General features: G+C 43.0%; 3 protein-coding genes across 4 annotated transcripts in view; 1 reads left to right on the forward strand and 2 right to left on the reverse strand.

The window, feature by feature from the left end:
- Positions 1-254: 254 nt before the first annotated feature.
- Positions 255-5,081, forward strand: LOC115165143 (C-X-C motif chemokine 13-like). The gene is made up of 4 exons (XM_029718188.1): positions 255-436; positions 1,116-1,251; positions 4,513-4,593; positions 4,882-5,081. The coding sequence occupies exons 1-4, from the start codon at positions 373-375 to the stop codon at positions 4,931-4,933; spliced, it is 333 nt and encodes a 110-aa protein (XP_029574048.1). The 5' UTR covers positions 255-372; the 3' UTR covers positions 4,934-5,081.
- A 15,138-nt stretch (positions 5,082-20,219) lies between these two features.
- LOC115165105 (calponin homology domain-containing protein DDB_G0272472) lies at positions 20,220-28,593 on the reverse strand. Its single transcript, XM_029718139.1, has 9 exons — positions 28,475-28,593; positions 28,274-28,300; positions 25,516-25,883; positions 24,543-24,786; positions 23,738-24,268; positions 23,484-23,552; positions 23,283-23,357; positions 22,164-22,241; positions 20,220-22,070 (listed from the first exon to the last, which is right to left on the reverse strand). The coding sequence occupies exons 2-9, from the start codon at positions 28,293-28,295 to the stop codon at positions 20,737-20,739; spliced, it is 2,721 nt and encodes a 906-aa protein (XP_029573999.1). The 5' UTR covers positions 28,296-28,300; positions 28,475-28,593; the 3' UTR covers positions 20,220-20,736.
- Positions 28,594-62,402: 33,809 nt separating this feature from the next.
- Positions 62,403-72,089, reverse strand: part of LOC115165125 (trichohyalin-like) — a 9,753-nt gene continuing 66 nt past the window's right edge. Inside the window, exons 1-10 of one of the 2 annotated variants that reach the window (XM_029718162.1) lie at positions 71,982-72,089; positions 71,128-71,154; positions 68,780-69,112; positions 68,350-68,355; positions 67,071-67,145; positions 66,191-66,796; positions 65,936-66,004; positions 65,735-65,809; positions 64,281-64,358; positions 62,403-64,186 (exon numbers count right to left, since the gene is read on the reverse strand). The exon at positions 71,982-72,089 is cut by the window's right edge and continues 66 nt beyond it. In XM_029718162.1, coding sequence (XP_029574022.1) covers positions 62,823-64,186; positions 64,281-64,358; positions 65,735-65,809; positions 65,936-66,004; positions 66,191-66,796; positions 67,071-67,145; positions 68,350-68,355; positions 68,780-69,112; positions 71,128-71,149 — 2,628 coding nt within the window. In that variant the 5' untranslated portion in view covers positions 71,150-71,154; positions 71,982-72,089 and the 3' untranslated portion in view covers positions 62,403-62,822. The other variant, XM_029718163.1, reaches the window with a different exon arrangement.

Raw genomic sequence — 72,089 nt, forward strand, 5'->3', positions numbered from 1 at the left:
TTTTTAAACGCTATCCAATCTGAACCACTGAGTTTCTACTTGTTCAACCCAGCATTTACCATGTTTTGACTAGATTGCTGAAGTATTATTTGATTATATTATCATTAAAATCCTCTTTACAATTGTAACAAGACAGATTCTCAATATGGCAGGTTTAATTTCAATAGAATTAATCACTAGGCAATAAATTAAGGATAAAGTTAAAATAGTGAATATATATAGACATGTTTATATTCTCCAAAAGTCTGATCATCATTTTGTGTGAAGACGAGGGATTCCCCCACACTTCCTTTATTGCAGCAATATAAACCCAGAGACAACATCATTCAGTTTCAGTAGACACCAGCCGACCACAGCCAACACAGACTCAAGATGCCTTTCAAGCCACACTACCTGTTGGTCTCCCTGACTCTCTGCTGGTTCGTGGCTCTTCAAGGTGAGATATTGCATCTTTATCTATATATATATATGAATCTGTTCAACTTGACTCTTGAACTATGGACAAACCAAACCTATTATCTTTTTTTTTTTTTAACAATTTAATTCCAATGATCACAATCAATCCATTGCAATTTTAAGTGTCTCAGAGTAGGGTCTGTATTCAATCCGTATGGCAGAAGTTCTGCGTTGCAGCGTGAGTGAAATTTAAAGGCAATGTTCCTTAGCGGAAACTGCATTCACGGTAAACGCTGCATGTCGTCTCAATCAGATATTACCGTTACATTGCTATCACGCAATCACTGTCTTTTTACTGGTGTTTTTATTTCTTTACTTACCTATTGTTCACCTAATACCTTTTATGCACTATTGGTTAGAGCCTGTAAGTAAGCATTTCACTGTAAGGTAATCTACCCGTTGTATTCGGCGCACGAGACAAATAAACTTTGATTTGATTTGATCTGTAACGCTTCAGCGATGATACAGACTGAATAGAGCCCTAAGAGTGCTGATCTAGAATCCGTTTTGTCTTTGTAACATTCACATGTTTCAAAGTGCAACTTTTAGTGATGATTTTAAGGTTTTAACCCTATCCCTTAAACCTTAACCTTTAACCCCAAATCCGAACAATACTATATTGTTATTGTATGTAATATTCACGGTCTTCATCCCTGCAGCATTCCCCATGAACGGCTGTGCTGCATGTCAGAAGTGTCGCTGCATCCGAACGTCCTCTGCTTTCATCTCTCCTAGGCTGTTCTACAGGATAGAGATCCTACCTCCAGGTGCCCACTGTCGTCAAACAGAGATCATGTGAGTCAACTAACACCACCTAACAACCAGTCAACAACACTTTCACAGTCAAAAAGCAAGCCAAGATCTATTTCTGAAATATATATATTTTTAAACATGACTTTAAAAAAAAGTTACATTAACCAAATAAAAACTGTTCTGTATGAATGAGGTTTGTACAGTAGCCCTAATACATTACCTGGTCTGCCTAATACATTATCACAGCATTTCTAATACATTATCCCAGCATTCCTAATACATTATCCCAGCATTCCTAATACATTATCACATTAGCCCTAATACATTACCTGGTCTGCCTAATACATTATCACATTATGCCTAATACATTATCACAGTATGCATAATACATGATCACAGTATGCCTAATACATTATCACAGTATGCCTAATACATTATCACCGCATTCCTAATACATGATCACAGCATGCCTAATACATGATCACAGTATACCTCATACATTATCACAGTATGCCTAATACATTATCACAGTATACCTAATACATTATCACAGTATGCCTAATACATTATCACAGTTTGCCTAATACATTATCACATTCTATTGGCTACACGCTTAGAAAAAAGGTGCTATCTAGAACCCAAAAGGGTTCTTTGGCTGTTCCCATAGTAGAACCCTTTGAATAACCCTTTTTGGGTTCCAAAAACCCTTTCCACAGAGGGTTCTACATGGAACTCAAAAGGGTTCTATCTGAAACTAAGAGTTCGGCCTGGAACCAAAAAGTGTTCTCCTATGGGGACAGCTGAAGAACCCTTTTGGAACCCTTTTTTCTACTTGTGTATATGCCTGTCCTGCCAATATTGTTATTCTCAGACAATATTATATTTCAAAACTCGAGCTTTGATAACAAAATAGATCAGTTGGTGTAGCACTTGCGAGGCACAGCTGAGCATAAATTGAAATAATTGGCTTTTATTTTACTGGACTGATAGTCTCTGCTTCTGTCATGGTGCTTTCAAGAAAACTGAGAACTCTGGGAAAAAGAACTAGGTCAAATCATGAAGTCAGTGAATTCAGGTCAGAAAGTTGGAGTTCTAGAAAGATGCCCCAGTTACCGATTTGGAATTTAGAGTCGGATGACCGTTCAAAAGATTTTTCCTAATCGGATCTCGTTTTTTTCAGTTTCCAGTTGTCTTGAACACACTGAAGTCGGAAGTCTGAGATTTCAGAGTTCCCAGTAGTTTTGAACACTGCATTAGTCTCAGCGGAGGGAGGGAGAGAACAGCAGAGGGTCCGCCTCACACGGTCCTGCTCTCTCCTTCCTTTCCTCCGGTGAGACTGACCAGAGAGAGGGGACAACGTCTTCCACCTGATGGCTAAAGTCGAGTCACACCGCATGTGTCTCCTGCACAAATTCATGTTGTTCCTATGACCATAGAAAGTTAAATATCCCTCCCTATTAAAATAGACAGGACAGCTGCTACTACTAATAAAAACACAGCGCTACTTGGCTACTCATTCACTGCATTTGCAGCGCAAGTGGAAGTAGAGAGAAGCATGTTTTATGTTTTGTAATAGTGTTGAATGAAAACAGTGACAGAGCAGAATGAAAACTTAAACATGATCTCACTCATAAAAAACAGCAGCTGTTTGCTGTATTCTTTGATAATTTCTCTCTGGTCATGGTTTTAAAAGTTATGAAATCTTATGGTATCAAACTTTGCGTGGGGTCGTGGAAGCTGTAGGAACAGTGATTTGAGCTATCCGATTGGCCAGCGCTGTAGGCGCACTTGGTGATCGACTAGGAATGCCTTGAAGTGGATCGATTGGTTGGTAACCAGTGGCCCAGTGGATCTCCATGCTTTTTGTTGTTGTTGTCCAGGCTTCATCTGTGTCCTGGAAACCGCCCCTAAAACCCATGGTGGCTGTCATTGTCTCCACACATAGATCATGTGAGTCAGTCAGCGAGGTCTTGAACGAAGCGCTAAACTGTGGTTTTCTAATGCATAGGGGGAAGAAGCGTGGGGGATAGGTCGTGGTGGAGGGGAAATTAATTAGTCAGTATAGTCGCTTTACTGCATGCTATGCAAACCAATCATTAGTCACTGATGATGAGTTCAATGTTCCTATTCATAACCAAGGCTAAGACATTGGAATAAATGTGGGCATTTGCAGTGGTAGCCTATAGCAATTTCCCCCGAAACTCAGTATGTGGCAGGGACTCCAGACAATCACAGATTACAAATATGTTTTTCTAGTCAAGGTCATCCTATTCAACTATTGGTGTATATATACTATTATATCCTACCTATTCTACAGATATACTATATATTCTATCCACATACTGTCCACAATGACTATACATTCAATCACACATGTATACATATACATACAGTGTGTTCATAAAGTATTCAGACCCCTTGACTTTTTCCACATTTTATTATGTTTACAGCCTTTTTCTAAAATTTATTAAATAAAAAATTGTCCTCATCAATTTACACACAATACTCCATAATAACAAAGCAAAAACAGGTTTAGACATTTTAGCAAATGTATTAAAAATAAAAAACAGAAACACCTTATTTACATAAGTATTCAGACGGTTTGCTATGAGACTCGAAATTGAGTTTAGATACATCCTGTTTCCATTGATTAGCCTTGAGATGTTTCTACAACTTGATTGGAGTCCACCTGTGGTAAATTCAATTGATTAGACATGATTTGGAACATCTCACACCTGTCTATATAAAGGTCCTACAGTTGTCAGTGCATGTCAGAGCAAAAACCAAGCCATGAGGTCGAAGGAATGCCAAGAGTGTGAAAAGCTATCATCAAGGCAAAGGGTGGCTACTTTGAACAATCTCAAATATAAAATATATTTTTATTTGTTTAACACTTTTTGGGTTACTACATGAATCCATATGTGTTATTTCATAGTTGTGATGTCTTCACTATTATTGTACAATGTAGAAAATAGTAAAATAAATAAAAACCCTGAAATGAGTAGGTGTCCAAACTTTTGACTGGTACTGTATATATACATACATTTACATATACAGTACTCTGACTTTGCTCGTCCTAATATTTATAGATTTCTTAATTCCATTCTTTTACTCAGATTTGTGTGTATTTTCTGGATATTACTGCGCTGTTGGAGCTGGGAACACAACCATTTCCCTACAGCCGTAATAACATCTGCTAAATATGTGTACATTCTTATTGACATTTTATGATATGTTTTATTCTGCAGTGTATGATATGTAACCATGGTGACGCTGTAATATATCCCTCCCTTCATTCATCAGCATTACCAAGAAGGACAAAGCCACTGTCTGTGTGACTCCAGATGCACGATGGATCAACAAAGTCATTACCAAGTTACAAAGGTAAATACAACACACACACACACACACACACACACACACACACACACACACACACACACACACACACACACACGAACACACATACACACACACACACACACACACGAACACACATACACACACACACACACACACACACACGAACACACATACACACACACACACACACACACACACACACACACACACACGAACACACATACACACACACACACACACACACACACACACACACACACACACACACACTCTTCTGTTGACTGTAACACAGACCATCTCTTTCTACAGTAGCAACAAGAAGAAGAGAAGTGCAGAACTTCCCCATCTCAACCACCATTGAGGGAACTGGAACAGGAATGTATCAAGTTGGAGCTAAATGGAAATGTGATACCAATGTGATACCAATGTGATACCAATGTGATACCAATGTAATACCAATGTGATACCAATGTAATACCAATGTGATACCAATGTAATACCAATGTGATACCAATGTAATACCAATGTAATTCCAATGCGATACCAATGCAATACCAATGTAATACCAATGTGATACCAATGTGATACCAATGTAATACCAATGTGATACCAATGTAACACCAATGTGATACCAATGTGATACCAATGTCGAATCCAACAGTCCCTCGTCTTGAACAATAGCATCCTAATGTTCAGTTCATATAAACTTGGAAATTACTAATAAATGTATAAACAATGATAATAAAACATCAATAAAAAAACTAACAAATGATTAGAAAACAAGAATTTAACAAACAAACAAATGTGTACAATTTCCGAGACTTATGTCCTCTGAATTATGATCACACAACAAAATGCCATTCCAGCTGAATCTGCCGTCTCCTTCAATGGCAGATGGAGCAGCTTTTAGTCTCTCCACTTTCCCCTCTGGTTCCTAGGAGAGTGATAGCACAAGACTTGGAAAGCAACAAAAAGACATAAAACATAACAGTATTAACAATGTGATAAGCTATGCATAATTATATATGCATGAAAACCAAAGTCTAAAACCATGATAATTCCCACTCTCTCTTCACCTGACTCTATGTACGCTCTCGTTGGCTGGCCCTCGCTTCATACTCATCGCCAAACCCACTGGCTCCAGGTCATCTACAAGAACCTGCTAGGTAAAGCCCCGCCTTATCTCAGCTCGCTGGTCACCGTAGCAGCACCCACCCGTAGCACGCGCTCCAGCAGGTATATCTCACTGGTCACCCCCAAAGCCAATTCCTCCTTTGGCCGCCTCTCCTTCCAGTTCTCTGCTGCCAATGACTGGAACGAACTTCAAAAATCACTGAAACTGGAGACACTTATCTCCCTCACTAGCTTTAAGCACCAGCTGTCAGAGCAGCTCACAGATCACTGCACCTGTACATAGCCCATCTGTAAATAGCCCAAACAACTACCTCATCCCCTACTGTATTTATTTATCTTGCTCCTTTGCACCCCAGTATCTCTACTTTGCACATTCATCTACTGCACATCTACCATTCCAGTGTTTAATTGCTATATTGTATTTATACTGCTCAAAAAAATAAAGGGAACACTAAAATAACACATCGTAGATCTGAATGAATGAAATAATCTTATTAAATACTTTTTCCTTTACATAGTTGAATGTGCTGACAACAAAATCACACAAAAATAATCAATGGAAATCCAATTTATCAACCCATGGAGGTCTGGATTTGGAGTCACACTCAAAATTAAAGTGGAAAACCACACTACAGGCTGATCCAACTTTGATGTAATGTCCTTAAAACAAGTCAAAATGAGGCTCAGTAGTGTGTGTGGCCTCCACGTGCCTGTATGACCTCCCTACAACGCCTGCGCATGCTCCTGATGAGGTGGCGGATGGTCTCCTGAGGGATCTCCTCCCAGACCTGGACTAAAGCATCCGCCAACTCCTGGACAGTCTGTGGTGCAATGTGGCGTTGGTGGATGGAGCGAGACATGATGTCCCAGATGTGCTCAATTGGATTCAGGTCTGGGGAACGGGCGGGCCAGTCCATAGCATCAATGCCTTCCTCTTGCAGGAACTGCTGACACACTCCAGCCACATGAGGTCTAACATTGTCTTGCATTAGGAGGAACCCAGGGCCAACCGCACCAGCATATGGTCTCACAAGGGGTCTGAGGATCTTGTCTCGGTACCTAATGGCAGTCAGGCTACCTCTGGCGAGCACATGGAGGGCTGTGCAGCCCCCCAAAGAAATGCCATCCCACACCATGACTGACCCATCGTCAAACCGGTCATGCTGGAGGAGGTTGCAGGCAGCAGAACGTTCTCCACGGCGTCTCCAGACTCTGTCACATCTGTCACATGTGCTCAGTGTGAATCTGCTTCATCTGTGAAGAGCACAGGGCGCCAGTGGCGAATTTGCCAATCTTGGTGTTCTCTGGCAAATGCCAAACGTCCTGCACGGTGTTGGGCTGTAAGCACAACCCCTACATGTGGACGTCGGGCCCTCATACCACCCTCATGGAGTCTGTTTCTGACCGTTTGAGCAGACGCATGCACATTTGTGGCCTGCTGGAGGTCATTTTACAGGGCTCTGGCAGTGCTCCTCCTGCTCCTCCTTGCACAAAGGCGGAGGTAGCGGTCCTGCTGCTGGGTTGTTGCCCTCCTACGGCCTCCTCCACGTCTCCTGATGTACTGGCCTGTCTCCTGGTAGCGCCTCCATGCTCTGGACACTACGCTGACAGACACAGCAAACCTTCTTGCCACAGCTCGCATTGATGTGCCATCCTGGATGAGCTGCACTACCTGAGCCACTTGTGTGGGTTGTAGACTCCGTCTCATGCTACCACTAGAGTGAAAGCACCGCCAGCATTCAAAAGTGACCAAAACATCAGCCAGGAAGCATAGGAACTGAGAAGTGGTCTGTGGTCACCACCTGCCGAACCACTCCTTTATTGGGGGTGTCTTGCTAATTGCCTATAATTTCCACCTGTTGTCTATTCCATTTGCACAACAGCATGTGAAATTTATTGTCAATCAGTGTTGCTTCCTAAGTGGACAGTTTGATTTCACAGAAGTGTGATTGACTTGGAGTTACATTGTGTTATTTAAGTGTTCCCTTTATTTTTTTGAGCAGTGTACTTCGCCACCATGGCCGATTTATTACCTTACCTCCCTTATCTCACCTCATTTGCACACATTGTATATAGACTTGTTTTTCTACTCTATTATTGACTGTATGTTTGTTTTACTCCATGTTTAACATTTTGTTCACAGTACAATTACCCCTCTATCCTCTATCATATGATGCATTATCCAATAAAGCTGCTAAACCCCAAACCAACTATGATGTTTATAGTAGTTCCCAGACCCAACCCATCTGTATGTCTTACAGTGGACTCTAGTCTCTCTCTCTCTCTGCTTCCTCTGTCATGGTGTCTTCACTCACCCATTATGCAGTTGGACCTCACTTCACGTGAGAACTATGCTCCCTCCCAAGGAGAGACATGACGATCTTAACTACTGCAGGTACTGTTTGGAGTAGTGTGTCTCTCAGACCAATGCTGTCCCACACCCCTGCCTGGTGTCTCCTGATGTACACTCAATCTCCAGAATTCAGCCTGTGCCTTTGGTTATATCTTGGTTCCACCTGAGGATATACACACTGGAACACATGGGTCATTTCCTGATAACATAATTTGTGATATTTGAATAACCGCATCCCCTGTCCTCCCATCGGTCCCATAGTTACCAGTAACCAATCCATGTGACATGAGTCGTCATAAACCAATATCCCAACAATGCTACTAAAGTAACCACTGCTACTTCCAACATGGCCCATGACTATAGTCTCACAATACCCCTCATTTGTGCAGTAGTCCAATTCCATGCTGTCAATATAGCATTCTACGCTTCTACTACAGCTCCTTCAGTTCCTGTCCCTACAGCTCCTTCAGTTACTGTCCCTACAGCTCCTTCTGTTACTGTCCCTACAGCTCCTTCAGTTACTGTCCCTACTGCTCCTTCAGTTACTGTCCCTACAGCTCCTTCAGTTACTGTCCCTACAGCTCCTTCAGTTACTGTCCCTACAGCTCCTTCAGTTACTGTCCCTACAGCTCCTTCTGTTACTGTCCCTACAGCTCCTTCAGTTACTGTCCCTACAGCTCCTTCAGTTACTGTCCGTACAGCTCCTTCAGTTAATCGAATCAAATCAAATTTATTTATATAGCCCTTCGTATATCAGCTGAAATCTCAAAGTGCTGTACAGAAACCCAGCCTAAAACCCCAAACAGCAAGCAATGCATGTGAAAGAGGCACGGTGGCTAGGAAAAACTCCCTAGGAAAAACTCCCTAGAAAGGCCAAAAACCTAGGAAGAAACCTAGAGAGGAACCAGGCTATGAGGGGTGGCCAGTCCTCTTCTGGCTGTGCCGGGTGGATATTATAACAGAACATGGTCAAGATGTTAAAATGTTCATAAATGACCAGCATGGTCAAATAATAATAATCATTGTAGTTGTCGAGGGTGCAACAAGCCCGTCCGGTGAACAGGTCAGGGTTCCGTAGCCGCAGGCAGAACAGTTGAAACTGGAGCAGCAGCATGGCCAGGTGGACTGGGGACAGCAAGGAGTCATCATGCCAGGTAGTCCCGAGGCATGGTCCTAGGGCTCAGGTCCTCCGAGAGAAAGAAAGAGAGAAAGAGAGAATTAGAGAGAGCATATTTAAATTCACACAGGACACCGGATAAGACAAGAGAATACTCCAGATGAAACAGACTGACCCTAGCCCCCCGGCACATAAACTACTGCAGCATAAATACTGGAGGCTGAGACAGGAGGGATCAGAAGACACTGTGGCCCCATCCGATGATACCCCCGGACAGGGCCAAACAGGCAGGATATAACCCCACCCACTTTGCCAAAGCACAGCCCCCACACCACTAAAGGGATGTCTACAACCACCAACTTACCGTCCGAAGACAAGGCCGAGTATAGCCCACAAAAATCTCTGCCATGGCACAACCCAAGGGGGGGCGCCAACCCAGACAGGAAGACCACGTCAGTGACTCAACCCACTCAAGTGACGCACCCCTCCCATGGACGGCATGGAAGAACACCAGTAAGTCAGTGACTCAGCCCCTGTAATAGGGTTAAAGGCAGAGAATCCCAGTGGAAAGAGGGGAACCGGCAAGGCAGAGACAGCAAGGGCGGTTCGTTGCTCCAGCCTTTCCGTTCACCTTCACACTCCTGGGCCAGACTACACTTAATCATAGGACCTACTGAAGAGATAAGTCTTCAGTAAAGACTTAAAGGTTGAGACTGAGTCTGCGTCTCTCACATGGGTAGGAAGACTATTCCATAAAAATGGAGCTCTCTAGGAGAAAGCCCTACCTCCAGCCATTTGCTTAGAAATTCTAGGGACAATTAGGAGGCCTGCGTCTTGTGACCGTAGCGTACGTGTAGGTATGTACGGCAGGACCAAATCGGAAAGATAGGTAGGAGCAAGCCCATGTAATGCTTTGTAGGTTAGCAGTAAAACCTTGAAATCAGCCCTTGCCTTAACAGGAAGCCAGTGTAGGGAGGCTAGCACTGGAGTAATATGATCACATTTTTGGGTTCTAGTCAGGATTCTAGCAGCCGTATTTAGCACTAACTGAAGTTTGTTTAGTGCTTTATCCGGGTAGCCGGAAAGTAGAGCATTGCAGTAGTCCAGGCTAGAAGTAACAAAAGCATGAATTAATTTTTCTGCGTCATTTTTGACAGAAAGTTTCTGATTTTTGCAATGTTACGTAGATGGAAAAAAGCTGTCCTTGAAACAGTCTTGATATGTTCTTCAAAAGAGAGATCAGGGTCCAGAGTAACACCGAGGTCCTTCACAGTTTTATTTGAGACGACTGTACAACCATCCAGATTAATTGTCAGATTGAACAGAAGATCTCTTTGTTTCTTGGGACCTAGAACAAGCATCTCTGTTTTGTCCGAGTTTAAAAGTAGAAAGTTTGCAGCCATCCACTTCCTTATGTCTGAAACACAGGCTTCTAGCGAGGGCAATTTTGGAGCTTCACCATGTTTCATTGAAATGTACAGCTGTGTGTCATCCGCATAGCAGTGAAATTTAACATTATGTTTTCGAATGACATCCCCAAGAGGTAAAATATATAGTGAAAACAATAGTGGTCCTAAAACGGAACCTTGAGGAACACCGAAATTTACAATTGATTTGTCAGAGGACAAACCATTCACAGAGACAAACTGATATCTTTCCGACAGATAAGATCTAAACCAGGCCAGAACTTGTCCATGTAGACCAATTTGGGTTTCCAATCTCTCCAAAAGAATGTGGTGATCGATGGTATCAAAAGCGGCACTAAGATCTAGGAGCACGAGGACAGATTCAGAGCCTCGGTCTGACGTCATTAAAAGGTCATTTACCACCTTCACAAGTGCAGTCTCAGTGCTATGATGGGGTCTAAAACCAGACTGAAGCGTTTCGTATACATTGTTTGTCTTCAGGAAGGCAGTGAGTTGCTGTGCAACACCTTTTTCAAAATTTTTTGAGAGGAATGGAAGATTCGATATAGGCCGATAGTTTTTTATCATTTCTGGGTCAAGATTCGGCTTTTTCAAGAGAGGCTTTATTACTGCCACTTTTAGTGAGCTTGGTACACATCCGGTGGATAGAGAGCCGTTTATTATGTTCAACATAGGAGGGCCAAGCACAGGAAGCAGCTCTTTCAGTAATTTAGTTGGAATAGGGTCCAGTATGCAGCTTGAGGGTTTGGAGGCCATGATTATTTTCATCATTGTGTCAAGAGATATAGTACTAAAACACTTTAGTATCTCCCTTGAGCCAAGGTCCTGGCAGAGTTGTGCAGACTCAGGACAATGGAGCTTTGGAGGAATACCCAGATTTAAAGAGGAGTCCGTAATTTGCTTTCTAATGATCATGATCTTTTCCTCAAAGAAGTTCATAAATGTATTACTGCTGAAGTGAAAGCCATCCTCCATTTGCGAATGCTGCTTTTTAGTTAGCTTTGCGACAGTATCAAAAAGAAATTTCGGATTGTTCTTATTTTCCTCAATTAAGTTGGAAAAATAGGATGATCGAGCAGCAGTTACTGTCCCTACAGCTCCTTCAGTTACTGTCCCTACTGCTCCATCAGTTACTGTCCCTACAGCTCATTCAGTTACTGTCCCTACAGCTCCTTCAGTTACTGTCCCTACAGCTCCTTCAGTTACTGTCCCTACAGCTCCTTCAGTTACTGTCCCTACAGCTCCTTCAGTTACTGTCCCTACAGCTCATTCAGTTACTGTCCCTACAGCTCCTTCTGTTACTGTCCCTACAGCTCCTTCAGTTACTGTCCCTACAGCTCCTTCTGTTACTGTCCCTACAGCCTCTGCAGTGAGAATACCTCCTTCATGTAAGCTGTCAAATGTTCACCGGCTGTTAGAAATTGGAGAAAAATGAATGAGTTGGGAATAATATCCAACCTAACAAAACTCACAGGTGTCCTGAAAGTTTACCATGATGTCTGAAATGCCACTGGTATCTCTTCTACTCTCTCCATGATCTAGGTATGTGTAATGTTCAACTAATTCCCCATATTGTGTACAGTTAGCTGCTCTCCTTCTATGAGCTGCTGTAACAATATACAGTCTCTGGGAATGATACTCCTCAATCATTACATCTAACCCATAACACACTATACTCTATCATTACATCTAACCCATAACACACTATACTCTATCATTACATCTAACCTATAACACACTATACTCTATCATTACATCTAACCCATAACACACTATACTCTATCATTACATCTAACCCATAACACACTATACTCTATCATTACATCTAACCCATAACACACTGTACTCCTAATGTATTTTCTACAGTTATAAACATCCTAACACATTCTCAAATCAGTTAGTCAATATACACCATTCCCTCCTCTGGAACAATGAACACCCTCATGTTCCACGAAACCTAAAAACATACTGACTAAAATAAAAAAACTTTCATGGTTGTCCCAAGCCATCATCCAGTGATTCCCCCAAACAAACCACCTCCCCTCACGATGACACTTAGAGAGAAGTTTCTGGAGACTCTCTCGGCCACATCAATGTTAGCAGCGCCCCCACCCCTCATCGTGCTTCAGCAATTCTCTCTCGCTGTATCCCAATCACAACTAAAACATTTTATAAATTATCCAACCCTTATCGTGCTTCAGCAATTCTCTCTCGCTGTATCCCAATCACAACTAAAACATTTTATAAATTATCCACCCCTCATCGTGCTTCAGCAATTCTCTCTCGCTGTATCCCAATCACAACTAAAACATTTGATAAATTATCCAACTCGAATTTAGAATGACTCAACTCCTTGCTTACTTTGAGACTAAGGCTCAAATTCCAGTTTTATCAACTTGGCATCATCCCTGTTAGAACATACATTTATAAACAACTTTTTATTGCCGGTTATAACTCTTCTCATTACAGCCCCCCTTTGTCCCTGTTTTCCTGTCATGAGTGGCCTGGTAATGAAAGATCAGTATCTCAATGCATTCCTAGTTTAAATAGTTAGCAGGCTGTATACCACCCCTCCTGTCATGAGAGGCCTGGTAATGAAAGATCAGTATCTCAATGCATTCCTAGTTTAAATAGTTAGCAGGCTGTATACCACCCCTCCTGTCATGAGAGGCCTGGTAATGAAAGATCAGTATCTCATTGCATTCCTAGTTTAAATAGTTAGCAGGCTGTATACTACCCCTCCTGTCATGAGAGGCCTGGTAATGAAAGATCAGTATCTCAATGCATTCCTAGTTTAAATAGTTAGCAGGCTGTATACCACCCCTCCTGTCATGAGAGGCCTGGTAATGAAAGATCAGTATCTCAATACATTCCTAGTTTAAATAGTTAGCAGGCTGTATACCACCCCCCCTTTCCTTCAGCCAGTACTTATCATTCTAGCTGGTCTTCTTCAGATATCGTTCACATTTCATTTTCCCAACGGCACATGTAACTTTTCCCTGTTACATTTCATGGCCCTTGATAATGTCCCGATTTTAATATCCAAGTAGATACTTCAGTTTCTCCCACGTACACAAGTCTCTCACCTGAACTTGTTCTCTCTCTCCACACTCACTCCACACGCGCTCTCAGCACTCCGGCCCTGGTTTATGGCTCGGACTCAGATAGTGGTAAAAGTCACCGTCTCTCATTGCCTTTGTCGCTCTTTCTTCAGCCGGTTAGGGTTTTTTTGGAGGTATCATAATGTATCATAACCCATGTGAAGTTACTGTCATCCCTGTCCTTTCTATATGCAGCCTGAACACAGTACCACTGTATATGTACCCCAAAAACCAGGACCTAAGTAAACTGTTTTTTTTCTTCTTTCAAACACGTAATTAAAAACCCACATGTTAAATAAAAAATAAACCAATTTGAATAACTAATCATCTTAGAATTACAACTCTTTAAAACTCCCTACAGAAATAATAATAATCTCCTAAAATAATGGTTTGGATAGAGAATGGTGTTTCTCATGAATTATATAATGAAACCCCCCGTCTATTTAATTCCTAATGAAGTTGATCATTCTTCATTAGGAATTTTTAATATTCAGGGCTTTCGTCACCATTAAAATGTTTCCTCTCCCTTTCTTTCCCTGTCCTTCAGAAACCATTTAAATACCTCTTCAAAACATTTCATCCTCCTGCTGGTTCTCCATAACCAACATACCACATAAAAAATGTAAAGTTCATTTTAGGTTAGGTAACCCCAATGCTAATTCCTCCTGACCCCTCCACCCTTTCGTCCATTCTAGAATCCCATTCCAGAATAAGACCACATCAATGTAAATGTATTTAAAAATAAAACCACATAAAATGTATAATGATTTAGACAAACCCTAAGGCCTTCTGCATTTGCAATGAGTGTTTGGTTATATAATTTAAATGTGTTACCTTTAGAATCCATTCCCCTGGCATTTCACCTAGAATCTTCAACCCAAAATACGTTTTCCTATTGGAAATTTAGCCAATTTCTCATCGTAGGTATTCTGCAATATTTAATCCCTGGCCTTTACTAAACAGTTAGGTAAAACGTGATCTCATACGTCTTCCATCACATAGAAACTGTAATCTCTATGAACCACCTATGGATCTAACAGAGACTAGACACCACTAGGTGAAACTTCCATTCTTACTAATCTCAAAACGATTAGTTGTTGCTCTTTTGAAAAAGATGCAAACTCTTGTATAGCTGCATTACCTTTTAATGCACTAGGTTCCAGTATCACCTTACACTCATTCTTCCAATGGCCGATAGTCCCACATCTAAAACAGGGAGCGATCTCCATACGCTTTGATATTCTCTATGGCTCTACTAACCCCTCGCACGTCTGCGAGGCGAGCAGAGTCATATCTGGCTTTATTATGATGTATTTTCTGATGATAGAATGCTGACATCAAAACGCTGGTATATTGAGCTTCTTATTCTGGTTTTATGTGATTGTTCGAATTCATAATTGCCTCCCTGAATTCTTTATTTTATTTTATTTATCCTGTTAACAGGGTAATGTTGTTGCCCTACATTTATCCAGTTTGCTCTTTCATATTCGAGCCGAATTGGTGGAATTCTTTCAGCGCCTTCATGACTTTATTACATTCTGCTATCTCTATATTACAGGGAGAAACGGGTCCGTTTGTCGCCATATTAATAGTTATTATTCCCTAAACACCCCGACGGTGTTCAGGGTATTTTAGATTTCTTCACTCCCATCTATAATACACAGCTTTTATTAACTATTTTCCAAGGTAGGGATACACACTTTCCCAGATAATAATTCATTAGTCACTGCACTTAATACCTCATATTAAAGCCTACACTATACTGTCTGCAACTGTATTACTGAATACTACAGATGACTTAATGTCTTATTCCAGTACAGCACCTCAAATATCACTGTGTGTTTTTCCCATTCACAGATATCATTATTATTTCTTCTTTGCATAGGGGTTGCTAGGCCCCTAGGATTTATACTGGTGTTTCACTTATTTTATTGCTTGTTCTTCATTATTCCTTATATTCTATTTTATTGTTAGTTAATTTTCTTATTTCTAGTTTAGCTATTAATAGTTTCTGCACTATTTCCTATCTTTACTGTGCTATTCACTTGTTCAAAACCAATCTCTCTCTCTCTCTCTCTCTGTGATTTACACTCCTGTTCTTCTCTTCTATTCACCTCGGGGTCCGTTAAGCTTAACCTCGCTCTGCTTTATCTCACTGTCTACTCACTTTACTGAATACTTCTAGCAGCTGTCGCTATTGACCCTACTGCTTCGCTTCTATTTATGTGTCTACGGCCGTTCTTTCTTTCAGCAGTACTGGATTACTTCAAACGCATACTATAGCTACGTTTCTGTATTTTATACTTTTCTATCTCACACCATTATATACTTTATACTTCTCACTTAACATTTGTTAATATTCCTATGTTATGTAAGGATAATTATTTAAACATACTATTTTGTTAATTTCTTATCTTTCAACATTTCCCATATGGTTTTCTTTCCTCTTTCCTAGTGAGGACTAGATGCGCCCCTCCCGCCTGCACTGGAAGGTTGCGCAATCCCCCACTCCGGACTGGCAACACACACACATACACACACACTATGTATTTTCTAAGCCTATACACTTCCTCCATACAGGGAGACTTTACTCATTCAGGATTTTATTCACATTCACTCACACATACTCCGTTTTACCTAACACAACCTGCAGTTTCTAGCCTAACCTGATACACTTTCTCAAACACAGGGAGACATTCTTATACAGGATTTTATTGTATGAGGGGAGCTTGCAAAATCAGGTCAAAGTCCCAGCACATGCATACACTTTTCATGCTTTCCTAAGCGACCTATTAATTATCGATACACTTCCGCAACACGATATAGGATTTCTCTTATAAAAGGAATTCGCTAAATCGTGTCAAAGTCCTAGTATAACACACACTTTTCACGCTTTCCTAAGCGACCTATTAATTCAGTCCTTTCCTAGATCCACTTCCTCAACACCGGGAGACTTTATTATAGGATTTATTCTTATGATAGGACTTGCCAAATCGGGTAAAAGTTCTTATTGTAACCTATATACCCATCCACACCTTCTTGGAGTGGTGTCACGGGGTGCACAGGATTTTACTTTTACTGGTGTTGACAATATGCAGAGGCAGTCGGCACCCCAGATGAGACTAGGTAGACAAACAGCCCCACCCGTCTAAGATACCCGACACCCACGAAACATACACAGCCCCCCAATACACTTAGCCCACGCAGATACCTACAAATAACTATTTTAACTCCCCAAAGCTTTAGAATGCATGCAGTTATTGAATTCAAAAGCTCCCAGTAACACTTGGTTTGTTTAATTTGGAGAGACCTTGGTTACCTACCTCTGAAAACAGGTTCCTACAGCGGACCACACAAGAACTCTACTATTACATGCAAAAACTCAGTTTACCGTCTTAACAAGTGGCTACTTGTGTTTTCTGCAGTCCGTCCAGGAAGCCCATTCACAGCTGCAGATTTTCAGTCTCTGGTCCCTTGCCCCTCCTGGCAAGCTCACCATTTTGTTGTGGAATATCTTGAGTCAAATATTTGCACAGATACCCGAACTTGTGAATTCAATTCAGACTTTATTACAAACGTCACAGAGCCGAGCCCTTCCATGGAAAATACTAAATTCTCATATTACAGAGTCCTGCCTTTATAGTATTCTGTTTTTGCATAAGGTATAGAGTCCCCTCCCTCTATATGAAAATATTTTTGGGGGGACAGAAAATGTAATCCAAAGTGTGCTTACAACATAACCACTGATATGGTATTTAGTGATACTGATTTAATACAATATTGTTGAAGTAACATATACTATGTGTAAATACAAAGCAACAAAACTCTTTCTATATAGTAAAACAAGCAACATAATACTTATATTTCTCTGTGTGTCTGTTTAGTTATCAAATCAAAATAGTTGGAATGAAGTATTGGAGTCAGGTGTTGAATGGACAACTGCTACTCCTATAGTCCTCATGGTTCCTCCTGCTCCTCTGGTGGTGTAACAGAGACATCTGGTGGTCAGAGAAGGTTACTGCATGTATATTTAATTACTCACCTATCAGTCATATGGACATCTGCATTCAGACTGATGCTCCATCACTTCCTCTGGTCTTCTCAAAATGCTGTCCTAGAGTAGTAGTAGTAGTAGTAGTAGAAGTAGTAGTAGTAACAGTAGTAGCAGTAGTAGTAGTAGTAGTAGTAGTAGTAGCAGCAGTAGTAGTAGTAGCAGCAGTAGTAGTAGTAGTAGTAGTAGTAGTAGTAGTAGTAACAGTAGCAGCAGTAGTAGTAGCAGCAGTAGTAGTAGTAGTAGTAGTAGTAGTAGTAGTAGTAGTAGTAGTAGTAGTAGTAGTAGTAACAGTAACAGTAGTAGCAGTAGTAGTGGCAGCAGTAGTCAGTAGGTAGTAGTAGTTAGTTAGGGTGACCATATTTTAGTTTTCAAAAAAGAGGACATGTCCGGGAAAAAGAGGACGTATGGTCACCCTAAGTAACAGCATCTTCTGTTTTACCTGCTCTCACAAAATAGTCAATTAATTTACCTGACGAACTCTCTCCTTTAGCTGAAATTTTGAGTTTTGCGGAGTTTATGTGGGCTTCTAGGTCGCTAGCACCTTTATTTGACACTGACACGTACGTGCCAGCTATGCAGGTAATGCATTCTGCTTCACACGGATCCCGACCAAGACGAAAACACGGGAATTTTCTCTGTAAATCGTCTGTGAATTTACATTTGCGTTTGAGCATTTTTACACTGTTCTGGAGCCATGTGCCACTGTTGACAAGCAAGCTGCTGCTCCTTCTCTTGGCTGTTGCCATGGTGAGGGTAATGATTGAGATGCAGTTTGACCAATGTTTGCGTAGGTCTACATGACCCACCAATGGTGGCGTGTGAGAAGGCGGGACCTAAAGAGAAAGGTCAAAACAATGCAAAACCCCAAAACGCACCCAATGAATGGCGACTGTAGAAAGCAAAAGCCGAATCCCGGACATTTTGGGCGATTTAGAAATCCCGGCCGGACGTATTTTTTAGGTCCAAAAAGATGTCCGGGAAAAAGAGGACATATGGTCACCCTAAGTTAGTAGTATTAGTAGTGTAATACCCTTGTTTGAACTAGGTATTGAGTTTGTTCTTGTTAAAACCAAGTAGTGAGTTTATAATTAATTGGTATTATATTTAAAAGGGGATTGAATTGCTCCTAAATTGTAATGTTGTTAATGCATTTCTTTTTGAATAAATATTGATTTAATGTATAAGTGAATAGTTTGGTTTACTTTTAAATGTAAGTTTTGACCAATAGGGTCGCTCGTTAAGCTGTGGCCAATGGGAGAGTTGACCTGCTTAACGGCAGGCCTGAGGGGAAAAGAGAGGGAGAGAGACGTTGGGAGAACGGATGGATTTTTACATTACGACCGTTGGTGAAGAAAAATGATGAAAGAAGACGACAAAACTAGAACAAAACACATACCTACTAAGACATGAAGGGAAATACCCATTTTATTTTATAAGAGTTGTTATAATTTTGTTAAGACTTACTAAAGACTGAAGCTACCGTCTCATCGTGGAGGTATTTGCTAGCCTTGAGGTTAGCCTAGCATCGTGTGACACCGAGAGAGAATCGCTTGGGAAAGCTGAACGAGTTCATGTTGCCATGGGGATATCGGTTACTGCTAAGGAGGACTGTCTGCATTGGTAGCTGTGCTGCTGTGGACTTTGTGAGGAAACCTGCATGGAACTGCCATACTTCACTGAGGGAATATCTACTAAGTAGTGAGTAACTACAACGGTGAGGTGCTTCTGGACTTTATGTGTGTCGTCGGTTTTATTTGACCTCCAAAGCGCGCCAACGGGTTAATTAATCAAACTTGAATTAATTTGGACACGGGTTGTGCACAACTTCATTGGGGTTTATTATTTTAATGTTGTGCATATTATTATTATTTTATTGATTTTGATGTTGTGCTATGAAAATGTAATAATACACATATTGAACCTTATGTATGTTGTCTTGGTGGAGTCATTTATTGTTTCAATTGAATTTAATGCATGGGATAGTTTATCCAGATACAATAACAGAAACCTATAATCATTTCATCTGAAGTTAATACCCTATTGTCATAACCCTAGATAGTTTACAATAGGATATCTTATTGGAGATGTCCTTCTCACCTAACATCCCATGCTGTTGAGATACTCTACATAAGTTAATATGTATGAGCTGGTGAGAGGGTTACAGTAGTAAGTAGTAGCAGTAGTAGTTATAGTATTAGTAGTTGGTAGTAGTTGTAGTAGTTAGTAGTAGTTAGTGGTAGTAGTAGTACTGTAGTAGTTGTAAGTAGCAGCAGTAGTAGTAGTTGTAGTAGTTAGTAGTAGTATTAGGTAAAGAGAGAGACCAGCTCAGTGTTGACAGCTCAATGTTCACAGCTAAGTGTTGAGAGATCAGTGTTGATAGCTCAGTGTTGACAGCTCAGTGTTGACAGCTCAGCTCTGTACTGTAGAGAATCATCCAAGACAAACAATGTCCAAACACTGATGTCTTACAAAGTTACATTTCTTTATTTCAACAATATCAGTCTCATGTGGTATCAGAGTTCTATTGGGATAGATTGTAACTCAATATTAGGAAGGTGTTCTTAATGTTTTGTGCACTCAGTGTATATTTAAAGTTTCAACATGAAACATACAATATGATTGATTAAGAACAGAAAGTAGTGTGTGGTAAATACAGTATGGTTCTCTCTGTTCAATAGTAGACCTCCTCAAACACTGAGTAAAAGTCTCACTCAGATCTTTAGAGTTCTCAGTCTCTGACTCCGCCCGCTGACCCCCGACAACCCTCTCCATTCTAAAAGGCTGCAGGCCAATAATCTACGTTGGTTTGGAATTCTGTCTCATCAATATCTTTACAGACCTCCCTCCCCTCCTTCTCTAGACACTGTAGACTGGACCAGACATTATTCTGACCTGTTTTCCCCATGACCATGGTCCCTCACCACGGTACAGTGGACAGTAGACCTGGTCTGGTTCTACACATAGACGGTGATGGTGAATCATATCAGATTGTGGAGAAGCCAACTTGATGAGTTTCTCCTGACCCAGCCCAACGTCCCTATCAGTGCCCTCTGACCTCTCCCCTCTCGTTCCAGTCTCTTCTGCAACACTGAGTGAGCTTCCCTGACTTCTTTCAAGTTCTGTCTTAGTCTCTCCATGTCTCCATCCTTCTCGTTCATCTGTCTATTCTTCTCCTCCATCTGTCTGCTGAACTCTCTCTGCATCTTTGTCTGTGAGATCATGATGTTCCTCTGTAACTCAGGTAGGACTATCTTCATCAGGTTTCTCTCTGCTTCAACTCTGGCCTCTCCTTCATAGTTCTCCATCATCTCCTCTATCTCCTGTCTGTGTCTCTCCTCCATCTCCCTCCTCTCATTCTCTCTCTTCTCTCTAAATCTCTCCAGCTTTCTCTCCATCTCCTCCCTTCTATCAGACTCCCTCTTCAGCTCCCTCTCCAGCTCTCTTTTCTTCTCCTCATCCCTCTCTTCTTTCACCTGTCTCTCCAGTTCACTGGTTCTTTCACTGAGTGTTCTGATATCTCCCTCATGTTCCTGGATCACTCCCTCTATCTTTATCAGAGAGTCCTGCAACTCCTTCTCAAGCCTCTCTCTCATGTCTCTCTCCTCCCTCTGTTTCCTCTCTTCTCTCTCTCTCTGGATCTTTCTCTCCATCTCTCTAACCTGGGTCTCTGCCTCCTGGTAGGTCTGACTGCTGTAGAATATCTCTCTGTTTCCTGCCACCATCTCCTCTACCTGCTCCAGCAGCTCTGATACCTGAGTGCCATGGGCCCTGTCCTTAATGTTGAGGACGTGGTACCTGCTCCCACATTTCTCTACAAGCTGCTGGAGGTCCTGACTTCCTGCTTGGAGAAACTCCTCAATGCTCTGCTCTTTCAGGCCATCATCATGGGTGAATAGAATCACAGTGTGTTCCCAACAACCCTCCCCAAACATCTCCTCTATTCTCTCCAGCACCCCTCTCTCCTCCCCCTTAGAGGGCTCCACTGGTATGACCAGGAGGAAGGCGTGGGGTCCCGGGGCAGACAGACGGACACAGAGCCCCACATCCTGTCTCATCTCCTCCAGAGAGAATCCAGGACAGAACCAGTCTGGAGTGTCCACCAGCACCAGCCGTCTCCCACACACGTCCCCCTCTCTCCTCTTACTCCTCTGGGTCACTGCAGAGGGGCTGGCCTGGGCCCCAAACTCCTCTCTGCCCAGGATGGTGTTTCCTGCTGCACTCCTCCCAGCCCCAGTCCTCCCCAGCAGCACCAGTCTCAGCTCAGACACACTGGGAGACACTGGGGAGTCTGGACTGCTGCTCTCTCCTCCCACTGCAACACAACACACAGCACTGATCAACACACTGACTCTCTGGAGGATGTACAACAGTGTCAAATATAATATAATCTACATCCATAACTCACTATGTGGAGGAATAAACTCCATGCTGTTTCTCCTCCTCAGTGGAAGTGTGGGGTCTGTATCTGAGGTCTCTCCTCCCACTGTAACACAACATAGAGAACTGGTCAACATACTGACTCATCAGAGACACATTTAAAACATAGTATAAACAAACTACAAATACATTACACATCATAGTGAAATATAGATTATTGGAGAAAATAGAGAATATCAAGATTGATGACAGTTTGAGACAACATGTATAACTCACTAAGTGAAGGATGGTCCACTATAGACTAGAAACAGTAGGAGATAACAGGACAATATTGATAACTCACTAAGTGAAGGATGGTCCACTATAGACTAGAAACAGTAGGAGACAACAGTACAATATTGATAACTCACTAAGTGGAGGATGGTCCACTATAGACTAGAAACAGTAGGAGATAACAGGACAATATTGATAACTCACTAAGTGGAGGATGGTCCACTATAGACTAGAAACAGTAGGAGATAACAGGACAATATTGATAACTCACTAAGTGAAGGATGGTCCACTATAGACTAGAAACAGTAGGAGATAACAGGACAATATTGATAACTCACTAAGTGGAGGATGGTTCACTATAGACTAGAAACAGTAGGAGATAACAGGACAATATTGATAACTCACTAAGTGGAGGATGGTCCACTATAGACTAGAAACAGTAAGAGAAAACAGTACAATATTGATAACTCACTAAGTGAAGGATGGTCCACTATAGACTAGAAACAGTAGGAGACAACAGTACAATATTGATAACTCACTAAGTGAAGGATGGTCCACTATAGACTAGAAACAGTAGGAGACAACAGTACAATATTGATAACTCACTAAGTGGAGGATGGTCCACTATAGACTAGAAACAGTAGGAGATAACAGGACAATATTGATAACTCACTAAGTGAAGGATGGTCCACTATAGACTAGAAACAGTAGGAGATAACAGTACAATATTGATAACTCACTAAGTGGAGGATGGTCCACTATAGACTAGAAACAGTAGGAGATAACAGGACAATATTGATAACTCACTAAGTGAAGGATGGTCCACTATAGACTAGAAACAGTAGGAGATAACAGGACAATATTGATAACTCACTGTCTGGAGGAAGCTCCTTGCTGCGTCTCCTCCTGACTGGGAGTATGGAACCTGTATCTGACGTCTCTCCATGTTCTAAAATAATAGAACAACCATTTAGAATGGGAACATTTACCTCAGTGACACATGAAGGCACATAGACCTACTGAAGGGGAGTTCTGGGTTTCTATTGAAATGTTAAGTATCACATATCTCACTCACCAGTCATCTGGGCTGAGATCTCTCTTCTCAGTCTCTCTACCTCAGTCTTCACATCACATATCTGTTGAGCTGAAATAACAAAGGAGGACTAGGATCTGAATTCTGTGTTAAAGACTTTAGACAGAAATATGATGCAGAGGGAAAGTATGAAGTGATGGACAACAATATTCACAACTCAGTGGAGAGTCGACAATAACCTGAGAATTGAGGAAAGTACAGAAGACTAAATGTATTAATGGTGTGAATAATCTCACCCAGTTCAGCATTTTCATTGTTGACATCCTCCACCTGTTTGTCTCTTTCATTTAACTGCTTCTCTCTCTCCTCTAGAAGGTTCTCTCTCTCTTCTACTTCCTGCCTCCTCTCTTTTAGTTCATTATCTTTTCCCTCCAGCTGTTTGTCTCTCTCTTCCAGCTGTTTGTCTCTCTCTTCCAGTAGTCTGTCCTTCTCTCCCAGTCTGTGGTTGCTGTCCTCCAGTTGAAGGTCTTTGTCCTGCAGTAGGACTCTGAAGTTCTCTACTTGGCTGTTCTTGTCCTGCAGGTTCTTTCTCAGTGCCTCTAGTTGAATGTCTCTCTCCTTTAGTTGCTTGTCTTTCTCTTTCAGTTGGTTTTCTTTCTCTTCTAATAGTTTCTCCCTCTGTCCCATTATCTGGTTCTTCTCCTCCAGGAGTCTCTCTTTCTCTCTCACTTCCTGGGTCATATCATCCAGTTGTGTGTCTTTCTCCTCTAGTTGTTTCATCATCTCCTGTCTTAAAATCTCTTTTAATTCTTTTTCCATCTTCAACTCTGAGAGAGAGCAATTAACATATTTAATTGGTTATTTGAATAAGTAATATATTAATTAATTCAATAGTATGCCTATAAAGACATTATCATTTGATGGAGGTGGTACAATTATTTGTAATTATTTCCTACAGTCAACAGTTATCTGAGCTGAACCAATCATCAACTGGTCTATTGACTATTTGATACATTACAAATGAATTAGTCTGAATAACTGAATGACATCACTCATGTTCCCTGATTCAATCCTCTCTCCTCCAGACTCTCTCATACTTACCAAGCTCACCAGCTGATGCCTCCTTCTTCAGCTTGTCCTCCTGGGTCTCATATTGTAAACACTCTGATACTGATCCTATGGTGTAAAACAGAGAGGTGAGTTCTGTGTGATAGACTACATCACTATATACAGAACAAACAGGACCAATCACATTTCTCCTGTCACTCAAGCCTCCCTCATGTAGGGACTGTGGGCACCAATGAGATCTGGTTAACTTCATAAATAATGTTGTTTTGTTATTGGCCTATCTCTGATCAAATGATTATGTTCATTGTTAGTGATAAGCAGCATTGGGCTCTATGGCAGATACAGGATATTGTGTCAGGAGGCAGGGTTCTATGGAATATACATTCAGTAGAATTTGAAGAACATCTGACATCATAATCCAACCTACCTTGAGAACATTTGGGGAGAGTATTGATAAATGTAAAGAAACTGATTTAATTTGTAGTCTTGAAGAAGACACACTGCTGTTCACAAGGCCTGTAGTTTTTATAGTATCAGATTAACACTCTGGTCTGTTCTTTGTCTTGTGTTATTGGTTGTCAATAAACAAAACAGACAAATAAGTAATTACTCACGGTATTCTGATCATCCATTATCCAAGATGGAGAGTCATGAATAATGATCATGTAAAACAGAATGTATTAGTTATTATCATTACCTTCAAATCACCATCTGTCACATGATCCTCTCAAATACCATAGTGATGTGATATACATCAGAGGGGTATGAGTGTTCATCACATTCATTACTAATGACAATCAAGGGACGTGACAGTAATGTTGGAATGGTTCTAATGCTTTAGGACAAGCTCAAAGCTTAGAGTGATGGTAATATGCATTGTAACTAGTTGATATTCAGAATGAATCTAGTCTATTCATCTGTAACTCCTACTATGAACTCCTACCTACATGAGAAAGTAGAATTGTTCTGTACAGGGAAAGAGACTGGTTGTTATTGTTGTTTATGTGTTTAGAAACATTACTGGAGTTCTAGAACACTTACCTCCTCTGACCCTTAAACTCACTGCAGCCTCCTCCTTCTGTTCTCCATGGATGACCTGACATATGTAGACTCCTCTATCTGACCTCCTGAAGTCTCTCAGCCTCAGAGACACGTTGCCTCTCTCCAGCTCCTGGGTGATCAGACTCACTCTGCCCTCATAGCCACTCCTCTCTGTCACCTGGCCATTCTTATACAGGTAAATACACTCTGTCTCTTTAAACCACCTGATCGTCATGGCAACAGCACTGGTGTCAGGTGAGAGGTGACAGGGGAGGGTGACCTCTTCACCAACATCAGCCTCCACATAGTCTTCTGAGGTGAGTTTAAACTGAGCTGTTCAGAAAGAGAGAACATTTTATGTTTAATGACATCATCTGTGTCAGGAACACAAATACTCTCAGTACATTTATAAACACAGCTGAATGAAAAACTACAATAGACATACAACAACCAGGACCATGTCAATTCTAAAATACAACACACACAATCCCAGACAGACATATTCATTTGAAGGAAAGTATATATGTCATAGAAGAATGTGATGCTACAATCTAGAATGATATTATCCCATTTGTTCCCACATCTTTCCCAGACATGCCACTATGCAAATCTTATGCCACTAGTAAGCCTGACATGTCATCCATTTTGATTATTTATTTAAAAGTATGTTTTATTGTTGGTCACAATTGTGACAGAGTGCTCTGTCTATAATAACATGAACAGATATTTACCCCTATTCCTCAACCTCAATATCTATATACCTCAGCCCACTTACCCACACACCTAAACTCAATGACCCCCACACCCCAGCCCTGTTACCCCCATGCCCTAACCCTGACACCCACATGCCAATACCCTCAAATATAAACAATCATGTACAGATACAGGCATATCCTGGCCCTAAATGACCTGTGTGTTACTCAAGACCCCAGTTCCTTTGTCAATACACCTCATCCCTGTTACTTTCCTATCTCAGCCCTGTTACCCACTTTCCTTAGGCCTGTATTCCCCAAGTCACCAACAGTAACCTATATCCAGCTATTCGCTGCACACCCCAACCCTGTTATCAGCATGTTTTAGTCCTGTGACATCTGACCTGTATACACTAATCATTTCATAGATAAACTAATATTACAGTGGTATAACACATGTGCCCCAGCCCCAATCTCTTTTTTATACCACAAACGTACCACTTTATAGCACTTAAGAGCATTGGGCCAGTAACCCCTTAGGCAACTTGGAAAACATTAGTTGATCTGCCCTTGAGCAAGGCACTTAATCCTAATTGCTCTGAATACATATTTTATTTATTTAACGAGTCAAGTCAGTTAAGAACCAATTCTTATTTAGAATGACAGCCTACCACGGACGACGCTGACTTGTTCAGGGGAAGAACAACAGACTTTTACCTTGTCAGCTCGGGGATTCAGCAACCTTTCAGTTACTGGCCCAACACTCTAACCACTAGGCTACCAGCCACCTCTACACTCTAACCACTAGGCCACCTGCCACCTCGACACTCTAACCACTAGGCTACCTGCCACCTCTACACTCTAACCACTAGGCTACTTGCCACCTCTACACTCTAACCACTAGGCTACCTGCCACCTCTACACTCTAACCACTAGGCTACCTGCCACCTCTACACTCTAACCACTAGGCTACCTGCCACCTCTACACTCTAACCACTAGGCTACCTGCCACCTCTACACTCTAACCACTAGGCTACCTGCCACCTCTACACTCTAACCACTAGGCTACCTGCCACCTCTACACTCTAACCACTAGGCTACCTGCCACCTCTACACTCTAACCACTAGGCTACCTGCCTCCTCTACACTCTAACCACTAGGCTACCTGCCACCTCTACACTCTAACCACTAGGCTACCTGCCACCTCTACACTCTAACCACTAGGCTACCTGCCACCTCTACACTCTAACCACTAGGCTACCTGCCACCGCTACACTCTAACCACTAGGCTACCTGCCTCCTCTACACTCTAACCACTAGGCTACCTGCCTCCTCTACACTCTAACCACTAGGCTACCTGCCTCCTCTACACTCTAACCACTAGGCTACCTGCCACCTCTACACTCTAACCACTAGGCTACCTGCCCTCCTCTACACTCTAACCACTAGGCTACCTCCCACCTCTACACTCTAACCACTAGGCTACCTGCCACCTCTACACTCTAACCACTAGGCTACCTGCCACCTCTACACTCTAACCACTAGGCTACCTGCCACCTCTACACTCTAACCACTAGGCTACATGCCACCTCTACACTCTAACCACTAGGCTACCTGCCACCTCTACACTCTAACCACTAGGCTACATGCCACCTCTACACTCTAACCACTAGGCTACCTGCCACCTCTACACTCTAACCACTAGGCTACCTGCCACCTCTACACTCTAACCACTAGGCTACCTGCCTCCTCTACACTCTAACCACTAGGCTACCTGCCACCTCTACACTCTAACCACTAGGCTACCTGCCACCTCTACACTCTAACCACTAGGCTACCTGCCACCTCTACACTCTAACCACTAGGCTACCTGCCGCCCCTCATGTTACAAACACATTTCATCCAGACACACATTTACACATAAAGAGAAATAAAACCACAAACAGATTTCATTTTCAATAGTTGGTTTAGTTCTGTTCTCCCAGATACATGAAAGAAAAGTTAATCATTAATTATAGCATGTTGACTTACTATGAACTCTGGACTCTGCCATTTTAACTGCAATAAAAAGAGAAAACATTCATATTTACATCATTACCATTCATCAAATTCTCTCTTTTGCTCAATCACACAGATACAAACATCACTTCCTCTTTCTCCAGTCCTCATTGTTTTAAAACAGGACTGTTGTGTCTAGTTTGGAAAGTAAAATATACTGAGATCTCCTCTTACCTTTACTGGTCTTCACGTCCTCCACTTCACATTCAAAATAGTTGATTTAAATCCATAACCACTCTAATAGTCACTATATGTGTATATCTACACGTTTTTTACAGAACAATCTACACCTCAGGTCTATACTGAGACACAACTTTCACCTTCACCTTTGCACAGGTACTTGGAGTAAACTCCTCCCCCCAGCCTCTCTGGTTATTAGAAAACCCAGTCACAAAGTCTAAATTGTCTACAGGACTATCGTAAAATGTCATGAAAAGAAAAATATACATTTCTGATCTTAATTTAAGTTAAAGGTTAGGCATAAGGTTAGCAGAGTGGGTTAGGGTTAAAATCAGAATTTAAGAATGTAACTCAGTTGGTAGAGCATAGTGCTTGCAATGCCAGAGTTGTGGTGTCGATTACTGAAAAAAGTATGAAAATGAATGACTCACTACAGAGCGTCTGGTAAAATGTAGAAATGGTCAGGGTTTGTGACTTTGTTAATTAGTGACCAACATTAGAGGGTTTATGCTGTCATACAGCATGGTGCTGTCTTCTATCATCATATTTTAGTTAATCATCTCTAAAGTTCTGAAAACTGTTTCAATTCAAATCAGAAGACCGATCCAGCCAGCAGATGGTAGTGATGTTCTTTAATTATAGTCATATTATCCTGAGCTGTAAAGATTTAACAGTGCCGATCAATATTAGCTTCTCTTATCTCTTTGGACCCATTCACATGAGTAAATGAGTGAAATTGCTTCCATGACAAATATTCTCAATGCTTTTCCATCCCCTCCTAACAAAATAAATGTAGCTGACTGGTGGTCATTTACTCTCTGAGAAGAGAGTATCATTACCACCTGCTGGTCAATGTTGGGAACTGCGGTGAATTTACAAATCAGAAAGTCAGACATACCATATAGGGGGCTGGGAGTAAAGGCTGAGTTTGGGTTAGGCTGTGGAGGGGACAGGGCTGGGGGTAAAGGCTGAGTTTGGGTTAGGGTGTGCAGGGGACAGGGCTGGGGGTAAAGGCTGAGTTTGGGTTAGGGTGTGCAGGGAACAGGGCTGGGGGTAAAGGCTGAGTTTGGGTTAGGGTGTGCAGGAGACAGGGCTGAGGGTAAAGGCTGAGTTTGGGTTAGGGTGTGCAGGGGACAGGGCTGAGGGTAAAGGCTGAGTTTGGGTTAGGGTGTGCAGGAGACAGGGCTGGAGGTAAAGGCTAAGTTTGGGTTAGGGTGTGCAGGGGACAGGGCTGAGGGTAAAGGCTGAGTTTGGGTTAGGGTGTGCATGGGACAGGGCTGGGAGTAAAGGCTAAGTTTGGGTTAGGGTGTGCAGGGGACAGGGCTGAGGGTAAAGGCTGAGTTTGGGTTAGGGTGTGCAGGAGACAGGGCTGGGAGTAAAGGCTGAGTTTGGGTTAGGGTGTGCATGGGACAGGGCTGAGGGTAAAGGCTGAGTTTGGGTTAGGGTGTGCAGGAGACAGAGCTGGGAGTAGAGGCGGTAAGTATGGGAGGCTGAGTTAAGGCGTCTGCATGCTTCCCAGCCAAAACAATTCTGAAGAGTTCTTCCATATTTATGATTCTAGTGGCTTCCTTTCCTCTTGACCATAACCACTGCTCAAGCCTGAAGCGGGGTTGTTTCGGACGTATACAGTCCACATTCGAAGTTCCCAAACGGCCAAAACATTAAATGAGATCCAGGGATATGGTGCAACAAAAAGGTTTATTCTTCTTATATCGAACAAAATAATGATTCTCCAATCAACTTAAAGCAGAGATTACTTGATGTGAAAAACACATAATATGACCTGTTTGTCTGGTCAAAAGACTATACCACTCCCACATCTAGCTAGGACTCCCCCTCCCCCGAAGGCCCAACTTCCTGTCTTTATCCTGTCACTAACACACTGACCACAGTACAATGAATGGGCAAGAGGGGGAGCTAAAAACTAAGGTACACTTATAACAAAGGAATATATCGCAATCAGGTCAATTTAAATCATAAAGGTACCTGATATTTCATCATATACATTCATATTTCATATATTTACACACACGTACATGAAGCTCTGTTTGTTCTGTCTTTTACACAAATATGTCCACATCGGCTCTAACATACCGGGCCCTAATTATTAACTGCACTGAATACATAACAGTTACTTAATATTCAGAAAATAGAGACACAAAACATTCTATACCAGAGCACTATTACAGTTCATAGCTACACTACCGTTCAAAAGTTTGGGGTCACTTAGAAATGTCCTTGTTTTTGAAAGAAAAGCACATTTTTGTCCATTCAAATAACATCAAATTGATCAGAAATACAGTGTAGTCATTGTTAATGTTGTAAATAACTATTGTAGCTGGAAACAGCTGATTTTTAATGGAATATCTACATAGGTGTACAGAGGCCCAATATCAGCAACCATCATTCCTGTGTTCCAATCGCACATTGTGTTAGCTAATCCAAGTTCATCATTTTAAAAAGGCTAATTAATCATTAGGAAACCCTTTTGCAATTATGTTAGCACAGCTGAAAACTGTTGTTCTGATTAAAGAAGCAGTAAAACTGGCCTTATTTAGACTAGTTGAGTATCTGGAGTATTAGCATTTGTGGGTTCGATTACAGGCTCAAAATGGCCAGAAACAAAGAATTTCTTCTGAAACTCTTCAGTCTATTCTGGTTCTGAGAAATTAAGGCTATTCCATGTGAGAACTTGCCAAGAAGCTGAAGATCTCGTACAACGCTGTGTACTTCACAGAACAGCGTAAACTGTCTCTAACCAGAATAGAAAGAGAGGGAGGCCCCGGTGCACAACTGAGCAAGAGGACAAGTACATTAGTGTCTAGCTTGAGAAACAGACACCACACAAGTCCTCAACTGGCAGCTTCACCCCACCTTCAGGGGAGGGGGAGTCCTAGCTAGACGCAGGAGTGGTATTGTCTTTTGACCAGACAAACAAACAGGTACTTTTATGTATTTTTCATGTCAAGTAATCTATGTTTTAAATTAATTGGAGAATCATTTTTTTGTTCGATATAAGAAGAATAAATATTTTTGTTGCACCATATCCCTGGATCTCAATGAATGTTTTGGCCGTTTGGAACTTCGTATGTGGACTGTATGCGTCCCAAACAACCCCACGTCAGGCTTGGGCAGTGGTTATGCTCAAGAGGAAATGAAACCACTACAATTGTCATACATATGGAAGTACTCTTCAGATTTTTGGGGGGCTGGGAAGCATGCAGATTTGCAAAGAAAAAGCCATATCGCTGTCCAGTGTCTGTGTTCTTTTGCCCATCTTAATCTTTTATTTTTATTGGCCACTCTAAGATATGGCTTTTTCTTTGCAACTCTGCCTAGAAGGCCAGCATCCCGGGGTCGCCTCTTCACTGTTGATGTTGAGACTGGTGTTTTGCGGGTACCATTTAATGAAACTGCCAGTTGAGGACATTTCTAAGTGACCCCAAACTTTTGAACGGTAGTGTATATACAAATATACAAGAGTCCACTGATCTCAGTCTCAGAGTTCAAGTGTTCAACATCCAAAAATGTCAAGAGTTTGAGGTCCAGAAATGTAAGAGTATGACATCCAAGAATCAGAGGTGCATTTGACTCAAAGATGGATCACTGTGTGTGTGTCTCACTCAGCTGCCTCCATGAGCAGACAGAGTTTATTGATAGGTCTCTGTAAGATGTTAATCTTGGTCTTTAACCATGACGCTTTGGACAAGACCTTTTGACCAATGGAAAAGCCTCCACATGACCCATTAGCCAAGAGTTCCTTGGGGTGATGTCATCGACGATGACCACAAGGTCACCAGGATTGAGGTTTCTCTTAGGTTTTGTTCCACTTGTTCCACTCCTGCATAAGTGGAAGATACTCCTTTATCCATCTCTTCCAGAAGAGGTCAGTGATATATTGTACTTGCTTCCATCTCCATCATGAGAATAGATCTCCTCTCTGGAATAGTCCGGGTGGCAGAACTGGCTTTGTTTTCAGATGAAGCAGATGGTTCCTCTCTGGCATAGTCCGGGTGGCAGGACTGGCTTTGATTTCAGATGAAGCAGATGGTTCCCCGTCTGCAAAGCCTCATCATCCAGTACTTGGTCTTTAGGGACTGAATAGAGGATATTTTTCCACCAGTTAGATCAACCTCTCCCATACCCCCCCCCCCCCCCATGAATGACCATGTCACTCCTTCCTTCAGTAATTAATTTTGAATATTGTGTTCCAGCTCTTTCAGAGCTTCTCCTAGCTCTCTTTGTGTTCTGACAAGTGTTACTGGGCCCCTTCGACAGATGAACCTGCGCAGGGAACTGATGCAGGAATCAGTATCCAGATAACTAGCAACTTCTAGATGGACAGCTCGATTCACAAGGCAAGTAAAGATCACACCATACCGCTTCACATGAACGCGGCCTCGCTTCACCTCTATGGGGCCGAAGTAATCTATGCCCACATGGGTGAATGGCGGCAAATCAGGTGACACCCGATCTTGTGGAATGTCAGCCATCTTCTGTTCTCCAGCTCTAGTTTGCATCTGCCTGCAGAAGACACAGCTCTTAAGGATCTTCCCTGCTAAGGAGTTGGCACAGGTTATCCAATATCGCTGGTGAAGTCTGGAAAGCATGTGACCTCTCCCAGAGTGGCTAACCTGCTCATGGATGTGGAGTAAGATCAGTCTGGAGATGTGGGAGTCTTTGGGCAGGATCATAAGATTCTTTAGGTCCGTAGGCATAGCAGCTATGCTTTATCTTCCTCCCACTCTCACGCTTTTCCAAACATCAGTTTGAACTTGTCAATTTGTTCCTTCAGTGAGTTTGTCAAACTCTGATCTGATCCTGGATCAGTTTGTGAGAACTGGCATTTCTGGCTTAACTGTAGAAGAAGTCTCTTCTGTTTCAGCATCCAGGCTTCAGCTTTCTTCAATCTGTTCCATGTTGTATAGTACTACGTTTTCTGGCAGACTCTTTTCATCCACACTTGTACTATTCACGATGATGTCCTTTCTCAACTCTGGATCATCCGGAGGGATGGAGCCAAGCTCCTCGGGTACTTTGTGTTTCTGCTTTCTTCAGGATTTCTGGTCCTTTGAGCCATCTCTTAGAGTTCAGGAAAGTTTCAGCATGTAACCCTCGAGGCGTCGTCGGCTGGGTTGTGTTGGGAGTTCAAATACCTCCACTGTGTTGCTTTCGACAGGTCACGGATCACAGTAACCCTATTAGCCACAAAGATATGGAATCTCTTGGTATCGTTGCGTATGTATTTTAGCACAGACTGGCTGTCTGTCCAGAAAGTTGACTCCTCAAGTTCAATCTGGAGCTCCAACCTTAAGATCCTGCCCACTGGCACCTCCAATGTTGCTGCAGCAACTACCAGTCTGGGGATTTTCATCTGCTTGAGTGTTGTCACTCTTGATTTCCCCAGTATGAATGGGATGTGGACCTTTTTCATACCGTTTGTGAACCTAAGGTAACTTGCCGTGCCATAACCTTGTTCACTTGCATCACCGAAGTGATATAGCTGTGCGGTCTTGACTTGACCAAAGTTCTCAGGCATCATACACCTGTCAATCTGGAAACAGGACAGCTGGTCCAGCTCAGAGCAATTTCTTCCATGAAATAGAGTGTTCTTTGGGGATGACTTGGTCCCATCCACACTTTAGCTTGCAGAACAAAGACCTCTTGATCTTAGAAACTCAACCTTGGATTTGTGAGGCTGTGCCTTCACCTGTTGGCAGTCGACCAATAAATTCTCAACAGCACAACATACACAAGATACTGGAGCATCAGAAGGGCATGTGCCTGGTCTTTTTACTTTGAATGTTTGTTCTTTTAAACGTTTTTCAGAGTCGGAATCTGACACTACATCTATTGCAGTGTCAAAGCTGCTTCCCCTACTCTTGGACTTGAACTGCTGTTTAGAGTCTGCTGCTGTTTTGTTTTTTAAAAACCTTTTGTTGGACAGGGGATATTGAATATCTCCAAACGGATCCTGCAATATTTTGGCCTGTTTTTCCATGAACGTTACAAGGTCACTGAACTGGGCTCTCAGGTGGCTTCTCTCTAAAATATCACATGCTGCAGACCTCCAGTTTTCCATTAGTTTATAGGGAAGATTTGACATGATCAACTTTATGTCGGAGGGAAGATTAAGCTCTTCCATGTTCTGTAGGTCTTGCATAGTGTTACAGCAACCTTTAAGAGCAGCAACCTGTCCATCATCTGGTTTGATGTTTGTCCAAACTTTTTCCATGTAAGCAGTGGTGACTTTGATTTCATTGCCAAAGTGTTCCTTTAACAACCTCTTAGCCTCCACGTTGTCTCTTCTGGCTTCCATATGCAGACAACTATGGACCAGATCCTTGGTGCTGACCAGAGGTGTACTGTTCCAGGTAATAGAGCCTATCCTGGTGACTGCTGACCAGAGGTGTACTGTTCCAGGTAATAGAGCCTATCCTGGTGACTGCTGACCAGAGGTGTACTGTTCCAGGTAATAGAGCCTATCCTGATGGCTGCTGACCAGAGGTGTACTGTTCCAGGTAATAGAGCCTATCCTGGTGGCTGCTGGTCTTCTCTTCTATGCCATGCACAAATGCACGCATGAATGGCCGGAAGTTTAGAGGAACACCATCAAACATCTCCCTAACAGGGAGTGTAGCCTGTTTGTGCTGTAGTACAAGGAGGTAAGCAATTTCCTTCTGCCTTTGCATGACGGTAGAGAGGTTATCATGGCTGGTATTATGGCTGATACCCATAGTGTTGATTCTGTGTTGACTGCTAGACCTTGCTGTTGGCTGCTGAGCGGTTTGGTTTATGACTGTTTTCTGAATAGGTTTTGATGGCTTTGTTGTCGGTTGTTGTAAAACCCTTTGTAGTGGGGTCTTTTGAACTGCACCTAATGCTGCAAACTCAACAGGTGATGGTTCAGGTTCCTCATAGACCTCTGGTTCCTGTTTCTCAAAGTAGGAGTTCATTCCATCTTGTTGGCTTAGTAAGTGGGCTGCCACGGCATGGGATTGAGAAGTTGACTCAACACGCTCCAGGACCTTCAGACTGGCATTATATGCTGCCATGTCCGTTTCCAGTTCAATTTTTTCCATTCTAACATTCAGTTGAGCTTTCTCCAGGTCCAATGCATGCTTGTCCTGTAATGATGCTTGGCGAGCTAGTAGAGCTGCTCATTCTGCCTCAGCTTTTAGGCGTGCAGACGACACTGAGGATGATGTAGCCTTAGAATACTTTGTTTTACTTTATATTTTTGACACATTGGAAGTTCTGTCATGTGGTTCAATGAGCATTTGTGGCTCAACTTCAGCATTTTTTCATATTTCCACCTCTTTCAGGAAATGTTCATAAGTCCTTATTCTTGGTTGATAATAGTTAATGCTCTCATTTTCCTGTTCCTCCTCTGTGACTAGCTCTAGAACAGATTCATGAGCATTCTGAAAGTCATTTTCCTGTTCCTCCTCTGCGACCAGCTCTAGAACAGATTCATGAGCATTCTGAAAGTCATTTTCCTGTTCCTCCTCTGCGACCAGCTCTAGAACAGATTCATGAGCATTCTGAAAGTCATTTTCCTGTTCCTCCTCTGTGATTAGCTCTAGCATGGATTCATGAGCATTCTGAAAGTCATTGAGAACAGCATCAAATGCTTCAAGACCCTCATTCACAGTTTCAACATTTCCTCCATCAACAAGAAGGACTTTTATTTAATTCATTGTGCGTGTCCACTCTCCAAGTTTGCCTCTCCGGGCTGCGTAGAGTGAATTTAAAATGCTCCTCTGCCCTCTCCAGTGAGGTCTTATTTGGGATTTCATCCTCCATCATTCACTTTTAATTTACGATGACACGGTTTTAGATTTGATTGTTAAACGCAATGCCCCTTTAGACCTCCATTAATGCTTTAAAAACACAGTCATCCATTTCAGCATATTGACCCATTTTGCATTGAACATGTGGAAGTTCGGCATTTTAGATGCGTTTAAAACATTTCATCCCATTATAGGTTTTGTCCCCTTTAATGAAGTTTAAACAGACAGTATCTTTAGATGCTTTGGTTACGTTACGTTGACGCATTGTATTTCCACATTATACCTAATAATAGACATCTGACTAGGCTACATTGTTGCATTGGATCTCAGTGTTTCCCAAACTCAAACTTCTTCATTGTTTTCACAGCGCTGTATTTTGAATTCCATTCCCAAGTTTATCAAACATTCCAATTATAAGCACATTTGCGCTTCCATAATATGCTTGATCAAATTATGGCATAAGGGGGCGACAAGCGGATAAGAGGCAATCCGTAATTTAGATGAAGACATTAATGAGCGAGCTAGGACGGACATAGTCAATATATAAAATGGCGCCGATAGAGAGGACAGCCGTGCTTCTAACCCTGAGGCAACTTTACAGTGTTATTTCTTACATTGTTAGCCCAGACATTTTAGTGTGTTATTACATACAGCCATGAAGAAGAAGAGCGGGGGTGAATGTTTCATGATTAACTACACGTGGTGTGATTGTGAAAACATAAAGGAACTCAAGTCTGAGGTCGACCAAGTGAGGGGGGACGTCCCCCAGAGAAGGGCTCCAACCCCCGCCCACAGCAACCAGGGGGCGCCAATACATACACCCGGCTCCGTGCCCCAAGGAGAAGAGGGGAGAGGGCCCAATGAGGGCCACCAGGGGGCGCCACTACATTCAGCCAGCTCCCTATTCCAGCTGTAGAGAGAAATAGTAATGGCATATTTTTTTAGGCACTAATTCCACCATGATTCGTTCAACAGCCTATGGGGTAATGAATGCCATTTTTTGTGGTTATTTTTTGTTATTGCCGAAAATGTGTTATTTGGTAAATACAGGCTGAGGAAATGTTATCCACTTTGTTCTGAGATAATCTTCATCAGCTTAAGTCACATTTTGTGATTATTTTAAGCATTTCTGCACATAAAGCACATAAAGGCTTCATAAATCATAAAGGTCATGTTATAAGACTGATATTATCTCATTGAAGGAAACCTATCAGATCTCCTCAGTCCGTCTTAACTTCAGACCTTATTTTTGGTGTTTTGTCATATTTCTACCATTATTACATTTACATTTTAGTAATTTAGCAGACGGTCTGGTAATATTTTACTAAATACATATACTGGGACATCTTTTAACACTTTCCTCACACTTACACACATTTTCAGTCTTTATTAGTCTGAAAAATCTATTCAGTTCCTCCACATTGAAATGAATGGCGGCCAACTTGAAAATAGGCTGCTGTGACTGATTTTACACTGAATCCATGATGACTCTATGAAACCTTTCCAATGGGTCTCATTGTTCTGTGGGAAGTTTGTTGTAGTTATCATCTATGGTACGATGTGATAATAAAGCACATCCCAATGCTGCCCATTCTGTCTCATCAATATACCCCAAAATGCATACAGGTATGACTTCTGACCCCCCCCCCCCCCCCCCAAGGTGGACCCATGGAGATGTCATTAACATTACAATTATTTTATACTTAATTTCATACTTTATACCTTATTTCATACCTCAAGGTAATAACATATCAATTGCCTTATTTTGCAAAGATTGTTCCCTGATAATACATTCATTTCTATTTTCTGGATATTAACAGTTTTGCTTCTAAAGTAACAAGCTATAAATCCATGTGAAAACAAATCCCCTCCATTGTGTGTTCATTATTTTATAGTAACAATATGTTCCTCCAGCCTTTGTCTTGAATAGTGATTTCCTACTCATTCTAATGACACTATACATCCAGGAGATGGGAGTGTTTTGACTAAAGTACCTACTTTTCCAAAACCCCTCTGTGATTATTAGATGAATGTATGAATAGTCACTACTCTTTCCAAGCCACAAATCCTGGAGGAAAGGACCTGGGTCATTCTAAAAACCATTTATTCTGGAACAGAGTAATAAATCAAATCAAGCTTTATTTACATAGCACATTTCCAACATGAATGCGACACAATGATCTTCACTGGAAAAAACTATTAAAATAAAAACGGAAATATTTACACAAGAAACAGAAGAATAACACTTTTAAACTAAAAGACTAAAAAGCACGCTAAGGAAAAGCAAAGCTAAAAAGGTGTGTTTTAAGATCCCTTTTAAATATGTCCACAGTTTCAGACCTCCTCAGGTTCTCTGGCAGGCTATTCCAGAGGCTGGGGGCATAATAACTAAAGGCTGCCTCTCCATGTCTCTTGGTCCTAGGCTTCAGGATAGTTAAAAGGCCAGTTTCAGGCCTCCTCAGGTTCTCTGGCAGGCTATTCCAGAGGCTGGGGGCATAATAACTAAAGGCTGCATCTCCATGCCTCTTGGTCCTAGACTTCAGGATAGTTAAAAGGCCAGTTCCAGAGGACCTGAGGGACATACTGGGTACATAACTTAAAAGCATGTCTGACATGTGTTGAGGTGCACTATGGAAGCCGTTTGGGTCTTTGCTTGTTAAAAAGATACACGTCAAATAACATTATGTAAACTATATGCAAATGTTGGCCAATCACAAATAAGGCGCATGTGAAGCCAGCTATATGAAAAACATCTCATTCATCATCACCAACAAACGACTAAATCATGTCGAACCTTGAAAACATGAGAGAAGCTTTTTAAGTTTTACCAGCCAAGTGCAACCACCTTTACAACCAGCCCAGGAGGATCAGGTGGTTCAAAGGTAGGATTCATTCTGGTAGGTTAGGTAATACCTGGCAAAAGTCAACATTAACCAGTACAACTACCTAGTAACGTTAACACATAACGCTCCCCTGTCTATTATTAGCCTATCTAGCTAGCTATGTTATCGTTTTTTATTTTACAGTATGTCTGTTCCAGTAAACTAGGCCTGTCTATTATTAGCCTATCTAGCTAGCTATGTTATCGTTTCTTATTTTACAGTATGTCCCTTCCAGTAAACTAGGACTTTCTATTGATATTGTGTTGTGTTATGATGTTGACATTTTCTTCAAATATCGCTTGAACATGAAGCGTCATTGGACTGGACTGAACAAACTAATGTTAGCTAGCTAACGATAGCAGCAGCTACCGTGGGGGGGTGTGAGTCTGGGCCCAGTCGATTAGGCTCAGTGTCATTATTGTAACTTTTATAACGTTTACACATGTCAGATATCAGTCGTTCAGGAGACAGAATAATGCTGGAATCCAAAGGTGTCAACCCGGGAGAAGCAGGCTGATAACTATGAGGGTTTGTCTGATCTCTGAGCCTAACATCCAGCAGCTGAACAGGATAGGTACATTTTCCCTTTCTCCATGCAGTCAGTACATGAGGACACAGTGCAGTTCACAGTGCTTGCTTTGTAAGTAAGCTAGGTGTGAATCTATCTTGTGATTTAACAGACTTATTGAAGGTTATTTTACTGATTTAAATATCATGGACAGTAAACCTGTTTTATTACAAATAAGTCATTTAGCAGACACTCTTATCCAGAGCGACTTACAGTAGTGAATGCATACATTTCAATTCATTTCATACATTTTTTTTTCTTCCATACTGGCACCCCGTGGGAATCGAACCCACAACCCTGGCGGTGCAAACACAGCGCTACCAACTGAGCCACAGGGAGGCTAGGATACTATTCATTAGATTTAAATCATGTTTCCATATCTCAGTATCTTTAGTATCCTGTGAGGCAGATCAAGTTGCCCTATGGTCAGGAGGAGAGCAGCTTGTTGAAGGTTTTGGGGGAAACATTCCCCCAGATGAATGTAAATGTAGAGGCCTTTAAGACAGACAGGAGGAGGAGAGTCATTCTCCTGCAGCTGGACAGCATGTGTCCAGCAGCAATCAAATCAGCTGGACTATGGAGGTCTGCCCTGTACTTAAGATTGAAGGTATTTGATAGTTTGTGTGTCAGGAAGGGGAAGTAGATTGAGATTTATTATGTCATGTGATACATTTTTTTGTTTACATTTTTTTTATTTTACCTTTAACTAGGCAAGTCACCCTTCGGTTACTAGTCCAACGCTCTAACCACTAGGCTACCCTGCCTTCCCATAAATGGCAGTGGTAATGAATTAATTTTAAAATAAACTGGATTTCCCTCTGTATACAAACGTTATACAGTAATTGATCAACTGGTGATTTCTTGTATTTTAATGTTAAAGGAAACTGTAAGGGAGGACAGAACCTCGGAGACAGAGACTCCACCTATGGAGACAGGCCTCCCTGTTGACTCACCACAAGCTTCAATGACACTAGAGGTTTGGAACGTTAAATGACCTTTTCCACTTTTAGCATCAAATTATAAAGTATAATATTAGTTCTAGGATTCTCATTGTAACTTAACAATCAGAATGTCTTTATTTATTACTGTATCTGTATTGATTTCAGTCTCTAGAGGAAATGTGGGAGATACGACGTCTCCAAGACGAGGCCTACCATCTCTCTCTGTCTGCAGACCAGGAGAAAGTATGTATATAATATAGCTTAGTAAATCTGTTCAGATCACACATCATCGGCATTCCAACAGGAAACACTTACTTTTTCATACATAAAACATATGAATTCAATACTTATTTTTGCCACAGGACATGAAACTTCGTCGTTTTGAGGAGTGGGAGAGCAGGTGGAGGAAGGTAAGGGATTTCACCAAGTTGATATCATCTGTATATTATGTAAGAGATAAACACAGACGTTCTGTACATTACCTTGGAAATAATGGACGACGCAGTGGGACCCGAGTCCCTTTGCGGAGTTCATTTTCCCAAGGTTGTAACGGTCGTCGTATGAAAGGGACCAAGGCGCAGCGGGTTGAGAGCTCATCTTAACTTTTATTGTGACCACGACTAATAAACAAAACAATAACCTAAAGAACAGTCTTGCAGGCTAAACACAGCAGTGCAAAGAACAACCTCCCACCCAAACCCAAACAAAACACACCCCTCTATATAGGACCTTCAATCAGAGGCAACAAGGAGCAGCTGCCTCCAATTGAAGGCCAAATCAATAAACTAAACAGAACTAAAAAGACTAGACTAAAACATAGAAATATACTAACATAGAACATAGCCCAAAAACCCCAGAACACATGAATCAAACACCCCTCTTACATAAATACATATACCATAAATACAAACAAATACCCCCTGCCACGTCCTGACCAAACTACAATAAACAATAACCCCTTATACTGGTCAGGACGTGACAAAGGTAATGTACAGAAACTAGGCGTTTATCCTACTTATACTACAGTTACCAAGACAATAATACTATAGCACACATTTATGGGCAGAAATGCTGCTGCTGCTGCTACTGCTACTATGCACTGGCTTCTTTCTCCCAGCACCACCCCAGCCTCCACCTGTTAGGTTCTGTGTTCCTGCCAGGGGCATTGGTATAGCTTACCACACTCACTGCCTGGAGGCTATTTTATATTGACGCTTTTGTTGGTCAATTTCTTCAACAGATGATCAGGTCTATATAATTATCAAACATACATTAGTAATGGAAAGGAAACACAGACTCTTTGTTTAAGTATTAAAATTCTCCTTTAGTAATACAGTTGTAGGCAGAAGTTGGTACAGAGTACAGTAAATGATAGCTCTCCCCAGGTTCTGCAAAATGTCTAAGACATCCTGTAACTCATATAGCCTCCCCAGTCCCCCTCGCATGACTTTCCCTGGCAACAACATTTAAATAAATCTAACCTCCCCTTCAAATCAAAATCAAATCAAATGTATTTATATAGCCCTTCTTACATCAGCTGATATTCTCAAAGTGCGTACAGAAACCCAGCCTAAAACCCCAAACAGCAAGCAATGCAGGTGTAGAAGCACGGTGTCTAGGAAAAACTCCCTAGAAAGGCCAAAACCTAGGAAGAAACCTAGAGAGGAACCAGGCTATAAGGGGTGGCCAGTCCTCTTCTGGCTGTGCCGGGGTGGAGATTATGACAGAACATGGCCAAGATGTTCAAATGTTCATAAATGACCAGCATGGTCAAATAATAATAATCATAGTAGTTGTCGAGGGTGCAACAAGTCAGCAACTCAAGAGTAAGTGTCAGTTGGCTTTTTCATAGCCGATCTTTGAGAGTATCTCTACCGCTCCTGCTGTCTCTAGAGAGTTGAAAACAGCAGGTCTGGGACAGGTAGCACGTCCGGTGAACAGGTCAGGGTTCCAGCAGGTCTGGGACAGCAGGTCTGGGACAGGTAGCACCTCCGGCGAACAGGTCAGGGTTCCATAGCCGCAGGCAGAACAGTTGGACACTGGAGCAGCAGCACGGCCAGGTGGACTGGGGACAGCAAGGAGTCATCATTCCAGGTAGTCCTGAGGCATGGTCCTAGGGCTCAGGTCCCCCGAGAAAGAAAAAGAAAGAGAGAAAGAGAGAATTAGAGAGAGTATATTTAAATTCACATAGGACACCGGATAAGACAAGAGAAATACTCCAGATGTAACAGACTGACCCTAGCCCCCCGACACATAAACTACTGCAGCATAAATACTGGAGGCTGAGACAGGATGGGTCAGGAGACACTGTGGCCCCATCCGATGATACCCCCGGACAGGGTCAAACAGGCAGGATATAACCCCACCCACTTTGCCAAAGCACAGCCCCCACACCACTGGAGGGAAAACTCCAACCACCAACTTACCATCCTGAGACAAGGTCGAGTATAGCCCACAAAGATCTCCGCCACGGCACAACCCAAGGGGGGGCGCCAACCCAGACAGGAAGACCACGTCAGTGACTCAACCCACTCAAGTGACGCACCCCTCCTAGGGACGGCATGGCAGAACACCAGTAAGCCAGTGACTCAGCCCCTGTTATAGGGTTAGAGGCAGAGAATCCCAGTGGAGAGAGGGGAACCGGCCAGGCAGAGACAGCAAGGGCGGTTCGTTTCTCCAGCCTGTCCGTTGACCTTCACACTCCTGGGCCAGACTACACTCAATCATAGGACTTACTGAAGAGATGAGTCTTCAGTAAAGACTTAAAGGTTGAGATTGAGTCTGCGTCCCTCACATGGGTAGGCAGACCATTCCATAAAAATGGAGCTCTATAGGAGAAAGCCCTGCCTCCAGCTTTTTGCTTAGAAATTCTAGGGACAATTAGGAGGCCTGCGTCTTGTGACCGTAGCGTACGTGTAGGTATGTACGGCAGGACCAAATCGGAAAAATCGGTAGGAGCAAGCCCATGTAATGCTTTGTAGGATAGCAGTAAAACCTTGAAATCAGCCCTTGCCTTAACAGGAAGCCAGCACTGGAGTAATATGATCAAAGTTTTTGGTTCTAGTCAGGATTCTAGCAGCCGTATTTAGCACTAACTGAAGTTTATTTAGTGCCTTATCCGGGTAGCCGGAGAGTAGGGCATTGCAGTAGTCCAACCTAGAAGTAACAAAAGCATGGATTAATTTTTCTGCATCATTTTTGGAAAGAAAGTTTCTGATTTTTGCAATGTTACGTAGATGGAAAAAAGCTGTCCTTGAAACAGTCTTGATATGTTCTTCAAAAGAGAGATCAGGGTCCAGAGTAACGCCGAGGTCCTTCACAGTTTAATTTGAGACGACTGTACAACCATCCAGATTAATTGTCAGATTCAACAGAAGATCTCTTTGTTTCTTGGGACCTAGAACAAGCATCTCTTTTTTGTCCGAGTTTAAAAGTAGAAAGTTTGCAGCCATCCACTTCCTTATGTCTGAAACACAGGCTTCTAGAGAGGGCAATTTTGGGGCTTCACCATGTTTCATTGAAATGTACAGCTGTGTGTCATCCGCATAGCAGTGAAATTTAACATTATGTTTTCGAATGACATCCCCAAGAGGTAATATATATATAGTGAAAACAATAGTGGTCCTAAAACAGATCCTTGAGGAACACCGAAATATACAGTTGATTTGTCAGAGGACAAACCATTCACAGAGACAAACTGATATCTTTCCGACAGATAAGATCTAAACCAGGCCAGAACTTGTCCATGTAGACCAATTTGGGTTTCCAATATTTCCAAAAGAATGTGGTGATCGATGGTATCAAAAGCAGCACTAAGATCTAGGAGCACGAGGACAGATGCAGAGCCTTGGTCTGACGTCATTAAAAGGTCATTTACCACCTTCACAAGTGCAGTCTCAGTGCTATGATGGGGTCTAAAACCAGACTGAAGCGTTTCGTATACATTGTTTGTCTTCAGGAAGGCAGTGAGTTGCTGCGCAACAGCTTTTTCTAACATTTTTGATAGGAATGGAAGATTCGATATAGGCCGATAGTTTTTTATAATTTCTGGGTCAAGATTTGGCTTTCTCAAGAGAGGCTTTATTACTGCCACTTTTAGTGAGTTTGGTACACATCCGTTGGATAGAGAGCCGTTTATTATGTTCAATATAGGAGTGCCAAGCACAGGAAGCAGCTCTTTCAGTAGTTTAGTTGGAATAGGGTCCAGTATGCAGCTTGAAGGTTTAGAGGCCATGATTATTTTCATCATTGTGTCAAGAGATATAGTACTAAAACACTTTAGTATCTCCCTTGAGCCAAGGTCCTGGCAGAGTTGTGCAGACTCAGGACAATGGAGCTTTGGAGGAATACCCAGATTTAAAGAGGAGTCCGTAATTTGCTTTCTAATGATCATGATCTTTTCCTCAAAGAAGTTCATGAATTTATTACTGCTGAAGTGAAAGCCATCCTCTCTTGGGGAATGCTGCTTTTTAGTTAGCTTTGCGACAGTATCAAAAATAAATTTTGGATTGTTCTTATTTTCCTCAATTAAGTTGGAAAAATAGGATGATCGAGCAGCAGTGGGGGCTCTTCGATACTGCACGCCATTTCCGTTCCAATTTTCTGGATCCTTGCTTCAGAGCTCGTGTATTTTCTGTATACCAGGGAGCTAGTTTCTTATGACAAATGTTTTTCGTTTTTAGCGGTGCAACTGCATCTAGGGTATTGTGCAGGGTGAAATTGAGTTCCTCAGTTAGGTGGTGAACTGATTTTTGTCCTCTGACGTCCTTGGGCAGGCAGAGGGAGTCTGGAAGGGCATCAAGGAATCTTTGGGTTGTCTGAGAGTTTATAGCACGACTTTTAATGCTCCTTGGTTGGGGTCTGAGCAGATTATTTGTTGCGATTGCAAACGTAATAAAATGGTGGTCCGATAGTCCAGGATTATGAGGAAAAACATTAAGATCCACAACATTTATTCCATGGGACAGAACTAGGTCCAGAGTATGACTGTGGCAGTGAGTAGGTCCAGAGACATGTTGGACAAAACCCACTGAGTTGATGATGGCTCCGAAAGCCTTTTGGAGTGGGTCTGTGGACTTTTCCATGTGAATATTAAAGTCACCAAAAATTAGAATATTATCTGCTATGACTACAAGGTCCGATAGGAATTCAGGGAACTCAGTGAGGAACGCTGCATATGACCCAGGAGGCCTGTAAACAGTAGCTATAAAAAGTGATTGAGTAGGCTGCATAGATTTCATGACTAGAAGCTCAAAGACGAAAACGTTGTTGTTGTTTTTTTTGTAAATTGAAATTTTCTATCGTAAATGTTAGCAACACCTCTGCCTTTGCGGGATGCACGGGGGATATGGTCATCAGGGGGTGAGGCCTCATTTAACTTGTTATGGATAGGGGGCAGTATTTTCACGTCCGGATAAAAAACGTACCCCATTTAATCTGGTTATTACTCCTGCCCAGAAACTAGGCATATAATTGCATATAATTAGTAGCTTTGGATAGAAAACACTCCAAAGTCTCTAAAACTGTTTGAATGGTGTCTGTGAGTATAACAGAACTCAAATGGCAGGCCAAAACCTGAGAAGATTCTGTACAGGAAGTACCCTGTCTGACCATTTCTTGGCCTTCTTTGTCATCTCTATCCAAAACAGAGGATCTCTGCTGTAACGTGACACTTTCTAAGGCTCCCATAGGCTCTCAGAAGGCGCCAGAACGTTGAATGATGACTCTGCTGGCCCTGGCTGATAAACAGTAGCGCATTTGGATAGTGGTCGATCTGAGAACAATGAGACGGGCGCGCGCGTGCACGAGACAACTCCATGTTTACATTTTCAGTCTTTGAACGAAAAAGACGTCTCCCGGTCGCAATATTATCGCTATTTTACGAGAAAAATCGCATAAAAATTGATTTTAAACAGCGTTTGACATGCTTCGAAGTACGTAATGGAATATTTTGAATTTTTTTGTCACGATACGCGCCGGGCGCGTCACCCTTTGTTACCCTTCAGATAGTGTCTTGAACGCAGGAACAAAACGCCGCTATTTGGATATAACTATGGATTATTTGGAACCAAAACAACATTGGGTGATGAAGTAGAAGTCCTGGGAGTGCATTCTGACGAAGAACAGCAAAGGTAATCCAATTTTTCTTATAGTAAATCTGAGTTTGGTGAGTGCCAAAATTGGTGGGTGTCAAAATAGCTAGCCTGTGATGGCCGGGCTATCTACTCAGAATATTGCAAAATGTGCTTTCACCGAAAAGCTATTTTAAAATCGGACACCGCGATTGCATAAAGGAGTCTGTATCTATAATTCTTAAAATAATTGTTATGTTTTTTGTGAACGTTTATCGTGAGTAATTTAGTAAATTCACCGGAAGTGTTCGGTGGGAATGCTAGTTCTGAACGTCACATGCTAATGTAAAAAGCTGTTTTTTATATAAATATGAACTTGATTGAACAAAACATGCATGTATTGTATAACATAATGTCCTAGGAGTGTCATCTGATGAAGATCATCAAAGGTTAGTGCTTCATTTAGCTGTGGTTTTGGTTTTTGTGACATTATATGCTAGCTTGAAAAATGGGTGTCTGATTATTTCTGGCTGGGTACTCTGCTGACATAATCTAATGTTTTGCTTTCGTTGTAAAGCCTTTTTGAAATCGGACAGTGTGGTTAGATAAAGGAGAGTCTTTAAAATGGTATAAAATAGTCATATGTTTGAAAAATTGAATTTTTCGGATTTTCGAGGAGTTTGTATTTCGCGCCACGCCCTATCATTGGACATTGGAGCGGTGTTCCGCTAGCGGAACGTCTAGATGTAAGAGGTTATTAACACAGTAAATTCATCAGGCTTAAGCCATGTTTCAGTCAGGCCAATCACATCAAGATTGTGATCAGTGATTAGTTCATTGACTATAACTGCCTTTGAAGTGAGGATCTAACATTAAGTAGCCCTATTTTGAGATGTGAGGTATCACAATTTCTTTCAATAATGGCAGGAATGGAGGAGGTCTTTATTCTAGTGAGATTGCTAAGGCGAACACCGCCATGTTTAGTTTTGCCCAACCTAGGTCGAGGCACAGACACGGTCTCAATGGGGATAGCTGAGCTGACTACACTGACTGTGCTAGTGGCAGACTCCACTAAGCTAGAAGGCTGGCTAACAGCCTGCTGCCTGGCCTGCGCCCTATTTCATTGTGGAGCTAGTGGAGTTAGAGCCCTGTCTATGTTCGTAGATAAGATGAGAGCACCCCTCCAGCTAGAATGGAGTCCGTCACTCCTCAACAGGCCAGGCTTGGTCCTGTTTGTGGGTGAGTTCCAGAAAGAGGGCCAATTATCTACAAATTCTATCTTTTGGGAGGGGCAGAAAACAGTTTTCAACCAGCGATTAAGTTGTGAGACTCTGCTGTAGAGCTCATCACTCCCCCTAACTGGGAGGGGGCCAGAGACAATTAATCAATGTCGACACATCTTTCTAGCTGATTTACACGCTGAAGCTATGTTGCACTTGGTGACCTCCGACTGTTTCATCCTAACATCGTTGGTGCTGACGTGGATAACAATATCTCTATACTCTCTACACTCGCCAGTTTTAGCTTTAGCCAGCACCGTCTTTAGATTAGCCTTAACGTCGGTAGCCCTGCCCCCTGGTAAACAGTGTATGATCGCTGTATGATTCGTTTTAAGTCTAATACTGCGGGTAATGTAGTCGCCAATGACTAGGGTTTTCAATTTGTCAGAGCTAATGTCACGGTTGTCGTCGGTGAAGTAGGACCAATACGCAGCAGGTACGTGTATGCTCATTTTGACTTTTATTTAACTATCCAAAAGAGCACTCCAAAACAACAAAACACGAAAACGAACGAACAACAACAACAAAACAGTCTGGCAAAGCCTAGGGCTGAACACAGAACAATCACCCACAACATCAAACACAAACACACCCTCATATATGGGACTCTCAATCAAAGGCAGATAGACAACACCTGCCTTCAACTGAGAGTCCCAACCCCAATTAACCAGACATAGAAACAGACATACTAGACTAGACATAGAATACCAGAACACCAAACAGTATCCAAAAACCCCGGAATACTTAAACCAAATGCCCTTTAACAAAAACACACCACCCCAAACCACATAAAACAAATACCCTCTGTCACGTCCTGACCAAACTACAATACTAATTAACCCTATACTGGCCAGGACGTGACAGTACCCCCCCCCTTAAAGGTGCTACCCCAGAAGCACCTTAACAAAAAATAACCCCAAGCAACACCAAAAGAAAAATTCCCCTTTTCTAAAGGGAGGGAAGGGAGGGTGGCTGCCGTCAACGACGGCACTGTGCTACACCCCCCCTCCCCAACCCACCTATTTTTGGAGGTGGCTCCGGCTCAGGCCGTTCCAGGCTGTCTGGGCAGTCTGGCAGCTCGGGACAGTCTGGGCAGTCTGGCAGCTCGGGACAGTCTGGGCAGTCTGGGCAGTCTGGCAACTCGGGACAGTCTGGGCAGTCTGGCAACTCGGGACAGTCTGGGCAGTCTGGCAACTCGGGACAGTCTGGGCAGTCTGGCAACTCGGGACAGTCTGGGCAGTCTGGCAACTCGGGACAGTCTGGGCAGTCTGGCAACTCGGGACAGTCTGGGCAGTCTGGCAACTCGGGACAGTCTGGGCAGTCTGGCCACTCCGGCAGTTCAGGGCAGTCTGGCCACTCCGGCAGTTCAGGGCAGTCTGGCCATTCCGGCAGTTCAGGGCAGTCTGGCCACTCCGGCAGTTCAGGGCAGTCTGGCCACTCCGGCAGTTCAGGGCAGTCTGGCCACTCCGGCAGTTCAGCGCAGTCTGGCCACTCCGGCAGTTCAGCGCAGTCTGGCCACTCCGGCAGTTCAGCGCAGTCTGGCCACTCCGGCAGTTCAGCGCAGTCTGGCCACTCCGGCAGTTCAGCGCAGTCTGGCCACTCCGGCAGTTCAGCGCAGTTTGACCACTCCGGCGACTGTTGACTGGGCAGCTCCGCGACTGTTGACTGCGGGCTAGCTCCGACGACTGTTGACTGACGGTAGCTCCGACGACTGTTGACTGCGGCAGCTCCGACGACTGTTGACTGACGGGCAGCTCCGACGACTGTTGACTGACGGGCAGCTCCGACGACTGTTGACTGGCGGGCAGCTCCGACGACTGTTGACTGGCGGGCAGCTCCGACGACTGTTGACTGGCGGGCAGCTCCGACGACTGTTGACTGGCGGGCAGCTCCGACGACTGTTGACTGGCGGGCAGCTCCGACGACTGTTGACTGGCGGGCAGCTCCGACGACTGTTGACTGGCGGGCAGCTCCGACAACTGTTGACCGGCGAGGCTGGGTTTACGCACTTGCCGTTTAGTGCGGGGAGCGGGAACAGGACGAGTCGAACTGGGTGGACGCACTTCCGGGTCCGCACGAGAGACAGGAGCTGGAAACCCAGGGCTATGGAGGCGCACAGCCGGTCTAGATCTTACCTCCTGCACAACCCGCCTTGGCTGGATGGAACTAGTAGCCCTGTACGAGCGGGGTGCTCGTACAGGGCAGACTGGGCTGTGCAGGGGCCTGATGGTAGCCGTGCGTAGAGCGGGAGTTGGGTAGCCTGGTCCTCGGAGGCGTACCGGCGACCAGATGCGCTGCGCAGGCATCCTCCTACCAGGCTGGATGCCCGCTCTAGCACGGCACCTGCGAGGGGCTGGAATAACTCGCACCGGACTGTGCGTGCGTATGGGTGAGATAGTGCGCTTCTCAGCAAAACATGGCGCTCCCCACCTCATACGCTCCTCCATATAACCACGGGTAGCTGGCTTCCGGCTCTTCCTTCGCCTAGCCAAACTACCCGTGTGCCCCCCCAAAAAAATTTATTGGGGGTGCCTCTCGTGCTTCTCCCTCAGGGCGTCTCTGGCCTCGTACCATCGCCTCTCCGCCTTGGCTGCCTCAATTTCCCACTGCGGGCGCTGATAATCCCCAGCCTGATGCCAAGGTCCGGCCCCGTCCAGAATTTCCTCCCAAGTCCACTTCTCCCGCCAGTTCAACTCGAACGCCGTCTGCTCCTTCCTCTGCTGCTTGGTCCTTTGGTGGTGGGTGATTCTGTCACGGTTGTCTTCGTCTTCTGACGATAGTGCTAAATCGTCATCAGAAAAGGTAGACCAATACGCAGCAGGTACGTGTATGCTCATTTTGACTTTTATTTAACTATCCAAAAGAGCACTCCAAAACAACAAAACACGAAAACGAACTAACAACAACAACAACAACAACAACAACAACAACAACAACAACAACAACAACACAGTCTGACAAAGCCTAGGGCTGAACACAGAACAATCACCCACAACATCAAACACAAACACACCCTCATATATGGGACTCTCAATCAAAGGCAGATAGACAACACCTGCCTTCAACTGAGAGTCCCAACCCCAATTAACCAGACATAGAAACAGACATACTAGACTAGACATAGAATACCAGAACACCAAACAGTACCCAAAAACCCCGGAATACTTAAACCAAATGCCCTTTAACAAAAACACACCACCCCGAACCACATAAAACAAATACCCTCTGTCACGTCCTGACCAAACTACAATACTAATTAACCCTATACTGGCCAGGATGTGACAGCTAATGGTGGGAGGCTTCGGCGTCTCAGACCCCATAACAGGAGGAGTAGAGACCAGAGAAGTCTCGGCCTCTGACTCCGACTCGCTTAATGGGGAGAACCGGTTGAAAGTCTCTGTCGGCTGAATAAGCGACACCGGTTGAGCATTCCTACAGCGTTTCCCTCCAGAAGCCATGAGAAAGTTGTCCAGCTGCGGGGACGGTGCGAGGGGGGGTTATACTAACGTTACTACCTGTACTTACTGGTGGCACAGACGCTGTTTCATCCTTTCCTACACTGAAACTGCCCTTGCCTAACGATTGCGCCTGAAGCTGGGCTAGCAGCACAGCTATCCTCGCCGTAAGGCGATCATTCTTCTGTATATTATGAGTACAACGACTGCAATTAGAAGGCATCATGTTAATGTTACTTAGCTTCGGCTGTTGGAACTCCTGACGAACCATGTCCAGATAAAATCTCCGGAGTGAAAAAGTTGAATGAAAAAAGTTGAGTGAGGGAAAAATTAAAAATAGAAACGGTAATCAAAAAAGTAAAAACCGTAAAGTTGTCAGGTAACAAAGTAAGATTGGCAACAAAACGCACAGCAGCACGTAAACAAGTCTGCAAGTTGTGACCGGAAACCGGAGCTCAGCTCTCATAGTGTTACCAGGAAGCAGCAACCATCTTATCAGCATTTAAAATCTCAGAAGTGGGTTTGACCGAAACTTGACCTTTCATCACAAGTATAGGGTCATAACAAGGTGAAGGAGTCCAAGCATCTTCTGACAGGTGTCTGTTTTTATCAGGCCTGCGGCAGCCTTGTGTTCTCAGAAAACCAGTCTTATTGTCAGAACCTCAGATAGCCAGGTGGGGACCAGACAGGAGGAGTATGAACGTAGACTGGTTTCTACCTTCTGATAGTGTCTGAAGGGCACAACACTCAGAACAGGTGTTAATACACACACAGAGGTCTCCTAGAAGAGGAGACCTTACAGTTTATCATAACACCATTTATTAACCCTTTAAAAGTTATAAGGTCTTGGTTTAACCCCTTCATTCCCCCCTTTGAGGCCACCAGGCCTCAACAAAAGCAAGTAACTCAAGCATAGTGATTATAAGAATCATCCATAAAAGGTGCATTAGATTGCAAGCTATCCTCAGGAGATTGAGGATAGAAATAAGGGTCTGTGTTCTGAGAAACATGAAGCAGAAAAATGCATGGTATGGCCTTACGAAGTACACATTTGCCAGCAGCACAGAATACACAAATGCAAATTAACAAAACGATCAGTGGGAGCAGTAATGGAACCAAACTGGACAACAACTTAAATCCAAAATGTCCTAGTTGATCTTTCAACCACCCAAACAGGAACCAGGAGTCTTCTCCTGTGGGGGGTGTAGGTATCAGCCAACTGTGTTAATTATTTTAAAATCTCTGTCAAATTATCAGAGGAGTCAGGGAGAAGCATAACACATTCAGTGGGTGGAAATAGAATTTAGGGCCCTGCAATATCCCCCCTCATTAGCCATGATGTATTCTAATGCTATGAATGGCTGTAACAGCTTTAAGATTCTGAACATCAATAGAAAGAAGGGCAAAACCAGCAACAGTCAAAATCATATGGGTCTATATGGAGTAGGTGATGTTATTAATCCAATCCCCTCACACTTCAATTCCAACCCTGGGAAGAGTACCAATCTGAACGGTTCACCATTTAATTCCAATCCCTGGGAAGAGTACCAATCTGAACGGTTCACCATTTAATTCCAATCCCTGGGAAGAGTACCAATCTGAACGGTTCACCATTTAATTCCAACCCCTGGGAAGAGTGCCAATCTGAACAGTTCACCATTTAATTCCAACCTCTGGGAAGAGTACCAATCTGAACGGTTCACCATTTAATTCCAACCTCTGGGAAGAGTACCAATCCGATCGGTTCACCATTTAATTCCAACCTCTAGGAAGAGTGCCAATCCGAACAGTTCACCATTTAATTCCAACCCCTGGGAAGAGTACCAATCCGAACGGTTCACCATTTAATTCCCACTCCTGGGAAGAGTGCCAATCCGAACGGTTCACCATTTAACTTCTTATGGCTGGGGACAGTATTGAGTAGCTTGGATGAATAAGGTGCCCAGAGTAAACTGCCTGCTACTCAGGCCCAGAGGCTGAGATATGCATATTATTAGTAGATTCGGATAGAAAACACTCTAACGTTTCCGAAACTGTTTGAATGATGTCTGTGAGTATAACATAACTCATATGGCAGGCAAAAACCTGAGAAAAAATCCAACTCCAACCAGGAAGTGGGAAATCTGAGGTTTGTAGGTTTTCAAGTCTTTGCCTATCCAATATACAGTGTCTATGGGGTCATATTGCACTTCCTAAGGCTTCCACTAGATGTCAACAGTCTTTAGAACCTTGTCTCAGGAGAGAATAAGAGCTGTTTGAGTCAGGTGTCTGTCAGAATGCCATGAGCTCAGTCAGGCGCGTGCCCGTGAGAGTTAGCTGCTTTCCTTTTCCTTTCTAAAGACAAAGGAATTGTCCGGTTGGAATATTATTGAAGATTTATGATAAAAACATCCTAAAGATTGAATCTATACATCGTTTGACATGTTTCTACGAACTGTAATGGAACTTTTTGACCTTTCGTCTGGCCTGCGCCTCATGAATTTGGATTTGTGAACTAAACGCGCGAACAAAAAGGAAGTATTTGGACATAAATGATGGACTTTATCAAACAAAACAAACATTTATTGTGGAACTGGGATTCCTGGGAGTGCATTCCGATGAAGATCATCAAAGGTAAGTGAATATTTATAATGCTATTTCTGACTTCTGTTGACTCCACAACATGGCGGGTATCTGTATGGCTTGTTTTGGTGTCTGAGTGCTGTACTCAGATTATTGCATGGTGTGCTTTTTCCGTGAGTTTTTAAAAAAAAATCTGACACAGCGATTGCATTAAGGAGAAGTATATCTTTAATTCCATGCATAATACTTGTATTTTCATCAACATTTATGATGAATGTGTCTGTAATTTGATGTGGCTCTCTGCACTTTCACCGGATGTTTGTTTGAGACAATGCATTTCTGAACATAACGCGCCAGTTTAAACTCAGATTTTTGGATATAAATATGAACTTTATCAAACAAAACATACATGTATTGTTTAACATGACGTCCTATGAGTGCCATCTGATGAAGATCATCAAAGGTTAGTGATTCATTTTATCTCTATTTCTGCTTTTTGTGACTCCTCTCTTTGGCTGGAAAAATGGCTGTGTTTTTCTGTGACTTGGCGCTGACCTAACATAATCGCAAGGTATGATTTTGTCGTAATGCCTTTTTGAAATCGGACACTGTGGTGGGATTAACAACAAGTTTATCTTTAAAATGGTGTATAATACCTGTATGTTTGAGGAATTTTAATTATGAGATTTCTGTTGTTTGAATTTGGCGCCCTGCACTTCACTGGCTGTTGTCAAGTTGATCCCGTTAACGGGATTTCAGCCGTAAGAAGTTAATTCCAACCCCTGGGAAGAGTGCCGATCCGAAGAGTTCACCATTGCTAAGCGAAAATCCACTATCCAAGCCATTGTCTGCCATTTGTCATTTCACATGGCTACTGCGGTGCGCTGTGGTGTTACGCTTAGTTACGCTGAGTTTGGCCTAAATAACAGCAACCATCCCACCCATTAGGCAATTGTAGGTAGTCATTTTCACCACAAACCCACACAAGCCCATTAGGAGCCCCCAATCCAGGCCCTATAACGGATATGAGTATTCCAGTTATAGTCAGAGAAGGCTAATGCATGATTCATATTAACCTCTCTGGGGTAGGGGGCAGTATTTTCAATTCCGGATGAAAAGCGTGCCCAAAGTAAATTGCCTGCTACTCAGGCCCAGAAGCTAGGATATGCATATATTGGTAGATTTGGATAGAAAACACTCTAAAGTTTCCAAAACTGTTAAAATAATGTCTGTGAGTATAACAGAACTGATTTGGCAGGTGAAACCCCGAGGACAAACCATCCAGGAAGTGGGACTTTTTTGATGTGACTGGTTTTCCATTGAATGCCTATACAGTATCTATTGGGTTAGGGCCCAGATTGCATGTGTCCTAAATAACAGTATACAAGGCGGCTAGAGCGTTGGACTAGTAACCGAAAGGTTGCAAGTTCGTATCCCCGAGCTGACAAGGTACAAATATGTCGTTCTACATTTACATTTACATCATTTAGCAGTTCTGCCCCTGAACAGGCAGTTAATCCACTGTCCCTAGGCCGTCATTGAAAATAAGAATTTGTTCTTAACTGACTTGCCTAGTTAAATAAAGGTTAAAAAAATATTGACATTTGAGAGAGGCATAAAGCAATCACAGGTGTTGATTGTGAGAGCTAGCTAAGACAACAACAGCTAATCAGCTAAGACAACAACAACAGGTAAAATGGCGATGAATGGGCAGAGAGGGTTGGTTAACTACACACAGAGCCTGAGTTTGAGGCTGGGGCCGGCAGATAAACAAAAAATAAACCAAATGGAGTACCGTGATTAATGAACAGTCCAGCAGGCATCAGCAATGTAGCCAAGTGATTGTAGGTTCCAGTGAACAGCAATAGATGGAGCATGGAAGCCGCGGGGTAGTCGTTACTACGCTAGCACGCGGGAGACACAGCGTTTAAAGTTAGCAGGCCGGGGTTAGTACAAGCTTCTGCTCTGACGTCTGGCAACGGCCGGTTGAGGGCACATCGGATGGAGTTATGTTGGCTGACCAGTCGTGGTGGTACAGCGGGGCGCCGTGTCGACAAAGGGTCTGGGCCAGATGGCGAAAGAGGTATTGTAGTTGTAGTAATTTAATTTGCTAGCAGAGATGCGGCTAGATAGTGCTAGCTTCGGGTCAGTGGCGTTAGACACTATAGCCACTCGGTAGCAGCTAGCTAGTAGCGATGATCCCATGTAAAGGACCAGAGTTTACGGCAAGGATCCGGTGGAGTAGTGGATTCTAGCAGTGTTGGGGTAGAGTCAGAAAGGCATCAGCTGTGTAGCCGAGTGATCACTGAGTAGGCCGGGAGCTGGGCCTGGCTCAGGGCTAGCTTTGGGGCTGGGTCACTCGGTGGCAGCTAGCTTGCTGTGATGATCAGGAGTAAAGGTCCAGGGCTTACAACAGGAATCTAGGGTTGTAGTGGAGAAAACAGTCTGGCAAGTATTATCCGGGCTAAAAAACAACAGGTGCAGAAGGTAAAGGCTGTGGCTGACAATGACTAAATAGCTAGTAGCTAATTAGCTGGTTAGCTTCTGATGTTACTGCTAAGGGCCGATGATGGGACAGACCTGGAACATTGGGTTCTCCTGGACCTGGGGACTATCCAGAGCAGACTGACATGTCCTTCAGAACAAGGAACACTGGCCAAAGCATTCTCTCCACCAATTGAATCACAATACGTATGGGTTTACCTACATCTCTGTAGGGACCACTGTACTCTGAGCATAGAGCTGATGGACTGTGAGCTCACAGGTCAGTGACACCATCATCTGAAGACCCCTGTTTACATATGCTTCGTCAGACCATGGTCCAAAGGGAAACCTTTATTTGACACCCTGCTCATACAGTTAGGACCAAAACAGTCATTCATTGTAATAAGATAAGCATGGCATGATGGTGTTGTGACACAAAAGTTAAGTTTGTTATATTAAGATTTACTGGTGTGTCCAAATTAGTGATCTGTTTTAGTGGTTGGTGTAAGGTCCAGGTCATGACCACCACTTCCTTCTCCTACTTCATTACTTCCTGTGTCTCAGTGTCTGTCTAATGTTCTGTGATTCTGTTCTCCCAGGCTGTTCTGAGCCTCTGGGTCTGAAGGGGGGTCAGGTGCAGGACTCCCAGCTGACCTTGTCCACTGTGTACCAGACCCTAGGTATGGGCCTGCTGGCCTGGACCCCTAACAGAGCCAGGCTGGACCACTAGGCCAAGGTCAACACATGGACCGCAACAATCAACGACCATCTCTCTCTCGACCCCCCCTCCCAGGAAGACCTGTTAATTCCCACTAAGTATCAGGTATGGTGACTCAGGGATCTAAGGACTTTGGCCGTGTCTGTAAGGGGTTGCGTAACTGGTGGCAGGGAAGTCAGATGCAGGAGAGCAGAGCTTGGTTATAGCCGGAGCAATTTAATACATAAACTAACGGCATACAAAAAAACACAAAACCCGTCGCGCACTAGTAACATACAGGCACTTACATTAAAACAATTCCCGACAAGGACATGGGGGAAACAGAGGGTAAATTATACAACATGTAATTAGGGAATTGAAAACAGGTGTGTGGGAAAACCAGACAAAACAAATGGAACATGAAAAATGGATCGGCGATGGCTAGAAGATCGGTGACGTCGACCGCCGAACACCACCCGAACAAGGAGAGGAACTGACTTCGGCAGAAGTCGTGACAATGTCCAGTTTGTATGCTCCTATAAACTAACCTCCAGCAATGATGGACTGAGGTGGACTATATACCAGGAGGAAGCACAATACAAGGACAAGGTATAAACACATGATCATATGGATTGATTGATTGGTTGATTGATTAAGACACAGAAACAGAAAAGAGATCTCAGACATGAAACAGAGACCATTTCTACCTGGTTCTAACATGCGTCCTTTGTCCTGACCTTATATAATAATAATGATAATAACAGTGGTGGAAAAACTACCCAATTGTCATACTTGAATAAAAGTGAAGATACCTTAATAGAAAATGACTCAAGTAAAAGTCACCCAGTAAAATACTACTTGAGTAAAAGTCTCAAAGTATTTGGTTTTAAATATACTGAAGTATCAAAAGTAAAGTATAAATAGTTTAAAATGTCTTATATTATGCAAACCAGACAGCACCGTTTTTTTGTTAATTATTTTATTTACGGATAGCCAGGTGCACACTCCAACACTCAGACATTATTTACAAACGAAGCAAATGTGTTTCGTGAGTCTGCCAGATCAGAGGCAGTATACGGAATGACCAGGGATGTTCTCTGTTTAGTGAGTCTGCCAGATCAGAGGCAGTAGGGATGACCAGGGATGTTATCTGTTTAGTGAGTCTGCCAAATCAGAGGCAGTAGGAATGACCAGGGATGTTCTCTGGATAAGTGGGTGAATATGACACATTTATTGTCCTGCTAAGCATTCAAAATGTAATGAGTACTTTTGGGTGTCAGGGAAAATGTTTGGAGTAAAAAGTACATTATTTTCTTTAGTAACGTAGTGAAGTAAAAGTTGTTAAAAATATAAATAGTAACGTGAAGTACAGATATAAAAAAAAACAATATAAGTAGTACTTTAAATAATTTTTGTGGCATTGTTTAGAGTGACTAGAGATCCATTTATTTTAAAGTGTCCAGTGGTTGGGTCTCAGTGTAGGCAGCAGCCTCTGAGTTAGTGATTGCTGTTAAGCAGTCTGATGGCCTTGAGATATAAGCTGTTTTTCAGTCTCTTGGTATCAGCTTTGATGCACCTGTACTGACCTCGCCTTCTGGATGATAGCGGTCTGAACAGGCAGTGGCTCGGATGGTTGTTGTCCTAGATTATCTTTTTGGCCTTCCTGTGACATCGGGTGCTGTAGGTGTCATGGAGGGCAGGTAGTTTGCCCCCAGTGATGCGTTGTGCAGACCACACCACCCTCTGGAGAGCCTTGCGGTTCAGGGTGGTGCAGTTGCCGTACCAGGCTGTGATTCTGCCCGACAGGAGTTTGTCAGGGTTTTAGGTGACAAGCCAAATTTCTTCAGCCTCCTGAGGTTGAAGAGTCACTGTTGCTCCTTCTTCACCACGCTGTCTGTGTTGGTGGACCATTTCAGTTTGTCTGTGATGTGTACACCCGAGGAACTGAAAACTTTCCACCTTCTCCACTACTGTCCCTTCGATGTGGATTAGGGGGTGCTCCCTCTGCTGTTTCCTGAAGTCCACAATCATCTCCTTTGTTTTGTTGACATTGATTGAGATGTTGTTTTCCTGACACCACACTCCAAGTGCCCTCACCTCCTCCCTGTAGGCTGTCTCGTCGTTGTTGGTAATCAAGCCCACTATTGTTGTGTTGTCTGCAAACTTGATGATTGAGTTGGAGGCGTGCATGGCCACACAGTCATGGGTGAACAGGGAGTACAGGAGCACGCACCCTTGTGGGGCCCCAGTGTTGAGGGTCAGCGAAGTGGAGACGTTGTTTCCTACCCTCACCACCTGGGGGCGGCCCGTCAGAAAGTCCAGGACTAAATTGCACAGGGTGGGGTTGAGACCCAGGGCTTCCAGCTTGATGATGAGCTTGGAGGGTACTATTGCGTTGAATGCTGAGCGGTAGTCAATGAACAGCATTCTTACATAGGTATTCATCTTGTCCAGATGGGATAGGGCAGTGTGCAGTGTGCAGTGTGATGGCGATTGCATCATCTGTGGACCTGTTGGGGCGGTATGCAAACTGAGGTGGGTCTAGGGTGACAGGTAGGGTGGAGGTGATATGATCCTTGACTAGTCTCTCAAAGCAATATATGATGACAGAAGTGAGTGCTACGGGGCGGTAGTCATTTAGTTCAGTTATCTTTGCCTTCTTGGGTACAGGAACAATGGTGGCCATCTTGAAGCATGTGGGGACAGCAGACTGGGATAGGGAGCGATATAATATATCCGTAAACACACCAGCCAGCTGGTCTGCACATGCTCTGAGGATGCGGCTAGGGATGCCGTCTGGGCCAACAGCCTTGCGAGGGTTACACGTTTAAATGTTTTACTCACGTCGGCCACAGAAAAGGAGAGGGGGGGGCGCAGTCCTTGTTAGCGGGCCACGATGGTGGCACTGTATTACCCTCAAAGCGGGCAAAGAAGGTGTTTATTTTGTCTGGAAGTGTGACGTCGGTGTCCGTGACGTGGCTGGTTTTCTTTTTGTAGTTCGTGATTTCCTGTAGACCCTGCCACATACGTCTCATGTCTGAGCCATTGCATTGTGACTCCACTTTGTCCCTATACCGGCTTTTCACTTGTTTGATTGCCTTGCGGAGGGAATAACTTCACCGTTTATATTCAGCCATATTCCCAGACCTCTTTCCATGGTTAAATGCGGTGGTTCGCGCTTTCAGCATTGCACGAATGCCACCATCCATCCACTGTTTCTGGTTAGGGAAGGTTTTAATAGTCACAGTGGGTACAACATCTCCAATGCACTTCCTCATAAACTCACTCACCGAGTCAGCGTATAGGTTGATGTTGTTATCTGAGGCTGCCCGGAACATATCCCAGTCCGCGTGATCAAAACAATCTTGAAGATTGGATTCTGATTTGTCAGACCAGCATTGAATGGTTCTAGTCACTGGTACATCCTGTTTCAGTTTTTGCCAATAAGACGGTAGGAGCAAGATGGCGTTGTGGTCGGATTTGTCAAAGGGAGGGCGGGGGAGGGCTTGTATGCATCGCGGAAGTTAGCGTAGCAGTGGTCGAGTGTATTACCCCTGCGCGTCGTGAAATCAATAAGCTGGTAGAATTTAGGTAGCCTTGTCCTCAAATTTGCTTTGTTAAAATCCCTAGCAACAATAAATTAAATCAAATCAAATTGTATTAGTCACATGCGCCGAATACAACCTTACAGTGAAACGCTTACTTACGAGCCCCTAACCAACAGTGCAGTTTCAAAAAATACAGATCAGAGGTAAAAGTAACAACTAATTAAAGAGCAGCAGTAAAAAATAACAATATATACAGGGGGGTGCCGGTTAGTTGAGCTAGTATGTACATGTAGGTAGAGTTAATTAAAGTGACTATGCATAGATGACAACAGTGAGTGGTGGAGGGGGGGGGGCAATGCAAATAGTCTGGGTAGCAATTTGACCAGATGTTCAGGAGTCTTATGGCTTGGGGGTAGAAGCCGTTTAGAAGCCTCTTGGACCTAGACTTGGCACTCAGGTACCGCTTGCCGTGTGACTAGGGTGGCTGGAGTCTTTGACAAATTTTAGGGCCTTCCTCTGACACCGCCTGGTATAGAGATCCTGGATGGCAGGAAGCTTGGCCCCAGTGATGTACTGGGCCATTCGCACTACCCTCTGTAGTGCCTTGCGGCCGGAGGCCGAGCAGTTGCCATACAAGGCAGTGATGCAACCAGTTAGGATGCTCTCGATGGTGCAGCTGTAGAACATTTTGAGGATCTGAGGACCCATGCCAAATCTGGGTCTCCTGAGGGGGAATAGGTTTTGTCGTGCTCGCTTCATGACTGTCATGGTGTGCTTGGACCATGTTAGTTTGTTGATGATGTGGACACCAAGGAACTTGAAGCTCTCAACCTGCTCCACTGCAGCCCCGTCGATGAGAATGGGGGCATGCTCAGTCCTCTTTTTCCTGTAGTCCACAATCATCTCCTTTGTCTTGATCACGTTGAGGGAGAGGTTGTTGTCCTGGCACCACACGGCCAGGTCTCTGACCTCCTCCCTATAGGCTGTCTCATCATTGTCGGTGATCAGGCACTGTTGTGTCATCAGCAAATTCAATGATGGTGTTGGAGTCGTGCCTGGCCGTGCAGTCTTGAGTGAACAGGGAGTACAGGAGGGGGCTGAGCATGCACCCCTGAGGGGCCCCTGTTTTGAGGATCAGCGTGGCGGAAGTGTTGTTACCAACCCTTACCACCTGGGGGCGGCCCGTCAGGAAGACCAGGATCCAGTTGCAGAGGGAGGTGTTTAGTCCCAGGGTCCTTAGCTTATTGATGAGCTTTGAGGGCATTATGGTGTTGAGTGTTGACCTGTACTCAATGAACAGCATTCTCACATAGGTGTTCCTTTTGTCCAGGTGGGAAAGGGCAGTGTGGAGTGCAATAGAGACTGCATCTGTGGATCTATTGGGGCGGTACGCAAATTGGAGTGGATCTAGGGTTTTTGGGATGATGGTGTTGATGTGAGCCATGACCAGCCTTTCAAAGCACTTCATGGCTACAGACGTGAGTGCTACGGGTCGGTAGTCATTTAGGCAGGTTACCTTGGTGTTCTTTGGCTTTGATTGATAGAGGTCAGCAAATAGAAAACAACAGTGTGACTGTGGTAAAATAATAACACTCCTATTATAGAATAACTATCTTCAAAGTAATGACTCGGGACGTCGGGTTTGAAATTAAAGCTTCTTTTAGTAATACTACTTGTTCACGTTACATCTAACAACTTTAGATTCTACAAAACAGTAAAAGAAAGTTGCTGGTGAAAGTCAGGATAATCACTGGCTCCTCTTACTTCCTGCCGCAAGGCATTCTGGAACTTGCAGTCAATAGCGTAATCCAATACTAACCAATACGACAAAAATATGTATGTAGTTCTCTCAATCTCCATCACACAAATTCTAATACAATTACATATGTAAATATCTGTAAAGAAAATATCTTTAGATACAGCTCAATGAATTAACTGTAAACATTAACTCTGTAACCCATTAAAGTTAACAACACCTATGTTTCTCTCACAGTGTAGGAAAATACAGTGGGATTCTCTCTAACTGGTCTCCTCTCTAACCTCTCCACAAAACAGTTGTCTCTAACTAGTCTCCTCTCTAACCCCTACACAAAGCAGTTGTCTCATCCAACTCATCCTTCTTCCCTCTCTTCCTCCTCCTCTAATTCCATTTGTTTCTCGCTGTACATGTTGCCTGCTCGTCCCACTGGATATATAGACCTCCTCTGAGTTCTGTTTCAGTCTCTTTATCTCTCTATCCTTCTCCTTCATCTGTCTATCCTTCTCCTTCATCTGTCTATTCTTCTCCTCCATCTGTCTGCTGAACTCTCTCTGCATCTTTGTCTGTGAGATCATGATGTTCCTCTGTAACTCAGGTAGTACTAACTTCATCAGGTTTCTCTCTGCTTCAACTCTGGCCTCTCCTTCATAGTTCCCCATCATCTCTGCTGTCTCCTGTCTGTGTCTCTCTTCCATCTCCCTCCTCTCATTCTCTCTCTTCTCTCTAAATCTCGCCAGCTTTCTCTCCATCTCCTCCCTCCTATCAGACTCCCTCTTCAGCTCCCTCTCCAGCTCTCTTTTCTTCTCCTCATCCCTCTCTTCTTTCACCTGTCTCTCCAGTTCACTGGTTCTTTCACTGAGTGTTCTGAATACTCCCGCATGTTCCTGGATCACTCCCTCCATCTTTATCAGAGAGTCCTGCAACTCCTTCTCAAGCCTCTCTCTCAAGTCTCTATCCTCCCTCTGTTTCCTCTCTCCTCTCTCTCTGTGGATCTTTCTCTCCATCTCTCTAACCTGGGTCTCTGCCTCCTGGTAGGTCTGACTGCTGTAGAATCTCTCTCTGTTTCCTGCCACCATCTCCTCTACCTGATCCAGCAGCTCTGATACCTGAGTGCCATGGGCACTGTCCTTAATGTTGAGGAAGTGGTACCTGCTCCCAATTTTCTCTACAAGCTGCTGGAGGTCCTGACTTCCTGCTTGGAGAAACTCCTCAATGCTCTGCTCTTTCAGGCCATCATCATGGGTGAATAGAATCACAGTGTGTTCCCAAAAACCCTCCCCAAACATCACCTCTACTCTCTCCAGCACCCCTCTCTCCTCCCCCTTAGAGGGCTCCACTGGTATGACCAGGAGGAAGGCGTGGGGTCCCGGGGCAGACAGACGGACACAGAGCCCCACATCCTGTCTCATCTCCTCCAGAGAGAGTCCAGGACAGAACCAGTCTGGAGTGTCCACCAGCACCAGCCGTCTCCCACACACGTCCCCCTCTCTCCTCTTACTCCTCTGGGTCACTGCAGAGGGGCTGGCCTGGGCCCCAAACTCCTCTCTGCCCAGGATGGTGTTTCCTGCTGCACTCCTCCCAGCCCCAGTCCTCCCCAGCAGCACCAGTCTCAGCTCAGACACATTGGGAGACACTGGGGAGTCTGGACTGCTGCTCTCTCCTCCCACTGCAACACAACACACAGCACTGATCAACACTCTGACTCTCTGGAGGATGTACAACAGTGTCAAAATATAATATAATCTACATCCATAACTCACTATCTGGAGGAATTATCTCCATGCTGTTTGTCCTCCTCAGTGGAAGTGTGGGGTCTGTATCTGAGGTCTCTCCTCCCACTGTAACACAACATAGAGAACTGGTCAACACACTGACTCATCAGAGACACATTTAAAACATAGTATAAACAAAATACAAATACATTACACATCATAGTGAAATATAGATTATTGGAGAAAATAGAGAATATCAAGATTGATGACAGTTTGAGACAACATGTATAACTCACTAAGTGAAGGATGGTCCACTATAGACTAGAAACAGTAGGAGATAACAGGACAATATTGATAACTCACTAAGTGGAGGATGGTCCACTATAGACTAGAAACAGTAGGAGACAACAGGACAATATTGATAACTCACTAAGTGAAGGATGGTCCACTATAGACTAGAAACAGTAGGAGATAACAGGACAATATTGATAACTCACTAAGTGGAGGATGGTCCACTATAGACTAGAAACAGAAGGAGATAACAGGACAATATTGATAACTCACTAAGTGAAGGATGGTCCACTATAGACTAGAAACAGTAGGAGATAACAGGACAATATTGATAACTCACTAAGTGGAGGATGGTCCACTATAGACTGGAAACAGAAGGAGATAACAGGACAATATTGATAACTCACTAAGTGGAGGATGGTTCACTATAGACTAGAAACAGTAGGAGATAACAGGACAATATTGATAACTCACTAAGTGGAGGATGGTCCACTATAGACTAGAAACAGTAGGAGATAACAGGACAATATTGATAACTCACTAAGTGGAGGATGGTCCACTATAGACTAGAAACAGTAGGAGACAACAGTACAATATTGATAACACACTAAGTGGAGGATGGTCCACTATAGACTAGAAACAGTAGGAGATAACAGGACAATATTGATAACTCACTAAGTGGAGGATGGTCCACTATAGACTAGAAACAGTAGGAGATAACAGGACAATATTGATAACTCACTAAGTGAAGGATGGTCCACTATAGACTAGAAACAGTAGGAGATAACAGTACAATATTGATAACTCACTAAGTGGAGGATGGTCCACTATAGACTAGAAACAGTAGGAGATAACAGGACAATATTGATAACTCACTAAGTGGAGGATGGTCCACTATAGACTAGAAACAGTAGGAGATAACAGGACAATATTGATAACTCACTAAGTGAAGGATGGTCCACTATAGACTAGAAACAGTAGGAGATAACAGGACAATATTGATAACTCACTAAGTGAAGGATGGTCCACTACAGACTAGAAACAGTAGGAGACAACAGGACAATATTGATAACTCACTAAGTGAAGGATGGTTCACTATAGACTAGAAACAGTAGGAGACAACAGGACAATATTGATAACTCACTAAGTGGAGGATGGTCCACTATAGACTAGAAACAGTAGGAGATAACAGGACAATATTGATAACTCACTGGATAGAGGAAAGTCCATGCTCTGTCTCCTCCTGACTGGGAGTATGGAACCTGTATCTGACGTCTCTCCATGTTCTAAAATAATAGAAGAACCATTTAGAATGGGAACATTTACCTCAGTGACACATGAAGGCACATAGACCTACTGAAGGGGAGTTCTGGGTTTCTATTGAAATGTTAAGTATCACATATCTCACTCACCAGTTATCTGGGCTGAGATCTCTCTTCTCAGTCTCTCTACCTCAGTCTTCACATCACATATCTGTTGAGCTGAAATAACAAAGGAGGACTAGGATCTGAATTCTGTGTTAAAAGACTTTAGACAGAAATATGATGCAGAGGGAAAGTATGAAGTGATGGACAACAATATTCACAACTCAGTGGAGAGTCGACAATAACCTGAGAATTGAGGAAAGTACAGAAGACTAAATGTATTAATGGTGTGAATAATCTCACCCAGTTCAGCATTTTCATTGTTGACATCCTCCACCTGTGTGTCTCTTTCCTTTAACTGCTTCTCTCTCTCCTCTAGTAGGTTCTCTCTCTCTTCTACTTCCTGCCTCCTCTCTTTTAGTTCATTATCTTTTCCCTCCAGTAGTTTGTCTCTCTCTTCCAGTACCTTGTCTCTCTCTTCCAGTAGTTTGTCTCTCTCTTCCAGCTGTTTGTCTCTCTCTTCCAGCTGTTTGTCTCTCTCTTCCAGCTGTTTGTCTCTCTCTTCCAGTAGTCTGTCCTTCTCTCCCAGTCTGTGGTTGCTGTCCTCTAGTTGAAGGTCTTTGTCCTGCAGTAGGACTCTGAAGTTCTCTACTTGGCTGTTCTTGTCCTGCAGGTTCTTTCTCAGTGCCTCTAGTTGAATGTCTCTCTCCTTTAGTTGCTTGTCTTTCTCTTTCAGTTGCTTGTCTTTCTCTTCTAATAGTTTCTCCCTCTGTCCTATTATCTGGTTCTTCTCCTCCAGGAGTCTCTCTTTCTCTCTCACTTCCTGGTTCATATCATCCAGTTGTGTGTCTTTCTCCTCTAGTTGTTTTATCTTCTCCTGTCTTAATATTTTTTCTTCCATCTTCAACTCTGATAGAGAGCAATTAACATATTTAGTTGGTTGTTTGAATAAGTAATATATTAATTCATCCAATAGTATGCCTATAAAGACATTATCATTTGATGGAGGTGGTACATTTATTTGTAAGTATTTCCTACAGTCAACAGTTATCTGAGCTGAACCAATCATCAACTGGTCTATTGACTATTTGATACATTACAAATGAATTAGTCTGAAAAACTGAATGACATCACTCATGTTCCCTGATTCAATCCTCTCTCCTCCAGACTCTCTCATACTTACCAAGCTCACCAGCTGATGCCTCCCTCTTCAGCTTGTCCTCCTGGGTCTCATGTTGTAAATACTGTGATCCTGAGGCTACGGTGTAAAACAGAGAGGTGAGTTCTGTGTGGTAGACTACATCACTATACACAGAACAAACGGGACCAATCAGATTTCTCCTGTCACTCAAGCCTCCCTCATGTAGAGACTGTGGGCACCAATGAGATCTGGTTAACTTCATAAATAATGTTGTTTTGTTATTGGCCTATCTCTGATCAGATGATTATGTTCATTGTTAGTGATAACCAGCATTGGGCTCTATGGCAGATACAGGATATTGTGTCAGGAGGCAGGGTTCTATGGAATATACATTCAGTAGAATTTGAAGAACATCTATACATCTTTATCCAACCTACCTTGAGAACATTTGGGGAGAGTATTGATAAATGTAAAGAAACTGATTTAATTTGAAGTCTTGAAGAAGACACACTGCTGTTCACAAGGCCTGTAGTTTTTATAGTATCAGATTAACACTCTGGTCTGTTCTTTGTCTTGTGTTATTGGTTGTCAATAAACAAAACAGACAAATAAGTAATTACTCATGTCGTCCTGATCATCCATTATCCAAGATGGAGAGTCATGAATAATGATCATGTAAAACAGAATGCATTAGTTATTATTGTTCATTGAATTTCTGTCTCATTGCATAATTTAATGAAATACCATACATCATATTGATATGACTGTTCATCACATTCATTACTAATGTACATCTAGGGAAAGGGATGAAAGCAGTGCTACTATTGGAACAGTCTAAACATCACAGAATGCTTCATACTAGGACATCAAACTGAATTCAAGTTGATTCAAGTTCATTTTGGAGTGTGAAATGTTGAGCTCCATGGCAGATATATTGTGGAAGGAATATGTGAAATGTTGACATCTATGGCAGATATATTGTGGGAGGACTATGTGAAATGTTGACCTCTTTGGCAGATATATTGTGGGGGGACTATATGAATATTAACCTCTATGGCAGATATATTGTGGGAGATCTATGATATGAAAATTCTGGATAATTTGAAGAACATCTATACATCTTAATCCAACCTACCTTGAGAACATTTGGGGAGAGTATTGATAAATGTAAAGAAACTGATTTAATTTGTAGCCTTGAAGAAGACACACTGCTGTTCACAAGGCCTATAGTTTTGTAGTATCAGATTAACACTCTGGTCTGTTCTTTGTCTTGTGTTATTGGTTGTCAATAAACAAAACAGACAAATAAGTAATTACTCACCCCATTCTGATCATCCATTATCCAAGATGGAGAGTCATGAATAATGATCATGTAAAACAGAATGTATTAGTTATTATCATTACCTTCAAATCACCATCTGTCACATGATCCTCTCAAATACCATAGTGATGTGATATACATCAGAGGGGTATGAGTGTTCATCACATTCATTACTAATGACAATCAAGGGACGTGACAGTAATGTTGGAATGGTTCTAATGCTTTAGGACAAGCTCAAAGCTCAGAGTGATGGTAAAATGCATTGTAACTAGTTGATATTCAGAATGAATCTAGTCTATTCATCTGTAACTCCTACTATGAACTCCTACCTACATGAGAAAGTATAAGTGTTCTGTACAGGGAAAGAGACTGGTTGTTATTGTTGTTGTTTATGTGTTTAGAAACATTACTGGAGTTCTAGAACACTTACCTTCTCTGACCCTTAAACCCACTGCAGCCTCCCCCTTCTGTTCTCCATGGATGACCTGACATATGTAGTCTCCTCTATCTGACTCCCTGCAGTCTCTCAGCCTCAGAGACACGTTGCCTCTCTCCAGCTCCTGGGTGATCAGACTCACTCTGCCCTCATAGCCACTCCTCTCTGTCACCTGGCCATTCTGATACAGGTAAATACACTCTGTCTCTTTAGACCACCTGATCGTCGTGGCAACAGCACTGGTGTCAGGTGAGAGGTGACAGGGGAGGGTGACCTCTTCACCAACAACAGCCCACACATTGTCTTCTGAGGTGAGTTTAAACTGAGCTGTTCAGAAAGAGAGAACATTTCATGTTTAATGACATCATCTGTGTCAGGAACACAAATACTCTCAGTACATTTATAAACACAGCTGAATGAAAAACTACAATAGACATACAACTACCAGGACCATGTCAATTCTAAAATACAACACACACAATCCCAGACAGACATATTCATTTGAAGGAAAGTATATATGTCATAGAAGAATGTGATGCTACAATCTAGAATGATATTATCCCATTTGTTCCCACATCTTTCCCAGACATGCCACTATGCAAATCTTATGCCACTAGTAAGCCTAACATGTCATCCATTTTGATTATTTATTTATTTAAAAGTATGTTTTATTCTTGGTCACAATTGTGACAGAGTGCTCTGTCTATAATAACATGAACAGATATTTACCCCTATTCCTCAACCTCAATATCTATATACCTCAGCCCACTTACCCACACACCTAAACTCAATGACCCACACACCCCATCCCTGTTACCCCCATGCCCTAACCCTAACACCCACATGCCAATACCCTCCAATCTATACAATCAAGTACAGATACAGGCATATCCTGGCCCTAAATGACCTGTGTGTTAGTCAAGACCCCAGTTCCTTTGTCAATACACCTCATCCCTGTTACTTTCCTATCTCAGCCCTGTTACCCACTTTCCTTAGGCCTGTATTCCCCAAGTCACCAACAGTAACCTATATCCAGCTATTCACTGCACACCCCAACCCTGTTATCAGCATGTTTTAGTCCTGTGACATCTGACCTGTATACACTAATCATTTCATAGATAAACTAATATTACAGTGGTATAACACATGTGCCCCAGCCCCAATCTCTTCTTTATACCACAAACGTTGTTGCCAGAAAGGATTTGAATGGGCAATAGACGTCCATCCAGCCCCATTACCTGTATGAACCTTGTGTATCCCTACACCCCATTATAAACCAGGGAAATCCATGGGCGTACTCATATAAAACAGGTCTACCCCAGTGTCCAAGCCTCAACATTCATACTAACCAGGTCTACCATTGTGCAAGAGACACTAAACAAACCTAATAACATTAAATATTACTTCAATTATTATACTAATTCAGTTTATGGGTCTATACATGGCCTATTCCCCCTGAAATAACAACATATGATGTTTTACAGTAAAAATCTCTGATTTAAACATCAGTAAAGGTTTATGGATAATGGTAAAATCATCTGTAACATCATTTTGAGCCAGTATATCCTGAACCAAACTCAACTTAAATCTACTGAAGAAAGAAAAGGATCTGCTATCACTAAATATATAGAATAAATTAGAGGCACTGTATTTTCCCATTAGTCAGAACTGATTGACAGGTAGCCTAGCACTTAAGAGCATTGGGCCAGTAACCCAAACGTCGCTGGTTTGAATCCCTGAGGAATGTTGATATGCCCTTGAGCAAGGCACTTAATCCTAATTGCTCTGGATACATATTTTATTTATTTAACGAGGCAAGTCAGTTTAGAACAAATTCTTATTTACAATGACAGCCTACCCCGGACGACGCTGGACCAATTGTGCTCCGCCCTATGGGACTCCCAATCATGGCTGGTTGTGATACAGCCTGAAATTGAACCAGAGTCTGTAGAGACGCCTCTCACACTGAGATGCAGTGCCTTAGATCGCTGTGCCACTCTGGATCCCAACTTATTTGATGATATGTACAACTTTAACTTCTCTAGAGCCAGTAAAGTACAAAAGGTTTATTTTGTTCCGTATTGTGTCCGACTGGATTAAATGGGTTCTATAATAAAGAGATGTTTGGAGGGAGAGGTCACTGTGGAGCAGTAGAGCTGTTTCTCACAGACACAAACTCAGTTACAACTCCTCATGTTACAAACACATTTCATCCAGACACACATTTACACATAAAGAGAAATAAAACCACAAACAGATTTCATTTTCAATAGTTGGTTTAGTTCTGTTCTCCCAGATACATGAAAGAAAAGTTAATCATTAATTATAGCATGGCGACTTACTGTGAACTCCGGACTCTGCCATTTTAGCTGCAATAAAAAGAGAAAACATTCATATTTACATTTACATTTACATTTAAGTCATTTAGCAGACGCTCTTATCCAGAGCGACTTACAAATTGGTGGATTCACCTTATGATATCCAGTGGAACAACCACTTTACAATAGTGCATCTACATTTTTTAAGGGGGGGGGGATTAGAAGGATTACTTTATCCTATCCTAGGTATTCCTTAAAGAGGTGGGGTTTCAGGTGTCTCCGGAAGGTGGTGATTGACTCCGCTGTCCTGGCGTCGTGAGGGAGCTTGTTCCACCATTGGGGTGCCAGAGCAGCGAACAGCTTTGACTGGGCTGAGCAGGAACTGTGCAGAGGTAGGGGGGCCAGCAGGCCAGAGGTGGATGAACGCAGTGCCCTTGTTTGGGTGTAGGGACTGATCAGAGCCTGAAGGTATGGAGGTGCAGTTCCCCTCACAGCTCCATAGGCAAGCACCATGGTCTTGTAGCGGATGCGAGCTTCAAAAGGAAACCAGTGGAGAGAGCGGAGGAGTGGGGTGACGTGAGAGAACTTGGGAAGGTTGAACACCAGACGGGCTGTGGCGTTCTGGATGAGTTGTAGGGGTTTAATGGCACAGGCAGGGAGCCCAGCCAACAGCGAGTTGCAGTAATCCAGACGGGAGATGACAAGTGCCTGGATTAGGACCTGCACCGCTTCCTGTGTCATTACCATTCATCAAATTCTCTCTTTTGCTCAATCACACAGATACAAACATCACTTCCTCTTTCTCCAGTCCTCGTTGTTTTAAAACAGGACTGTTGTGTCTAGTTTGGAAAGTGAAATATACTGAGATCTCCTCTTACCTTTACTGGTCTTCACGTCCTCCACTTCACATTCAAAATAGTTGATTTAAATCCATAACCACTCTAATAGTCACTATATGTGCATATCTACATGTTTTTACAGAACAA

Source organism: Salmo trutta, chromosome 27 (assembly GCF_901001165.1).
Source record: "Salmo trutta chromosome 27, fSalTru1.1, whole genome shotgun sequence".
NCBI classification, from domain to species: Eukaryota; Metazoa; Chordata; class Actinopteri; order Salmoniformes; family Salmonidae; genus Salmo; species Salmo trutta.

Coding starts and splice junctions, on each gene's coding strand:
- LOC115165143 (XM_029718188.1), top strand. CDS start 373: ATGCCTTTCAAGCCACACTACCTGTTGGTCTCCCTGACTCTCTGCTGG. Junction 1,252..4,512: donor TGTCGTCAAACAGAGATCAT/GTGAGTCAACTA, acceptor TTCATTCATCAG/CATTACCAAGAAGGACAAAG. Junction 4,594..4,881: donor GTCATTACCAAGTTACAAAG/GTAAATACAACA, acceptor CTCTTTCTACAG/TAGCAACAAGAAGAAGAGAA.
- LOC115165105 (XM_029718139.1), bottom strand. CDS start 28,295: ATGGCAGAGTCCAGAGTTCATA. Junction 24,787..25,515: donor CTCCAGTAATGTTTCTAAAC/ACATAAACAACA, acceptor GATCAGAGATAG/GCCAATAACAAAACAACATT. Junction 22,071..22,163: donor GGAGTTTATTCCTCCACATA/GTGAGTTATGGA, acceptor GTTGTGTTGCAG/TGGGAGGAGAGAGCAGCAGT.